The 66,079-nt window shown below is 63.9% G+C and overlaps 5 protein-coding genes across 8 annotated transcripts in view; 2 read left to right on the top strand and 3 right to left on the bottom strand.

Moving 5' to 3' along the window:
* The first annotated feature begins 222 nt into the window (after positions 1-222).
* On the top strand, positions 223-8,611 carry TINAGL1 (tubulointerstitial nephritis antigen like 1). Of its 2 annotated transcripts, none has more exons than XM_058856418.1 (12): positions 223-336; positions 1,026-1,348; positions 2,069-2,132; positions 3,843-3,935; positions 4,031-4,145; positions 5,091-5,214; positions 5,298-5,448; positions 6,134-6,317; positions 6,580-6,625; positions 7,063-7,186; positions 7,600-7,645; positions 7,749-8,611. In XM_058856418.1, exons 2-12 carry the CDS (start codon positions 1,036-1,038, stop codon positions 7,887-7,889), a joined length of 1,401 nt encoding a protein of 466 aa, XP_058712401.1. In that variant the 5' UTR covers positions 223-336; positions 1,026-1,035; the 3' UTR covers positions 7,890-8,611. The 2 variants fall into 2 exon arrangements, with proteins under 2 accessions (XP_058712401.1, XP_058712402.1); XM_058856419.1 differs by lacking the exon at positions 223-336 and adding an exon at positions 372-469.
* Positions 7,898-9,940, top strand: LOC131588170 (uncharacterized). Its single transcript, XM_058856811.1, has 5 exons — positions 7,898-8,045; positions 8,711-8,865; positions 8,904-9,030; positions 9,104-9,215; positions 9,254-9,940. Exons 1-5 carry the CDS (start codon positions 7,898-7,900, stop codon positions 9,801-9,803), a joined length of 1,092 nt encoding a protein of 363 aa, XP_058712794.1. The 3' UTR covers positions 9,804-9,940.
* Positions 9,941-11,798: 1,858 nt separating this feature from the next.
* PEF1 (penta-EF-hand domain containing 1) lies at positions 11,799-15,529 on the bottom strand. The gene is made up of 5 exons (XM_058856470.1): positions 15,440-15,529; positions 14,678-14,831; positions 13,731-13,886; positions 13,109-13,252; positions 11,799-12,608 (listed from the first exon to the last, which is right to left on the bottom strand). Exons 1-5 carry the CDS (start codon positions 15,455-15,457, stop codon positions 12,379-12,381), a joined length of 702 nt encoding a protein of 233 aa, XP_058712453.1. The 5' UTR covers positions 15,458-15,529; the 3' UTR covers positions 11,799-12,378.
* Positions 15,530-16,253: 724 nt separating this feature from the next.
* Positions 16,254-40,645, bottom strand: COL16A1 (collagen type XVI alpha 1 chain). Of its 3 annotated transcripts, none has more exons than XM_058856468.1 (71): positions 40,571-40,645; positions 39,551-39,663; positions 37,530-37,592; positions 37,329-37,446; positions 35,946-36,069; positions 35,593-35,868; positions 35,433-35,513; positions 33,970-34,101; positions 33,371-33,424; positions 32,579-32,614; positions 32,031-32,057; positions 31,833-31,895; positions 31,653-31,694; positions 31,521-31,565; positions 31,306-31,341; positions 31,098-31,160; positions 30,945-30,989; positions 30,764-30,859; positions 30,592-30,630; positions 30,321-30,365; positions 30,047-30,082; positions 29,438-29,554; positions 29,323-29,358; positions 29,202-29,237; positions 29,049-29,117; positions 28,891-28,935; positions 28,715-28,750; positions 28,538-28,591; positions 28,252-28,368; positions 28,140-28,175; positions 27,919-28,026; positions 27,712-27,834; positions 27,586-27,639; positions 27,478-27,519; positions 27,359-27,394; positions 27,126-27,179; positions 26,990-27,058; positions 26,861-26,905; positions 26,725-26,751; positions 26,580-26,645; positions 26,441-26,494; positions 26,309-26,362; positions 26,167-26,220; positions 26,000-26,044; positions 25,812-25,922; positions 25,500-25,535; positions 25,236-25,310; positions 25,055-25,099; positions 24,728-24,772; positions 23,590-23,643; positions 23,440-23,493; positions 21,377-21,430; positions 21,204-21,248; positions 21,059-21,112; positions 20,928-20,963; positions 20,588-20,650; positions 20,410-20,481; positions 19,682-19,735; positions 19,545-19,589; positions 19,286-19,330; positions 19,129-19,182; positions 18,974-19,027; positions 18,822-18,872; positions 18,626-18,715; positions 18,497-18,532; positions 18,333-18,377; positions 18,056-18,244; positions 17,898-17,961; positions 17,642-17,818; positions 16,776-16,853; positions 16,254-16,633 (listed from the first exon to the last, which is right to left on the bottom strand). In XM_058856468.1, exons 2-71 carry the CDS (start codon positions 39,624-39,626, stop codon positions 16,431-16,433), a joined length of 4,803 nt encoding a protein of 1,600 aa, XP_058712451.1. In that variant the 5' UTR covers positions 39,627-39,663; positions 40,571-40,645; the 3' UTR covers positions 16,254-16,430. The 3 variants fall into 3 exon arrangements, with proteins under 3 accessions (XP_058712451.1, XP_058712450.1, XP_058712452.1); XM_058856467.1 differs by having other exon boundaries at positions 28,891-28,938; XM_058856469.1 differs by lacking the exon at positions 24,728-24,772 and having other exon boundaries at positions 16,255-16,633; positions 28,891-28,938.
* Positions 40,646-44,730: 4,085 nt separating this feature from the next.
* ADGRB2 (adhesion G protein-coupled receptor B2) overlaps positions 44,731-66,079 on the bottom strand; it is a 29,378-nt gene continuing 8,029 nt past the window's right edge. The window contains exons 3-31 of the mRNA XM_058856444.1: positions 62,004-62,087; positions 60,177-60,341; positions 58,700-58,864; positions 56,484-56,645; positions 56,309-56,410; positions 55,772-55,878; positions 55,039-55,233; positions 54,870-54,938; positions 54,652-54,760; positions 54,433-54,579; positions 53,548-53,623; positions 53,376-53,478; positions 52,624-52,667; positions 50,895-51,021; positions 50,288-50,391; positions 49,885-49,987; positions 49,519-49,669; positions 49,220-49,289; positions 49,053-49,119; positions 48,845-48,930; positions 48,201-48,299; positions 47,297-47,468; positions 47,130-47,225; positions 46,963-47,002; positions 46,173-46,831; positions 45,885-45,920; positions 45,495-45,599; positions 45,303-45,356; positions 44,731-45,188 (exon numbers count right to left, since the gene is read on the bottom strand). Of these exons, the coding sequence (XP_058712427.1) occupies positions 44,994-45,188; positions 45,303-45,356; positions 45,495-45,599; positions 45,885-45,920; positions 46,173-46,831; positions 46,963-47,002; positions 47,130-47,225; positions 47,297-47,468; positions 48,201-48,299; positions 48,845-48,930; positions 49,053-49,119; positions 49,220-49,289; positions 49,519-49,669; positions 49,885-49,987; positions 50,288-50,391; positions 50,895-51,021; positions 52,624-52,667; positions 53,376-53,478; positions 53,548-53,623; positions 54,433-54,579; positions 54,652-54,760; positions 54,870-54,938; positions 55,039-55,233; positions 55,772-55,878; positions 56,309-56,410; positions 56,484-56,645; positions 58,700-58,864; positions 60,177-60,341; positions 62,004-62,087 (3,692 nt within the window). The 3' untranslated portion in view covers positions 44,731-44,993. The remainder of the gene's footprint in view (positions 45,189-45,302; positions 45,357-45,494; positions 45,600-45,884; positions 45,921-46,172; positions 46,832-46,962; positions 47,003-47,129; positions 47,226-47,296; positions 47,469-48,200; positions 48,300-48,844; positions 48,931-49,052; positions 49,120-49,219; positions 49,290-49,518; positions 49,670-49,884; positions 49,988-50,287; positions 50,392-50,894; positions 51,022-52,623; positions 52,668-53,375; positions 53,479-53,547; positions 53,624-54,432; positions 54,580-54,651; positions 54,761-54,869; positions 54,939-55,038; positions 55,234-55,771; positions 55,879-56,308; positions 56,411-56,483; positions 56,646-58,699; positions 58,865-60,176; positions 60,342-62,003; positions 62,088-66,079) is intronic.

The raw sequence follows: 66,079 nt of genomic DNA on the forward strand, positions 1-66,079 counted from the left end.
CGGGACCGCTCCCCCTGCACGGAGCAGGGGGTGCTGGCCCGGTAACCGGGACCCCCATTTGGAGAGGGCAGTGCCGGGGGGCACCGGGAGGGGATCAGGAGCCGGGGACACCCCGGCCCCGCGGGGACAGAAATGTCACCGGGGACTGCTGCCGAGGGGGCCACAAGTTTAGGGCTCCGCTCTACAACCCCAGGCCCGACCCCCGTCCCGCTGCGCTCCGCCCCGGGCCGGTCGCGGCTGCCCCGGCGCCTCCCCGCTCCCCCCGGCCGGGGCGCGGCTATAAGGAGCGGCGGGGCTGGCGGCGGGCGCGGGGCGGCGGAGCGGCGGGCACGGCAGGTACGGGACCGGCTCGGGGGGGACGGGGTGGGGCTAGGGGGGTGCCGGGCAGGACGGGAGAAGGGGGATCCCCGTGAGTTCCGTGAGGAGTTCCCACTCCTCTCCCGGGGTCTCTGCGCGGCGGGCGCGGCAGGTACGGCCAGGAACGGGGAGGCGATCCCACCCCGTGGGATCTGCGTGGGATCCCGGGTCAACTTCTTCCCTCTTTACCGGGGTCCCTGAAGTCCCCGCGCTGCAAGCGGGGCGGGTACGGCCGCGGGAGAGACCCGGCAGGAGGGGGTCCCCCCCGTTTGCCCCCCGGATTGTCCCCACCAGCCGCTTTCGGGGTCCCCATCACTCCCCAAGGGCTGAGACTTGGCAGCTCACGGCACTGCCCGCGATTTGGACTGGGGGTGGCGTTGGGAAAGGCACCCGGCCAAGCCCCCCGAGTGTCCCGCGGAGCCCCTTCCCGTGGGGGGTTTGTTTTTGGAGCCTGTGTTTGAGGGGTGGGCGGGCACGGGGCCCCTCAGGTGCCGCGGAGTGAGGAGCTGGGGAGAGAGAGGGTGTTCTGGAGGTTGAGCTGCGTGGTCACAAGGGGAGTTACAAAACCGGAATGTTTTGAGGAGCCTGGGGAAGGCAGGGTGGGAGCAGCGCCCACAGTGAGACGGGGCTTGCAGGACCCCCGTGACCTCACTGCCCTCCTTCTGCAGGTGTGGGGACATGACCGGGGACATGCGGGCCCTGCTGTGCCTCTGGCTGGTGGCCCAGGTGGCCCAGGTGGCCCTGTCCTCCCGGGTCCGCACCCGCCGGGAGCTGGGGCCCGGTTTGTACGAGCACGGAGTCTACGACGCCGGGGGCTCCTACTGCCAGCGGGGGGATGTCTGCTGCCACGGCCGCGACGACGGCTGCACCGTGCCCTACCACGACACCCTCTGCTACTGCGACCTCTTCTGCAACCGCACCGTCTCTGACTGCTGCCCCGACTTCTGGGAATACTGCCTGGGCATCCCGGCCCCCTTCCCCAAAGCCCCAGGTGAGGCGCACCCAGTCCGGCTGTGGGTGCTGGGGCGCAGCCCTGGGGTGCTGCACGCGCTGTGTGATGCTCCTTGGGGTGATGGATGTGGCACCCCACATTCCTGCCCTCACCGCAGAGCTGCTCCGGATCCCTCTAAGCTATGGGAACTCCTACAGAGTGTCCGGGATGGGGATGGGCTCCCAGAAAAAAAAGGTGTGGGATCAGCCCGTGAGCCCACAGCCCGTTCCCTGGGGGAGCGGCAGCTCAAGCGGCGCCTGTGGCCAGAGCAGGGACGTGAGGGGACATGTGGGGACTCCATCCCAGCCTGCCTGGTCACGTCTGGGGCAGGCAGATGCTGGCCCTGGCTTAACCCTGAGGGCAGCTGGGACGGCCGGGAGCGAGGATGGGGCACGGGCAGCCCCCAGCTCACAGCACAAGGCTCCCTCAGAAGTCGCTGCGGAGCAGAGCCAGCTCCCGGGCACAACCGGCCCCTTTATCCCTGTCCCGCCAAGCTGAGCACATTTAACTCTCCCGGCGCCGAGCCAGCCCCGCTCCCACCCTGCAGCACCCGCTGACCCCCAGCATAACTTTGGGGGTGCCAAGGTGCAGCCGGGCACCTGCCTGGATTTAAGAACAGCATTGATTTTCCCTTTGGTTTGTACCCCCGGGATTATGGGGGTGCTGGTGGGACCCCCGGCACAGCCAAGCACTCACCGGGGGCTCTCCCTTCCCATCCAGGCTGTGCCCGTGCAGGACACAATTATCCCACCGGAGCCACGTACCGGGAGAACTGCAACCTGTGGTGAGTGAGTGCTTTGGGGACACCCGTGGCGTGTCACCAGCATGTCACCAGAGGAAGGTGTCGCCGTCCCGCGGGTTCCTGTAAACCTCAGGGCTCGGCGGAGAGCGAGGCCCGAGCTGGGTGGTGGGAGCTGCTGCCAAAAATCCTTCCCTCCAACAAATTCAGAGCCAAGGGCCTTGAGCCGCTCCCAAGTTTCAGTGCATTTCTGCGTGGGAGCCGCTCGCCCCGGCGGGACAAGGCACTGCCCAGGGGGGTTTTGGCCACGCTGGTCCCAGCCCAGCTTGCCCAAGCCTGACGGGACGCTTGGGCAGCCTCGGCAGTTTTGTGCCAGGGGCCAGAGTCCGGCTGTGCCGCCCGCTCGGCAGCCCCCGGAGCTCGCTGTTGGAGCAGAGCAGGAGTTATCTGGGAATTCTGGTATTACTGGCATCCGGAGATGGGGGATAGGGGAACCTCCAGGCGCGAAGCTGCCGGAGACGAGGATTGAAGCCGGCGGGGCGATGCGGCAGATAAGCGGGAATCAAAGGCAGCGTCTGGGGCATGTGCGAGGGCAGGGGCACGTGTGAGAACATGTGTGTGCGGGCGTGCACCTGGGCTGCAGGTGAAAAGCCAGCCCGACCCTCCCCACAGCTCTGCGGCAGCCCAGAGTTTCTCCGGGATCATGGCACGGAGCACTCGGGGATGGAGGGTGTTCCCATTCCCGGGGGAATGTCAGTGTCCCCATTCCCGGGGGAATGTCAGTGTCCCCATTCCCGGGGGAATGTCAGTGTCCCCATTCTCGGGGGAATGTCAGTGTCCCCAAGCCATGCATGTGAATGTCCCATCCCTGCTGCTGCTGGAGCATCTCTGACCCACCAGCGCTGGGGAGGGGGCAAATCTTCTCTTCCAAACCCTCCTGCCCCGCGCTTGGCGCCTGGAGAACAGGAATTCCTGCAGCGCCTCACCCCCGCCCCTGTCCCTGCCGGGGTCCTGCGGTGGCTGGGTGGGTGCCAGGGGACAAAAGCCATGGCGAGGTGTGACACAGAGTGTGGGTACCCAGCTGGTGGCACCCTGAGGTGCTCCCGAGCCGCCAGGTGTCACACGGGGCGCTGGGAGCGCTCAGGGATGGAGGGAGGAATGCTGGAAGGCAGGTGCTGCCGGCGGGGTTGGGATAGGGGTGTCTGGCAGGACACGGCTGCAGCCTCGCTCAGCTCCATAAAAGGGAAATGTGCCGGGATCTGGGCAGGAGGAAGCGTGCCAAGCATTGCTCAGTGCAGGGGGGAACACAGCCCGGGGCTCCCCAGAGGACCCCCCCCACCCCGCCTGTCCCCGTGGGTGCCGCAGGGGTGGCCTGGTCACGGTGGGTCACTGATGGGGACACCCAGCCCCGACCCCCGGCCGGTGTCCAAGCCCCTCTCTGATATCTGCAACCCTGGCAGCTTTTCAGCTGATTTTCTGTCTCATGGCCTGTCTGCCCTCGGGGCTCCAGCGGGGGGCTGGGGAAGGGGGGAGACAGCTCCCAGGGCCACCCAGAGGCCACTCAGGGTCACCCAAAGGCCACTCAGGGTCACCCAGAGGGCGTCACCCCGTTCTAAGGTGCCAAGCTCTGGTGACACCTGACAAAAGCAGCCCCTCGCCCCTCGCTGACTGCGCAGTTCGGGAGGCGAAGCGCCCACTCGGGGTCCTCCTGGTCACCCTGGGGACACCATTTCCCACCGGCTGTCCCCTCTGCAGCACCTGCGGCCCCGGCGGGCAGTGGCAGTGCGAGGACCACGCCTGCCTGATGGACGGGGAGCTGATCGACGCCGTCAACAGAGGCAACTACGGGTAAGGACCGGGCACCGCGAGGATGGGGCGGGGATGCTTCACCCCTCGGTGCTTTTTGGGGTAACCCCTGACCCGTGTCCCCTCTTCCCACGCAGCTGGAGAGCCGCCAACTACAGCCAGTTCTGGGGGATGACCCTGGAGGACGGGATCCGGCACCGCCTGGGCACCTTCCGTCCCTCTCCCACCGTCATGAACATGAACGAGATGCATGTGAGTCCCTGTCGGCGGGGAAACTGAGGCACGCCAGGGGCTGTCCCCGCCCGTCCCAGTGATTCCCCATGGCTGGGAAGGGGCTAGCAGGCGGGAGGCAGGGCAGCCCTTATGTTTGGAGACAGCAGCTCAGCAAATTCCCCCGGACAATCCCCGGGCTGCCAGTGTTGTTTTTTCCCCCTCTCCTCCGTGTTGGTTTCCCATCGGAACGCCGGCCCCGCCGCTGCTGACTCAGCAGAGCCGCCCGCTCCAGCTCTTTGCCTTTGCCCGTACCCAAACCCGGGGTGGGCACCCCCGGGGGTCCCTGGGGTGCTGGCAGAGCTTGCTGCACGCCCAGCCCCGCGCTCCAGAGCCTGAGGTTTAATTGTAAAGGCGCTTCCTGCGCTGGGAGAAGCCGGGGAGTCGTGGCCGTGTCCTCCCCAGGAAGGCCGGGGCGGGGGCACCGTCCCTGCTCCCGAGCGGAAAGGCTGGGCCAGAGGCCACTGCGAGGGGCTGTGTCACCCGCGGCCACCGAGGGCCTTGCTGGGGTCCGGGACAGGTCACTCGGTGCTGGTGTTCTCCAAGGAGCTGCTGGGCTGTGGAACACAAATGTAGGGGAAATTGAGGCGTGTGGCCTTTGTGGGATAACCTCTGTGGTGATGTCCCTGCCCTGAGGGGTCTGGCAGTGAGGCTGGGGGACACAATACGTGCGTGGGGACACTGCTCACAGGATGGCTGCGGTGGCAGGAGGAGGAGCAGGGGTGGCACAGCGGGGCTCCAGGACACTAAAATTGGCTGGGGACCATCTCAGAGGATGGCAGGGGTGGCAGGAGGAGGAGCAGGGGTCACACAGTGGGGCTCAGGGACACTAAAATTGGCTGGGGACCATCTCAGAGGATGGCAGGGATGGCAGGAGGAGCTGGGGGAGTCCCGGTGGGCTAAACCCCCCCTGGTTCTGCCCCGCAGATGAACATGGACTCCAATGAGGTGCTGCCGCGTCACTTCGATGCCGCCACCAAATGGCCCGGGATGATCCACGAGCCCCTGGACCAGGGAAACTGCGCCGGCTCCTGGGCCTTCTCCACTGCTGGTGAGGGGAGATGGGGCGGGCTGGGTGAGGACAGCGGGGACAGAGACAGAACCGCCTCCCCCTGACCTCCCGCTCCTCCCCAGCCGTGGCCTCGGATCGCATTTCCATCCACTCCATGGGACACATGACCCCCGCCCTGTCCCCACAAAACCTCCTGTCCTGTGACACCCGCAACCAGCGGGGCTGCAGCGGGGGCCGCCTGGATGGAGCCTGGTGGTACCTGCGCAGGAGAGGGTCAGTGGGGATGGGATGGGATGGGATTCATGGGATGGGATCCATGGGATGGGATGGGATGAGATGGGATGGGATCCGTGGGATGGGATGGGATGGGATCCATGGGATGGGATCCATGGGATGGGAACTGGTATGGGATGAGATGGGATGGGATCCATGGGATGGGATGGGATGGGATGGGATGGGAACTGGGATGGGATGAGATGGGATGGGATCCATGGGATGGGATCCATGGGATGGGAACTGGGATGGGATGAGATGGGATGGGATCCATGGGATGGGATGGGATGGGATCCATGGGATGGGATGGGATCCATGGGATGGGATCCATGGGATGAGATGGGATGGGATCCATGGGATGGGGGACAGGATGGGATAAAGGGGTTTGAGGCTCCTGAGGAGAGCCCAAGAGCTCCCCGTGCTCATCCTGCCCCTTGGGCAGGATTGAGAGTGGGGTTTGGGATCGGGATGAGGGTGGGGTTTGGGATGAAGATGGAATTGGGATTGGGATGGGGATGAGAGTGGGTTTTGGGATGGAGGAGGGATTTGGTGTAGGGATGGAGAGTAGGTCCGGTGTGGGGATGGGATTGGGATGGGGATGAGATTGGGGTTCAGGGCTGAGATGGGAGTGGAGTTTGGGATGAGGATGGTCTTTCCCCTCCTACATGTCCGTCCCCGTGCTCAGGGTGGTGACAGACGAGTGTTACCCATTTACGAGTCAGCAGAGCCAGCCGGCGGCTCCGCCCTGCATGATGCACAGCCGCTCCACGGGCCGGGGCAAGCGACAGGCGACAGCGCGATGCCCCAACCCCCAGACCCAATCCAACGAGATCTACCAGTCCACCCCCGCCTACCGCCTCTCCTCCAGCGTGAGCGCCGGGCCCAGGGGCGGAGCGGGAGCCCTTTGGAACGGGGAGCCGGGAAGGGGCTTGGCTCGGGCTGCTTTACCTGGGAAAAGCGAGTTTGGGAATGCGGCTGGGAAAACCCCGCTGTGGAGCCCGCGGGGAGCGGCTCCTCCGCCCGGCACCTCCACAGCAGCCGCCCGTGGGTGCTGGAGCGGCTCTGCCGCATCCCTGGGGGTGGGGAGGGCAGTGCCGGGGGTCCCGGTGCCACCTGGTTCTGTCTTTACAGGAGAAAGAGATCATGAAGGAGCTGCTGGAGAACGGCCCCGTGCAAGGTAAGGAGCTGGCGGGGCCACCCCTCCGTGCAGCCCAAAAGGTTGGGGGAGCAAAGTGGGGGGGAAAAAATCGCTCTGTCCGGTTTGGGGGAGCTGTCGTAGGAGCCAGAACCCCCCTTCAGCTGCTCTCGCTGCGTGCCCGGGCAGCGCTGCCCCAGTGCCCGTCATGCTGCCCACCCCAGCGGGCACTGGGTTGCTCATTAACTCCTGAGATTTAATCACCGTCTTGGCAGCTGCGTTTGTTTAACTTTATTTTTGCTTTTTGAAACCTCCTCGGAGTGTTGTTGCATCGCCCCGGGGAGGATCCGGCTGCCGCCTTTCCTCCCGCTGGGAATGCTTTTTCCCTCGTGCCCCCTGTGCCCGTACCCCTGGGGGACGCGGAGCCCTTTCCTTGGGGACAGTGGCCGTGTCCCCAAAGCCTCTCGCCCTCCCCGCAGCCATCCTGGAGGTGCACGAGGATTTCTTCATGTACAAGAGCGGGATCTATCGGCACACGCCGCTGGCCGAGGGGAAGGGGCCGAAGCACCAGAGACACGGGACCCACTCGGTCAAAATCACCGGGTAGGAGTGAGGGTGGCCTGGGGAGCTCCAGGGGGTGCCGAGAGGGTTGGTCTGAGCGGGAGAAACGTTCCCTTTGATTGTCCCCGAGCTGGGAAAGGAAGCAGGGAGAGGAATGGTGACACGAGTGAGGTGCTCAGCACACCGCAAGGAGGGGGCCGGGTTGGAGGTGCAGAGCCCGGCGAGGGCAGCGGGACCGGCTGCCCTGTGCCGCTGTTTCCTTCCTCCTGCGTGGCTAAATATTACTGCCCCTATTCCGGGAGCGGATATCCAAACCTCGGCCTGGCCCTGGGGAGGTGCCGGGGGCAGGAAATGAGCAGGGTCAGCACCCCCCCATCCCACCGCGGTGCTGGCTGGGGGGATCCCACACTCCGGGGGTGCCTGGGGACACCCCCTCATCTCCTGTCCCGCTGCAGGTGGGGAGAGGAGCAGCTGCCTGATGGCCGGACCCAAAAATACTGGGTGAGTGTTCGGGGTGAGTTTGGGGGGCTCAGCCGTGGGGTCCAGCTTGGCTTCGGCGTGGGGGGAATCGCCACGCTGAGCCTGTCCCGTGTCCCCTCTGCAGACGGCGGCCAACTCGTGGGGCACGGCGTGGGGCGAGGGCGGCCACTTTCGCATCGCCCGCGGCGTCAACGAGTGCGAGGTGGAGACTTTCGTGGTGGGGGTTTGGGGCCGCGTCAGCACGGAGGACATGCCCCACAAGTGAGCCCCACCATGTCCCTGTCCCCACCGCGACCCCGTCCAGCCCCGCGGGCCCTCGCTCACAGCAGGGCGGGCGGGGGGCTGGCGCTGTCCCCTGGCTCCCGTGGCCGGGGGCTGCGTGTCCCCGCTGTGCTGACACAGCGGCTGGGTGCAGTGGGGCGTGCGTGGGGGGTGCCCCGGGGGCTGCTCCCGTCTCCCATGGGATTTGCCCGCTAATCTCCCCGTCCCGGGCTGCGGTGGCGGCGGGGGGCTCTTCAAAGGCAGCTGTAACCCCCCCCTTATCCCGGCTGGCGCTGCAGGATTCCCTCCCCTTTTCCCAATGGATGGGGCTGGGAAGGGACCCCTCCCCATATTCCTGCCCCTCCCGTCCTGGCCCCAGCAGCTCCCCCCAGCAGGGCAGCGCTGGAGCTGGGGGTGTGAAATAATCCGGGGGGGGTCCCCTGAGCCCCTAGGGCTGGGTAGAGCCACCATGGGGTCCCCACCGTCCCCCCCAGCCCATCCCTATGGTGCTATGGCCCTGCCACCCCCCTGGGGACAGCAGGGACAAGGGAGGGCTCAGCCCCGTGGTGTCCCCGTCCTGGTGGGGCCACAAGCGGAGTCCACGCAGCCAGCACAGCCCGGGACCCCCCGCCTCCCCCCCAACCCAAGGGCTGGACTTTTAAGACTTTTTTTTTTGTATTTATTTTGCTTTTTATTGTTTGTAAATAAAGTTATGGAAGCCTCAGAGCCTCAGAGGTGTAGTCAGTGCTCCGATGGGGACACGTGGCCCCTGTCACCCCCGTCTGGGGGAGCCCAGCACGGCCTCGGGAAGGGCTGGGGGGTGAGATAAGGTCCCCGCTCATTGTTCACCTTCCGGCCCCGCCGCTCCGGTCACCGCGGCCAGCGCTGGACACACCGCGGGCACGCGCAGCCACTCGGGCCACCACGGCCACCACCGCGGCCAGGGGGGTCACCGCGGGCAGCTGGGCCACCACAGGCAGGTACTGCCACCACAGGCAGGGATTGCCACCACAGGCAGGTACTGCCACTGCACCCAGCTGTGTCACCCCAGCCGGATGTGTCACCTCACCCAGCTGTGTCACCTCACCCAGCTGTGTCACCTCACCCATCTGTGCCACTGCACCCAGCTGTGCCACCACAGGCAGGTATTGCCACCTCACCCAGCTGTGCCACCAAAGCCAGCTGTGCCACAGTACCAAGCTGTGCCACCTCGGGCAGGTATTGTCACCACAGCCAGGTATTGCCACCTCACCCAGCTGTGCCACCAAAGCCAGCTGTGCCACCGCGGGCAGGTATTGTCACCACAGGCAGGTGTTGTCACCACAGCCAGGTATTGCCACCACAGGCAGGTATTGTCACCACAGCCAGGGGTTGTCACCACAGCCAGGTGTTGTCACAACAGGCAGGTATTGTCACCACAGCCAGGTGCTGTCACCACAGGCAGGTATTGTCACCACAGGCAGGTGTTGTCACCACAGCCAAGTATTGTCACCACAGACAGGTATTGTCACCACAGGCAGGTGTTGTCACCACAGCCAAGTATTGTCACCACAGACAGGTGTTGTCACCACAGGCAGGTATTGTCACCACAGCCAGGTGTTGCCACCACAGCCACCGTGCAGCTGGCTGTGCCACCGCGGCCAAATGTGCTCCTGCAAGTGCCACCACGGTGAGATGTGCCACCACACCCAGGCGTGTCACCACAGCCCCCGTGTCCCCGCAGCCACCCCGCGCCATCCCTGCGGTGACGCTGGGGCTGTTGTCCCTTCTTCCTGGCGGTCCCTGTCCCTTTCCGTGTCCCCTCCCTGCTGGGGTCTCGCACACAGTGCGGAGTGCGGTGTCACCTGCTGGTGGCTTCCTTCAACTGCAGGGATGTGTGCAGATACATTGCTGTATTTTTAACATTTTTATAAATTAAAAATATTAATATATTAATAAATTAAAATATTTATACCTATAGATAGAGCTATGGATGTGTATACATATGTCTGTATATATACATATATATACATATATATATATATACACAGGTACTTGTTTATGTTCAGACATAAACACCCCCCTCCTTATATCTATATTTATATTTATATTTATATTTATATTTATATTTATATTTATATTTATATTTATATTTATATTTATATTTATATTTATATTTATATTTAATATTTATATTTATATCTATATTTATATCTATATCATCTATCTCTATATCTATATCTCTATCTCTATATATCTCTATCTATATGTATCTATATATATGTATCTATACATCTGTGTTTATATATATCTGTATATATTTATATATATTTATATAAGCAAAAACCACCCTGTATATATTTTATATGTGTATATATGTACATGTAACCACACCTGTTATATATATATAATTACATTGTGTATTATATATTATTATGTATTATATAATATATAATATATAATATATAATATATAATATATAATATATAATATATAATATATAATATATAACATATAACATATAACATATAATATATATATTATATATTATATATTATATATTATATTATATATTTTATATTATATATTTTATATTTTATTTATACATTATATGGAATATGTATTATGTATTTTATTTACCCATTATATAGAATAGAATAGAAGTTGTATATATAATGTAAGTAAATTATATATTAAATATACATATAACGTGTGTATCTATGTATTTACATGTACACATGTATATTTACATGTATATATATGTAAACAGTTTTTAATATGTTTATGTATATATTTTTAATATATACAATATATATTATATATACTATAATATATATATAATATATATTGATATACTAATATAATTAATAAAATAATTAATAATAAGTATAATGAATTAATATACTTATATATAATATATTAATATAATATTAATTTTAGTGTATTTAATATATAATCTATAATATAGAATATGTTAATGTAATAAACATAATAATTTAAATAATATAATTAATATTAATATATTATATAATAGATACAATATACATTTTAAATATGTTTGTATATATATGTACATGTATATATATATAAACATGCCTATATATATGTATATTTATATATGAAAAGATGTATGTACACACACCTACATATATGTATATATACACATATATATACCTATTCACCTGTGTGTGTATATAAATATATATATTAAAATATGGAAATATATCTTTATGTTATATGCAGGTATGTATATTTATATATATTTGTATGTATTTATATCTATATATGGATTTTACATATATTTTACAGATACGTATTTTATATATATTATATATATAATATATAAAATATATATAATACATATATAAAATATATAAAATACTTTTATAAAATAATACATCTATAAAACAGTAATTCTATATTTATATAGATATTTGGAACCTCCAATCCCTCTGCCTCAAGCCCAAGTAGGGCTGAGCTCTGACTCAACAGAAATATTGGAAATGCTCAGGGGAGAAATATCCTGGGAATGTTTAGGGATGGTTGGGAACAGCCAGTGCTGCCTGGGGCTGGAAAACACCGAGCTCACAGAAAACACCAGGGTTGGGCCCTTCCTTCTGATCTCTGACCTTTTAACCTTTTATTCCCTAACAATTCCTTCAAATCTCCTGGAGACTCCTCGAGGCAAATTCCAGGTTTATCCCCTGGACGTCACTTGGGAAGAAAACTTCAGCATCTGTCGGATTTTTCTGTGCCTCAGGAGCCTCCCAATCCTTTATTTTCTGTATTTTGACATGAAATTCCTAAGAACTGATTTTAGGGAATGGTGTCCAACACTGGGAGCAGGGAGAGAGGCACAGGACGTGTCCCCTGGTGCCACTGAGGGGGACAGGAGACACCTGATGTCCTTTGGACACAGAAACCACAGAGCAGCTGGAGCACAACGCCTTTTATTCCAAAGCTGGAAGAACTGAGCTCTAAACTTTGTCTGGATTTGGCTTCAGGATTGGCAACAGTGAGGGGACGATCCCATGGGGCTGCAGCAGTGCATCCCATTCCAGCAGCCCCCGGAGAAACGGGAATGAGACCCCCAGGAAAGCATTCCTGGGGGCGGGATGCACTCCCAGGGCACTCAGGCAGGAAAAGAAGGAGCTTTGTCCTCACTTTTCCCCTTTCCTACTGCTTCCAAACCCGAGGCTCAGCTTCTCTTCCCCAAAACAGGGATGTTCTGCTGCAGGCACCTTGGGATGAAGCTGGAATTTGGGGCTGGCACAGGATCTAAGCTGCTTTGGCTGTCCCAGTTTGGCGTGGGATTCATCCTGACTCCCACAGAATGGACATAAGGAATCCAAGCCAGGAAAACACCAGCAGGATTTGGGGTGGATCAAGCTGGAAATTTGGCCCCAGGGGGAACTCTTGGAGAGGAAGGGAGCTTAGCCACATCCCAGAGGGAAGATGAAGATGGCTGAAGCTCCTGGAGAGCTCCAGAATTCCCAGCCTTTGGCGAGGGGATGTCACAGCATCCGGGTCACCACCATGGCGAGGAAATCCTCGTAGCTGAGGCGGACGTTTCCCACCAGCGCCGTGTCCTTCTCCCGGAAGGCGTCGGTGAGGCTCTGCAGCTGCATGCAGATGTGGATGAACCGGTCCAGTTGGATACTGGGATTGGGAGAACGCTGGGCGTACCGGGCCAGCAGCAGCTGGCTGAACTGCGGGCTCAGGTTGTAGCCCATCTGGGAGAAAGCTGGGAGCAAGGAAAACTCGGATTAAACCTTCCCAAAAGGAGGGAGAGCGGCTGTGTCCCCCTCCCTCATGTCCCACACATCCCATCTCCCACTACCACCACCCTTCCCACACTTCCCACTCAGGGTGTGCACGGGCAGGGCTCTCCAGAGGAATCAAACCACAAATTCCAGGCGTTTTTCCCTCTACACACACCCAAGAGCCCCTCCCAAAAGAACAGGTTCCAGCCATGCAGGGTTGAGGGGGAATTCTGGGCTTCCTGAAGGAAGTTTGTGTCCCAGCCCTGCTCATCACCTCCTGTCCTCCTGTCCTCTGCCAGCCTGGTTTATCCAGTGGACAATTCCCAAACTGCTTTGGAAGCATCCCAGGAGCTCAGAGCCCCCCAGCTCAGCTGCAGGGACCACCCCAGGAGGAATTGCAGTTTCCAGCTGGGAACAGAGCCAGGCAGTGGCACTGGGGAGGTCAGGACAGGCCAGGCTGGTGCCTCTGCCCCTCACCCACCTTGCTGGAGCTCGCTGAAGCTGATGGAGCCGGATTGGTCCCTGTCATACTGCTGGAACAGGCTCCTCCACTGCTGGATGAAGCGGAGCAGGGCGGAGAAGCCGTAGACGTCAATGCGTCCTGACCGCGTCTTGTCAAACATGTCTGGGCAGGGAGGAGCAGGAACAGGGCAGGGAGGAGTGGAAAAGCTGCAGAAACTTCCAGGGAGCTCAGGATCCACACCACGGCTCCCTGGAATCCTGCTCTGATCCCAAAAATCCCCCCTCATCAGGACTGCGATCCACGGACCACGCGACCCCCAAGGCTGAGAAGAAACGGCACTGAAAGCTGAGGATGGGGCAAGCTCTGGGTCAGTCTCCACATTTTTTAGGCTTTCCCTCCCTTTCCTCTCTGTCTTTCTGGGATCTGGGGCCTGTGCAGAGCTGGGATTTCCTTTTCCAAGCAGGATTTTGGGCCCTTCACTCGTGTCCTGCACCACTGGGGGCTGCTTTGTTTGCCCAGCTGTGGCTCCAGCCAGGAGCGCTGCCCAGGGAAAACGGGAATTCTGTCGGGATGGGCTTCAGCCCAAATCCAAATAAACCAGATTAACACCAGGAAGAGGGGAAGGAGATCCCAAACTCACTGATCATGAGCAGACAGGTCTCATCGTTGAACGAGGACCAGTTGTTGTTGACCAGCGCCTGCTTCAGCTCCTTGACGGAGATGAACCCGCTGCGATCCGTATCCACTGTCTGGAACCAGGAAAACGCCTCGGGATCCACCCCTGGGGGGGCATTCCCTGCGTGGGGAGAGGCCATCGGAGCTGTCACCTTCCCCTCGGACAGGCCACGGGCAGGGCTGGTCCCGGGGGAGGGTCCTAGGGCCCGGCAGAGCTTCTCCTCCCACGGGTTTTACAGCCACGTAAAATCTCGGGAAAACAGGGCAGGAAGGGCTGGGATGGGCACGGAGTGGCTGGAGCTGGGAATTGGCTGGGAATCAGAGCCTGGGGGAGCTCTGGGATGGACAGGGAGCGATGGTGTCGCCCCACAAACCCGGCAGCAGCGGGAGACGGATGTGGGGTGTAAAGTTTTAGGGCTGCCTGGCACTTCCTCTTCCTCCTCCTCCTCTTTCTCCTTTCCCTCCTCCTTTTCCTTCTCCTCCTCCTTCTCCTCCTCCAGGATTTCAAAATAATAAACTGGGATATTGAATTCCATTCTCTCGGTGGCTTCTGCTGAGCTGGGGATCCTCTCAACCTCCACCTCTCACCCGGGCACCGGGCTGGGGACACCCGAGCCTCCCGACCCCGCACGGGGCTGGGGACACCCGAGCCCCCCGACCCCGCAGCGGGCTGGGGACACCCGAGCCCCTCGACCCCGGGCGCCGGGCTGGGGACACCCGAGCCTCCCGACCCCGCACGGGGCTGGGGACACCCGAGCCCCCCGACCCCGGGCACCGGGCTGGGGACACCCGAGCCTCCCGACCCCGCACGGGGCTGGGGACACCCGAGCCCCCCGACCCCGCAGCGCGCTGGGGACCCCCTGGCTCCGCACCTCTGTCCCGGGCACCGCCGCACGGAGAGCCCGGACTCACCTCCCGGGGCCGCCCCGCCGTAGGGCCCGGGCTGGGGGCCGCCGTAGGGACCCCCGGGCGGGGGTTGCCCGTAGGGTCCCGGGGGTGGCCCCCCGCCGTAGGGACCCCCGGGGTAGGGGCCGACCGGGGGGGGCTGTCCTGCGCCGGGGAAGCCCTGGGGAGGGGACACAGCCGGTGTGAGGCGGCCACCGGGATGAGCACGGGGACCTCGTATCACTCACCCTGCACCCCCTGCGCGCTTCCCCTGGCCCCCAGACCCGGCCTCGGTCATATTCCCGCTCCCGGTGACAGTCCCGATCCCGGTCCCTGGTCCCCGGCGCCGCTCCGGGTTCCGGTCCCGCTCCCCGGTCCCGCCCCCCGGTCCCGCTCCCTGCTACCCCCTTCGGCTGAGGGGTCCCGCCCCCCGCTCCTCGGTCCCGCTCCCCGGTCCCGCCCCCCGGTCCCGCTCCCCGGTCCCGCTCCCCGGTCCCGCTCCCCAGTCCGGCTCCCCAATCCCGCTCCCCGTTGCCTCTCCGCTCCCCGCTCCCCGGTCCTGTTCCCCGCCGCCACTCTTGGTCCTGGTCCTGGTCCTGGTCCTGGTCCTGGTCCTCGTCCCGATCCCGGTCCCGGTCCCCGCTCCCGCTCCCCGCTGCCTCTCCGCTCCCGCTCCCCACTCCTCGCTCCCGCCCCCCGGTCCCGCTCCCTGGTCCTGTTCCCCGGTCCTGTTCCCCGCCGCCACTCCTGGTCCTGGTCCTGATCCCGATCCCGATCCCGGTTCCGCACCTGGCCCGGGTACGCCATAGCCGCTCCTCCGCCCCAGCCACGCCCCAATGACGTCACACAACATACACCGATCTCATTGGCTGCGCTTGGCAGTGATCACGCCTCCTGGGCGGGGCAGAGGCGGGGCGATGACGCGCGGGAAGCGCGCGCCCAGGGGCCGGGGCCTTAAAGTGGCGAGGGCGCCGGGATGGGAGGGGTGGGGCCCACCGGGATGGGAGAGCTCCGGGAGCTCCCCGGGAGCGGGGCTGGAATTGTCCGGGCGCTCATCCGGGATCAGACCGAGACTGCGGCCAGGATCAGCCTGGGAGCGGGGCTGGCGACCCCACAAAATGAGGGCAAGGGCTCCCCTGACAGCAGGACCGAGATTCCTCAAGTAGCGGGGCTGGGATGGTGCTCTGGGATTCCCAGGAATTCCAGGCATGATCAGGCTCAGCCCAAGAGACTGAGTTGGGGTCAGCCTGACAGTAGGGCGAGAATCCCAAGCTAAGAACTGGGATGTCCACGGGAATGAGTTTGGGATTCCTCCAGAGGCAGGACTGGGATCCCACCAGATCACAGATCTCCTGTGTGGATGTGCTGGGATGATTCTCCACCAAGAATGGGGCAGGGATATCCCAAGATCACGGCTGGGATTGCCCCTGAGACAGGGCCAGGATCACCTGGGATCAGGACTGGGATTCCCCCATCAGTCCCAGGATCACAGCGAGCTCAGGGTCACCGTGTCCCCAAGCGGAGTGACCCGAGCAGCATCCCTCGGTGGCAGGGCTGGAGACAGGGATGGGGAGGAGGCGCAGACCGGGCTGTGTCCACTCACGGAGCCGGGAGGCGCGGGGACACCAGCACTGGTGTATTTTTGGGGCAGGATCCACCCGCCCCTGCGATTGCCACGGAGCTGTACAACCCTCGAGCCCCCCGCGACGGGCACGGCCCCGGCACAGCAGGGAAACTATATTAACAATATTAACAGCAAATTCGGGGGGCGCGGGACCCCTCAGCCGAAGGGACCCTTGACATTCTTGGGCTGGAAGAGCGGCTGCTCCATGGGCACGGCCCCCAGGCACTCGGCAGGGCTGCAGTGCCCCGTCTTGCCCGGCTGCCCCGTGGCACCGGGAGGGCCGGGGATGCCGGGGATGCCCTGCTGCCCCACGGGGCCCGGGGGACCCATCTTCCCATAGCCTGGTGGCCCTTGGGGACCTGCAAGAGATGGAGAGAAGGAGGGGTGAAGGAGGGGTGAAGGAGGGGTGAAGGAGGGGTGAAGGAGGGGTGAAGGAGGGGTGAGGGGGTGGCAGCAAAGCCCAGCCTCGGGCTGGGGGCCACTCGGGGGGAGGGGGCTCACCTGGGGGTCCCGGGGGGCCGCTGTCCCCCATCAGTCCCACGCCTTTCTCGCCTTTCTCTCCTTTGGCGCCCGGCTCACCTGGGAAGGATGGAGAGGGGTGAGATCCCGGCACAATCACAGCATCCCAGCGTCCAGGGACACTGGGAATGTCCTGGGGACACCAAGAACATCCCAGGGACACTGGGAATGTCCTGGGGACACCAGGAACATCCCAGGGACACTGGGAATGTCCTGGGGACACCGGGAAGTTCCTGGGGACACCAAGAACACCCCAGGGACACTGGGAATGTCCTGAGGACACCAGGAACATCCCAGGGACACTGGGAATGTCCTGAGGACACCAGGAACACCCCAGGGACACTGGGAATGTCCTGAGGACAACAGGAACATCCCAGGGACACTGGGAGTACCCCAGGGACACTGGGAACATCCCAGGGACACTGGGAATGTCCTGAGGACACCAGGAACACCCCAGGGACACTGGGAATGTCCTGGGGACACCAAGAACATCCCAGGGACACTGAGAACGACCCGAGGAAACCTGGAACACCTCAGGGACACCAGGAATGCCCCAGGGACAGTGGAAACACTCTGGGGACATGATGGTGGCACTAGGAACATCCCAGGGACACTGGGAATGCCCCAGGGACACCGGGGAGGTCCTGGAGACACCGGGAACATCCCAGAGACATCGAGAACACAATGGGCAGCTAGGAGCTAGGAACTGGGAATACCCCAAGGACACCGAGAACATTCTGGGAATACCCCCCGGGATAGCGGGAATGCCCCCGGGACACCGGGAACGCCGCAGGGACACTCGGGAACACCGCAGGGACACCGGGAACGCCCCGGGGAGCAGCACGTACCCCGCATGCCTGGCACTCCCTGCCGCCCCTCTCTGCCGATCTGTCCCGGCATCCCGGGGGAACCGGGGGGTCCCGGCCGGCCGGGCAGCCCGTCCTTCCCGGGGGGACCGGGCCGGCCCGGGGATGCCACCATCTCCACCGGGAAGTGCAGCCGCGAGGTGTAATACGCCATCCGCTCTGCGGGGACAGGGACCGAGCTCAGAGCCCGCGGGGACACGGGGAGGGTCCCCGGAACTCGTCCCCAGTCCCCCGTTACCGTCAAACATCTTGTTCAGCTCCTGCCGGATGAACCTCTTGATCTCGTCGTAATTGACATCTCCCTGCAGGGACACGAGGGGACACGCCAGGGGCCACGGCCACCGCGCCCCTCACAGGGACAGGCTCCTGTCCCCCGACACGGCCACGCGTTCTTACCATCATCCCTGGGGGTCCCGGCAGCCCGGCACTGCCCGCGGGGCCCGGGGAGCCCGGGGGTCCCCTCTCTCCCGCGGGTCCCCGTGGCCCCACGAGCCCCATGGAGCCGCTTTTCCCTGGACCCCCGGGCATTCCGGCTCTGCCCTTCTCCCCGGGGTAGCCCCTCTCTCCGGGGGACCCAGCGTCACCCTGCGGACGGGAAAGGCTCAGCTCTAGGGTGCAGGGACAACTGTGGGACACCGAGGTGGCCGTGGTGGCACAGCCAGGCTCCCCTCACCTTCTGTCCTGCTGGGCCCGCAATGCCCGGTTTTCCTGGGGGTCCCTGGAAAACAGGAACAAGGTGACAGGGATGTCCCCACCCTAGGGACACCCCGGCCAGGCCAGAAGATGCCGCAAATCCATCCCTGTGTCCAGCAAAGCTCCAGAGAACCCTGCTCCTACCTCTTTCCCAATGGGTCCGTCCGGTCCCTGCTCTCCCTGCGAGGTCCAAGAGGGACAGCGTGAGGCGGTGACACCGTGTGGCCACCCCCAATGTCCCCAGCGCACCGCTCCGTGCCCTGCTGCACTCACCGGTGGTCCCGGGTGTCCCGGGGGTCCCGGCTGTCCTGGCATTCCCGGCAGACCCCGCTCGCCCACGGAGCCTCGCTCGCCCTTCAGCCCCTGCGAGGAGGAGCCGGGAGCGCCGGGATCAGGAATGGGGGATCCCAAACCTGCTCATCCCGACCCCAAATCCCAGAGTGAGGGCTCCAGCCCTGGCAGTACTCACCACTCCAGCGAGCCCAGCGGGACCCGGCTGTCCCGGGCTGCCGGGGGGTCCCTGGGGACAGAGACAGGGGGGTCACACTTGATGTCCCCATTCCCTGAACCCGAGGGAGCCCCCGCTGTGATCCCCCTCCATGGGGGGCAGCTCCAACTTACGATGAGTCCTGGGGGTCCCTGCCGACCTTGGGGTCCCATGGGTCCGGGGTCGCCCTGAGGAAGGCAAATGAGGAGGAGAAGGGGGGGTGGTGACAAGGAAGGCAGGGTGGTGACAAGTGCCCAACGTGCCCAGGGCTCAGCCAGCCCTCGCTCACCTCCGCTCCCGGCCGGCCCGTGCTGCCCGGGGGGCCGGGTTTGCCGCAGTCACCCTGAAAGGAGGAAGGGACATCACGGGCAGAGCAATGAGAGGTTCTATGGCCATGCCCGTGGTCCCTGGGGGTGTCACCACCACCTAGTGCCACCATCGCTCACCTTCGGTCCCGGGAGCCCTGGGTGTCCTGTCTTGCCCTTGAAGCCCTGGAGAGAGAAAAGAGCTGCTGGGTGGGGGTGCCAGCAGAGCACAGCAGGTGATCCTGACCCTGCAGTGCCAGTCCAGGGCCACCACTCGCAGCTCAGTGTCCCCAGGAGCACGTGGTGGGACAGTCCCTGCTCAGGGGAGCCCGTTCTTGGCTGCAGGGACGTGCCAGGCACAGAGGATGAGGGAGGGGTGACAAGGAGGGCTGGCACTCACCGGAGGACCCATCATCCCTGGTGGCCCGGGGGGACCAGGGTCACCCTGGGGAGAAAGAGAAAGGGTTGGGGGTGTCCTGGGGGGGGGTTGCGGGGTGGCTGCCCCCTACCAGAATCTGGAGAGCTCCGGAGCCTCACCCTCAGCCCTGGCTTCCCATCCTTGCCATCCAGTCCTTCCAAGCCAGCGGGGCCCTGTGGGGACAAGGTGACAGTGTCAGAGGAGCTCTAGAAGTCCCTGAGGGGAACAGATCCCTGGGGAATGGATACAGATCCCTGGGAATGGGAACAGGTCCCTGGGAATGGGAACACATCCCTGGGAATGGGAACAGATCCCTGGGAATGGGAACAGATCCTCTGGGAATGGGAACAGGTCCCTGGGAATGGGAACAGGTCCCCTGGGAATGGGAACAGATCCCTGGGAATGGGAACAGATCCTCGGGGAAGGGAACAGGTCCCTGGGAATGGGAACAGGTCCCTGGGAATGGGAACAGGTCCCCTGGGAATGGGAACAGATCCCTGGGGAAGGGGAACAGATCCCTGGGAATGGGAACAGGTCCCTGGGAATGGGAACAGGTCCCTGGGAATGGGAACAGATCCCCGGGGAAGGGAACAGATTTCTGGGAATGGGAACAGATCCCCGGGGAAGGGAACAGACCCCTGGGAATGGGAACAGACCCCTGGGGAAGGGGAACAGGTCCCTGGGAATGGGAACAGATCCCCTGGGAATGGGAACAGGTCCCTGGGAAGGGGAACAGATCCCTGGGAATGGGAACAGGTCCCTGGGAAGGGGAACAGATCCCCTGGGAATGGGAACAGCCAGTGGTGCTCCCGGGAGCACCCAAGGGTGACACATGGAGGGGTCTCACCTGGATTCCCGGGGGTCCGGGGGGCCCGGGGGGTCCTGGCATTCCCGTGGGGCCTCGCACGCCCTCACTGCCCTGCAGGAGCCACAGGAGGTCACAGGCACAGCAGGCACCAAAGCCAGCCACAGCCCCGGGGACACCACAGAGCCACTGCCCGGTGACACTTGTCCCTGGCACTCACCTTCTCGGCCACAGGCCCTGGTGGCCCGGCTGGACCAACCTTTCCTGGGAAACCAGGAGGACCCTAAAGAGAAGAGGAGTGTGAGTGAAGGGAGGACCCCAGCAGAAGAGCCCAGCCCGTAAATCCTTCTCTTTCCCAGCTTATTTGAATAGGATTGATCTGGGGTTGCTCTCTGCACCTCATCCCACTCCCGCCCCACTTGTAGAACCCCCTGTCCCCATCCCTGGCGCTGTGGGGACACGGGGACACAGCCAGGAACAGGCACCATCTCCCAGGGACACCCCACTGTGCTGGGATTGCCAGCGGGATGGAATTAAAATTCCCGGAGGGATTTACTTACGGGTGGTCCCGGGAAACCAGGCTGGCCCTGGAAACCCTGTGGAGAGAAAAGAGCTGAGCTGGACCCCAGAGCCACACCCTGCCCCATGGAGGGGGGTCCCGGGGGGTCTTGTCCCCTTTGGGGACACTCACCTGGTCCCCTTTCTCTCCAGCGCTTCCCGGGAGCCCACGCTCACCCCTGGGACCCTGTGGAGAGATGGGATGAGGTGGGGGGAGCGCCCCACGGCACCCACAGCCACCCCCCTCTCTCCCCACAGCCCCCAGGGTGGGCACCTACCGCTGGCCCCATGGACCCGGGCAGCCCATCCGCGCCAGGGGGTCCCTGGGAAGGACGGGAATGGGATCAGATGGATGTGGCTGGAAGGATCCCAAACCTGGTGCCCACAAAGAGGGTGCACCTGGGGGACCCCCGGCCCCACTGCCCCTGGAGTGGGGCCCTGGGGGACTCACCAGCTCCCCTTTCTCTCCGGGGGGACCCACGTAGCCTCGCTCGCCTTTGATGCCCTGGGGAAGGGACAAGGTGGGACATGGGGCAGGGATGGGATATGGGGCACGGGTGGGATATGGGGCAGGGATGGGATATGGGGAACAGATGGGATATGGGGCACAGATGGGATATGGGGAACAGATGGGATATGGGGCACAGATGGGATATGGGGAACAGATGGAATATGGGGCACAGATGGGATATGGGGCAGGGATGGGATATGGGGCAGGGATGGGATATGGGGCACGGGTGGGATATGGGGCACAGATGGGATATGGGGCACGGGTGGGATATGGGGCAGGGATGGGATATGGGGCAGGGATGGGATATGGGGCACAGGTGGGATATGGGGCACGGATGGGATATGGGGCACAGGTGGGATATGGGGCATGGATGGGATATGGGGCACAGGTGGGATATGGGGCAGGGATGGGATATGGGGCACAGGTGGGATATGGGGCATGGATGGGATATGGGGCACAGGTGGGATATGGGGCACGGATGGGATATGGGGCAGGGATGGGATATGGGGCAGGGATGGGATATGGGGCATGGATGGGATATGGGGCACAGGTGGGATATGGGGCAGGGATGGGATATGGGGCAGGGATGGGATATGGGGCAGGGATGGGATATGGGGCACGGGTGGGATATGGGGCACAGATGGGATATGGGGCACGGGTGGGATATGGGGCAGGGATGGGATATGGGGCAGGGATGGGATATGGGGCACAGGTGGGATATGGGGCACGGATGGGATATGGGGCACAGGTGGGATATGGGGCATGGATGGGATATGGGGCACAGGTGGGATATGGGGCAGGGATGGGATATGGGGCACAGGTGGGATATGGGGCATGGATGGGATATGGGGCACAGGTGGGATATGGGGCACAGGTGGGATATGGGGCACGGATGGGATATGGGGCAGGGATGGGATATGGGGAACAGATGGGATATGGGGCACGGATGGGATATCGGGCACAGATGGGATATGGGGAACAGATGGGATATGGGGCACAGATGGGATTTGAGGTGTGGATGGTTCTTGGGGCACAGATGGGATTTGGGGCATGGATGGGATTTGAGGTCTGGATGGGACATGGGACACGGATGGGATTTGAGGCATGGATGGGACATGGGGCAGAGGAGACGTGGGGACACAGAGCACACCCAGGGTGCAGATGGCCGTGGGGACACAGAGCACACCCAGGGTGCAGATGGCCGTGGGGACACAGAGCACACTCAGGGTGCAGATGGCTGTGGGGACACAGAGCACACTCAGGGTGCAGATGGCCGTGGGGACACAGAGCACACTCGGGGTGCAGATGGCCATGGGGACACAGAGCACACCCAGGGTGCAGATGGCCGTGGGGACACAGAGCACACTCAGGGTGCAGATGGCCGTGGGGACACAGAGCACACTCAGGGTGCAGATGGCCGTGGGGACACAGAGCACACCCAGGGTGCAGATGGCCGTGGGGACACAGAGCACACTCGGGGTGCAGATGGCTGTGGGGACACAGAGCACACTCAGGGTGCAGATGGCTGTGGGGACACAGAGCACACCCAGGGTGCAGATGGCCGTGGGGACACAGAGCACACTCAGGGTGCAGATGGGGACACAGAGCACACTCGGGGTGCAGATGGGGACACAGAGCACACTCGGGGTGCAGATGGCTGTGGGGACACAGAGCACACTCGGGGTGCAGATGGCCGTGGGGACACAGAGCACACTCGGGGTGCAGATGGCCGTGGGGACACAGAGCACACTCGGGGTGCAGATGGCCATGGGGACACAGAGCACACTCAGGGTGCAGATGGCCGTGGCATGGATGAACAGGGCGCTGGGAATGTGTGGGATGGGATTGGATGGACAGGACAGGGATGAGCCCTGCAGGAACACGGTGCTCTGTGCCCACCAGGGTCCCCCAGCTGTGACATGGGGGGGTCTCAGTGAGCACCAGGAGGGCCATGGGGACCCCCGAGGGGGCTGGCAAGGACTGCTGGTCCCCCCAGTACTCACAGGAAGGCCAGGGGGCCCCGTGGCCCCGGGGTAGCCAGGTTGTCCTGGAGGTCCCTGTGTGTGAGGATGATGACATTGAGCCACCCCAGCCAGGTGCCAATCCCCACGGGCCACCGATGTCCCCCTGTCCCCTCATCCCCCAGCACTCACCGGCTCCCCTTTGGCTCCGGCGAGCCCAGTAGGGCCACGCTCCCCTTGGAGACCCTTTGTGGGGGAAGAGAGGAGATGCAGGGGGGTCTCCTACAGCCCGGCCCGGGGCTGTGCCCACCTGGCAGCAGGACCTGGCCACAGCCCATGGAGTCTGTGACCTCTGCCAGCCTGCTGGGACCCTGCCTGAGCTCCCTCCACCCCTGGCACTGCCACTGGCACCGGGGTCAGTGCCCAGGCGTGGTGGGGACACTCAAACCCCGTCACTGCGACCCTGGGGCCACAAAAGGCTCAGCCCTCTGGGGGCTGTGTGGGGTGCCCAGCTCTGGCTCCAGCCCTCAGCTCCAGCCTGGTGCCCCCCGTCCTCCCAGGGTGACACGGGGACAGCCTGGAGCGCCAGGGGGACCTGTGGGGTGGGTTAGTGGGGTGATGTGGTGCCGAGGTGACAGAGAACGACAGGACACAGTGGCACACCGCAGAGCATGGCCCACAGAGAGCCCCAGAGAGCCCATGGGGTGACGGTGACATTAGTGGACAAGGGGACACGAGCAGGAGCGCACGATCCTCCGAGAGCCACCGGCACAGCCCCACCACCAGCTCCTGTGGGGAGCGAGCAGGGTGGGAGCAGGAGGATGAGAATGGAGGTGGAGACGAAGATGAAGATGGAGATGAAGATGAAGATGGTGGTGGAGGCTGAGTGACCACAGAGGAGTGGCCAGAGGAGGAGGAGGAGGAGGAGGATGAGCCCAGGCAGCACTGGCCGCACACAGGATCCTCCAGGTCCCCACAAGGGGTGACCCCGGTGACCAGCAGGGCAGCTGTGACGGGTCACCCAGCCGAGGTGGCAGGTCCCTGACACACCTGGAGCCGCGGAGCTGCACCAGGTGCCGCGGTGGTGACGGGACCCAGCAGGTGGCGAGTGCCAGCACCAGGTCCCTGAGCTGAGGAAGATCATCCGCAAACGCTGGGTCCGCCGGGACCCCCTGTTTTTGGGTGGAGGAGTGGGAATGGAGATGGAGATGGAGTGGAAGGGGAGGGGCGGTTGTGCTGCGGCTGCTCCCGGTGGGGACAGGGACAAGGGACACAGCCAAACAAGCGGCAGCGACACAGGGCACAGAGCAGAGCCGTGCTGGGTTCTTACGGGCAGTCCGGGTGCGCCCGGCGTTCCAGGAAAGCCTGGGGGGCCCTGAGGGGAGAAACAGGGAGGTCACAGCTTGGAAAAGGCTCTGGGGAGCCTGGGCCGAGCTCCGGGGGTGCCACAGAGCTCCTGCTCCGCCTCCGGGCTGGCAGCACCTTCACCTCCTTCTGCAGCCTCCATGGGGACATCCGTGCCATGCCATGTCACACCTGTGCCTCACCATGGCCGTATCACCATGGCCTCAGGGCAGGGTGCCAGGCCCCTTTGGCAACCTGCTTTTAGGGGCTCCGAGCCCCCCAGAACCCCCCTACCCCGGGCAGGGGTACTTACGATGGGTCCGGGCGGTCCCGGAGGTCCGCGCAGTCCTGGTGAGCCCTGGGGAGGGATGGGGACGCCAGGTGTGACCACAGGGGTGGGGACAGCCCCGAGGGGCACCACGGGACCTGCCACAGCCGCCAGGAGGGGCTGGGATGGCAAGAGAGGGTCCGTGGATGAATTGGAGTTCACCCACCTGTTCTCCTCTCTCTCCTGGGATTCCTGGGGCTCCCGGCAGCCCGGGATCACCGGCACAGTCAGGGCTGTCACCCTGCAGGGAGTGGGGACACATCAGGACACTGGGATGGCTCTGCCCACCAGCCACTGCTGGACCCCACCAAACCTCCCCAAAGCAGCCTCCGCTCCCCGAAGCTCACAAAACTCAGGGACGGTCCTGGATACCCAGCAGGGACCATCCCTGGGGATCGGGGGGTGTGACAAGGACACCAGGATCACTCACCCGAGCCTCCTCCGCTCGCGGGAACTGGGCAAAGCACTGGAAGAAAACCCCGGAGTCACCCAAGCTGTGACAGAGGAGCAGCCTGGCCCTCCTCAGGATCCCTGCTGGGGCTGTGCGGGATCACAGTGGGGTGTCCCCACATTCCCAGAGCGGCCAGTGTGACATTCCCGGTGTCCCCAAAGCGCAGTGCTTCCCCTGACTCCCACAAAATCCAGTTCTCCAGCCCTCGGGAGCTCCTCTCCAACCTCAGCCTCGCAGGGCCGGGGGATGTCGGGCACAGAAATTCCCTCCCGGAGCTGTGGGAATACTCACCCGGGCACAGTTCTCGCTGCCAGGGACACCTGGCATGCCCCCATCCCCCTTCTCCCCTTCCCGCGGAGCCTCCAGGGCTGCCTGCAGCTGGGCACAGTCCCCGCAGAGAGTCTGGGGGGAAAGGGGAGTCAAGGGTGCCCCGAGGGATCCCCCAGGGCAGCAGGGTGACCCCATCCCCACCCTCTCACCTTCAGCACCTCCATGTTCCTCTCAGTCATGACGGCCAGAGGTCCCTGGAAAAGGGGCAGGGACGGAGGGGTGGAACGATGGAAGGAGAGCAGGATGGAGGGAGCGATTGTCCCTGCGGTGGGGGAGCAGAACAAGGGACATTCCCATGGGAATTGTCACCACCTACCAGGTCTCCAGCCGGTCCAGGCAGCCCGGGCAAACCGTTGTGTCCCGGCATGCCCTAAATCCAAGGGGAACACGGAATATTCAAACCCTGCCCTAAAAGATCAGGATCGGCCCCGCTGCTGTTCCCCTCTCCCATCGCTCACCTGGCGGCCGGGGGCACCGGGGGGGCCGGGGGGGCCGGGAGCTCCGGGGGGGCCCTGCAAGACCCCGAAAAACAATCAGAGAGAGGCCAGGGGTGACGGGAGTGGGAGGGACAAGGCAGGGCTGGCACCAACCTGCGGGCCAGGCTGGGGCTGCCAGGACATCCCAGTCCATAATCCTGGGGCTCCCTAGGGGTGAGAGATGGGGAAGAGAACTGGGGAGGGTGAAATGGGGCCGGGGGGCTGCTTGTGAGGGCAGGGGTGGGACACTCACCGGCATCCCGTTGTAGTTGGGGTCCTGGCGGGGGCTGGAGGGGCAGGAGCACTCCCCAGGGTCTCCCTGTGGGCAGAGGGGGTGAGGGCAGGGCGGGTAGGGGATGGCACGGGGGGGACACGGCTCCACCCGGACCCCCACTCACCTTCTCTCCCCGGGAACCCTTCTCCCCCTGCCAGAGGAAAACGGAGATGGGCATTAGGGCAGCCCCCGGTGCCCCCGCCCACCGTGTGAGCACCCAGAGCCCCCGCACAGCCCCCTGGAGCCCACTCCGCACCTACCGGCTGCCCGCTGGACCCAGGGAGACCCTGCCGCCCCTCGGGGCCCTGCGAGGAAGAGGAGGGTGAGGAAACTCCCCGGCTCGAGCAGGATCAAGGTGCCAGGAGGGTGGTGGCACTGCCAGGACTCACCGGTGGCCCTGTGACGCTGCTCCCTGGTGGTCCAGGGGGTCCCGTGGCACCTTTGGGGCCCGGAGATCCCTGCAGAGGAAATACAGCAGGAATGGGGAGCACGGGGGACACCGAGGGCTGGGGGACGCTCCCTTACCTTGGCACCTTTCTCTGCCGCTGTCCCCGGGGGTCCCTGCGGTCCGGGGGGGCCCTGGGGGCAGGACAGGGTGTTGGTTTCCCCCAGTGAGGGGACAGCGCTGTCCCCAGAGTGACCACAACCCACACAGGGGGGCTGGCAGGGGTGCGACACCCCACAGCTCCCAGGAACTGGGCACTGCCCCCATCACCCAGGGCTGGGCGCCCCAAAACCCCACCCCAGACCCTACTCACAGGGGGTCCGGGGGGTCCGGTGCTCCCGGGATCTCCCTGGGAAAAGCAGAGTGTGTGAAAGGCACCAGAGCCACCCAGCATGGGACAGCAGGGGACAACACAGGCACCCCAAAACCCACCTGTGGTCCCGGCTGGCTGATCCCCCGCGGTCCTGGCTCACCCTACGGACACAGAGGGGCAGTGAGGTGTCCCCAGGACCCCACATCCAGCCCCTGCACCCCACTCACCTGCAGCCCCTTCGGCCCAGCAGGGCCCTGCACCCCCGGCAGCCCCGGCTTCCCCTAAAACACAGCAGGGTCACCCCGAGGACACGATGGCACCAGGGGCTGTGCCCGTGGGGAGGGGGCACTCACGGGTCTGCCCGGCTGGCCGATGCCCGGCGGGCCCTGGTCCCCTTTGGCTCCGGGTTTTCCCGGGATTCCCACCGTGTCCAAGAGGTCCCCGAGCCCGGCGGGGCCGGGCTGGCACGGGTCTCCCTGCGGGGAGGGGACAGCAGAGGGACGGAGGGTGGGTGACACCGCAGTGATGGAGCACAGCTCCCCAAAATGTGGGGGTCTCACCTTGTCGCCTTTGGGGCCGGCTGGTCCCCTGATGCCAGGCTCACCCGACAGCCCCGGGACACCGGCCATGCCCGGGCTGCCCGGGTCCCCGGGGCTGCCAGCGTCGCCCTGGCAAAGAGGGGACAAAGCTGGCACGGGGACGCAGGGGACACTGCACACAGCTGTGACAGCGCCCTCTGCCACCACCAACCCCACCGCAAGCCCCCCCGAGCCCCTCTCACCTTCTGTCCCTTCTCGCCAGCGTCGCCGGGTCTGCCCTGGGGGAAAGGCAGGAATGGCTCAGGGTGGGGCATCCCCCCCAAAACTGGCACGGCGGGCACAGGGGACACTCACCGCTCTGCCCGGGGGGCCACCAGGGCCCTTTTCTCCCGGTGGCCCCGGCACTGCCTGCACTGTCGCTGTCCCTCGGAGGGCTTGCGGGATGGGAGGGCACTGCCCGCACTGCTCGCCCTGCGGGAGGACAGCCCGGCTGGAAATTGGATTTGGGGACCGGAACGCGGCCCGAGCAGGGGGATCACGGCCCCCTGCCCTCCCCAGCTCGGCGCTGCCCCAGCTCTCAGCTGAGGAGGTGGATTTGGGGACAGGGCAGGGACAGGAGTGTCCCCAGGGCTGGGCTCACCTTCTCTCCCTTGAGCCCCTGCACACCTGGATCTCCCTTCTCTCCCGGGGTTCCCTGCACCAAGAATCCACAGCAGAGGTGACACCACGGTCCCCAAAACTCGTCTCTGGTACCCCTGAGCCCCCAGACCCCTCCTGCACCCCTGGGCTCCCCAGCCTGAGCAGTATCCCCACTCACCGGTCTGCCCGTGGGTCCCACATGGCCACTGTCCCCCTGAAACGGAGCAGGGACAGGGCCAGGAGCAGGATCAGGACTGGGGTCAGGATCAGCCGAGCCTGCCCCGACCCTTCGGGATGATCCAGCCATTCCCGCTCCTTCCAGGGATGTGAAAAGGGGGCAGGGGAGTCACTCACCTTCTCGCCCTTGATGCCAGCCAGCCCGGAGAGCCCCATTTCGCCCTGCTGGACACTCACGGGTCACTCACCCGGCACGGACAGCACCCCCGGCTGTCCCCCCGGCACGGCAGAGGGGCGGTCCCGCCCCGGTACTCACCGGCAGCCCCGGTACTCACCGGCAGCCCCGGCACAGCCTCGCGCAGCGCTGCGAGGATGCGGAGATCGCAGGACTGGCACGAGTCCCCCTGGGATGGCAGGAGGGGACATGGGGACATCGCAGGGGCTGCAGTGGCCGAGCGCGGGGGTGACACGGAGGGTCACGCACTCACCTTCTCCCCTTTCATCCCCTGGATGCCGGGATCTCCCTGGGAATGAAAAGCGGGAGCTGGACGGTGCTCGGTGTCCCCCAGCTCCGGCTGGGGACAGCCCTGCCCACCCCGTGTCACCTACCCTGTCCCCTTTGGGTCCTGCGGGGCCGGGGGTGTCCTGGGAAGGGGAAACAGAGGGAACATCAGGGGTGCTGAGGTGACAGCGCCGTGCCCTCCATCCCTGGGTTCAAACTCACTGAGATCCCGTCCCTGCCGGGCGCTCCGGGCTCTCCCCGCGGTCCTGGCTTGCCGGGAATCCCGACGGCACCGAGCGTTCCCTCGGGGACAGTGGGACACACCTCGCACGGCTCGCCCTGCCCGGTGGCAGCAGTGACACACGGGCTGGGGGCTGGGGGTGGCCTCCAGGATGTCCCAGGGAGCCACAAGGCCGGGGAATGTGCCCGTGACCACCCCAGGCCACCCTGTCACTGCACCCACCCTGTCACTGCACCCACCCTGTCACTGCACCCACCCTGTCACCCCAGGCCACCCTGTCACTGCACCCACCCTGTCACTGCACCCACCCTGTCACTGCACCCACACTGTCACTGCACCCACCCTGTCACTGCACCCACCCTGTCACCACAGCCACCCTGTCACCACAGCCACCCTGTCACCGTGGCCACCCTGTCACTGCACCCACCCTGTCACTGCACCCACCCTGTCACCCCAGGCCACCCTGTCACCCCAGCCACCCCAGCCACCCTGTCACTGCACCCACCCTGTCACTGCACCCACCCTGTCACTGCACCCACCCTGTCACCACAGCCACCCTGTCACTGCACCCACCTTGTCACCGCACCCACCTTGTCTCCTTTTGGCCCCAGGACTCCGGGGAGACCCTGTGGGAGAAAAGCAGGGACGGGGCTTCTTCAGGGAGGCCACGGAGTGCCCCAGCAGTGCCAGCCAGCAGCCACCAGCAGTGTCACGGGATGATCCTGGCCCCGAGCGAGGCTCCCGGCTTTCCCAAAGCCCTCTCGGCTGCCGGATCTCGTCACCTCTCCGGCCAAGCGGCCCCAAACCCGAGCCAAGAAACGCGGTCCTGACCCCGGCTTTTGGCTCCCAGCTCCTGCTACTCACGGGTGTCCCAGGCGATCCTCCGGGTCCAGGAGCTCCCGGGCTGCCCTGCAGCCAGAGATGAGAAGCACTGAGCTCAGCAAGGGGAAACTCTGCAGCCCTGTGACACTCCTGTCCCCCCCTGGGGTTTCCTGCCCCCCAAGCCAGGCCCTTGGGCCATCCAGATGGAGCTCGAGCGGTTGATGGCTCCAGCTCAGCCCCGGTGGATCCGGCTCTGGATGGGATTCCCAGAACAATCCCCCTGCCCAGCCGGGACCCCTTTCCCTCCACTCACCTTCTCTCCCTTAGCACCTGGGGGGCCACCGGGGTCACCCTGGAAGGGACAAAAGGTGGTGTTAGCCCTGCTGGGGGGCCCTGGTCAGCCAGCTCTGGCTGTGGGGTGGCACCTTGCCCCTCCCATAGCAGTGCCCACCATGGGGACACCACCTTGGCACGGGGGACCTCACCGGCTTCCCTGGAATGCCAATCCCTGGAGAGCCTGGCTTGCCTGGGGGTCCTGGTTCACCCGCCAGCCCCTCAGGTCCCACGAGGCCCGGGTCACCCTGGAGGACAATGGGGAGGTGGCAGTGCTGGCAGTGCCACCAGGTGCCCCATCTGCCACCCCATCACCCCCAAATCCCCAGGTACCTTCTGGCCCTTGGGCCCCACCACGCAGATCTCTCCAGGCCGGCCCTGCCAGGAGGGGAGTGGGATGTGAAGGCTCCTGTGGCCAGACCTCCCTGCCTGGGGGATGCCCAGGGGTGCCCAGGGGGTGCCCAGGTACAACCCAGCACTACTCACATCACGCCCGGGGCGCCCCGGCTTGCCCTGCAGTCCCCCGTCACCCTTCTCGCCCTTCTGGCCCTGCAGGACAGACAGATGTCACCTGTGGAGTCACCCGTGGTGTCACCCAAGCTACCCAGGTTGGGACTGGCAGGTCCTGGTACCTCTGCCACCATCCCAGGTGTCCCTGCTGCCATGCCAGGACCCACAGGTGGGCTGGACTCACCTTCTGCCCCTCTGCGCCAGCTGGCCCCGGGAGTCCCTGCACGGGGGGCAAAGTGGGTGAGCAGGTGGGCTCGGGCAGGTGCCCAGGTGGGCTCGGGCAGGGTCACCTCCTGCTCTGTTCATGCCCACACGGAGCTGGATCCCCCACCCCAGGCCAGGGCAGGGGGACCCCCGCGGTGTCCCCACACCTTGTCCCCACAGGTGAGTGTCACTTACCACCTGCCCACGCTGCCCCTTCTCACCCTGCGGCCCCTCGGCACACTGCGAGGAGGAGGAGGAGGAGGAGGAGGTGAGAGGGGAGGCAGAGATGAGGAGAGGGGGTTTGGGGAGGGTTTGGGGGGGTCTCACCTGCACGGGGCCGCCAGCGTGGGTGCGCACACAGTCCATGCCCTGCGGAGGGGAGGAGGTGGCTCAGGGACAAGGGTTGGGGGGCTCTGGGGGACAGGAGCACGGCCAGGGCAGTCCCCCATGTGCCGGGGACCCCGCAGGGAGCAGAAGGGACAGGCCAGGGCCATCAGGGACACTCACACGGTCACCCTTCTGCCCTTTGCCACCGGCGGTGCCAGGGAGGCCCCGCTCGCCCTTGGTGCCCTGCAAGAGAGGGAGGGAGGGTGACAAATGGACACAGGGTGTCCCCAGAGCCCAGTGTGTGCCCAGATCTCCTGACTGGGGTGCTCTGGCATCTCCCACATTCCCGCTGGGTGTCCCGGGGGGTGACAAACCTACCTTTGGACCTGGGGGACCGAGGGTGACCTGTGGAGACAGGAGAAAGGTGTCCCCCAAGGGCAGGGGGACTTCAAACGGCAGCAGCAGCAGAGCCTTGAGCCCACCACTGTCCCCATCCTCCCAACACTCTGTCCCCGAGTGCCACCATGGGGCATGAGGGGTCCCAAACACCTGCCACCCCCCTGCCATCCCCCTGCCACCCCCCTGCCACCCTCCTGCCATCCCCCTGCCACCTCCCTGTCACCCCCCTGCCACCCTCCTGCCACCCCCCTGTCACCCCCCTGCCACCTCCCTGCCATCCCCCTGCCACCCTCCTGCCACCCCCCTGTCACCCCCCTGCCACCTCCCTGCCATCCCCCACCCCCAGCCAGCAGTTGCTGTAGGAATGGGGCCACATCTGGAAAGGATCCAGATGTTGCAGGGCCCCGGGCCGGGAGGAGCTGTAGGGTCGTGGGGGGCTGGTGGCAGCACCCCGGTGGCTTTTGCCACCCCCAGTTCACAGCCCAGCCTGCCCAGTTTGGGGTCCCCGTGTCCAGTGCCACACTCACATTTCCTGATGCCACCTGGGGTGAGCAGGGAGGGCACTGGAAGAGACGGGGATGGAAGCTGGGAGCAGCTCCACACACTGCCCATGGCACCCCAAACCCCACAGCACCCAAAAACCCCACAGCCACTGCCCCACTCCCCCAGGCACCCCACACCCATGGGGATCCCCCTGCAGCATCTCCCCTCAGCCCTGGAGCTTCCTGGGCATGGGGAATTCCTGGATGGAGAAGGGAAAAGCCAGCGTGTTTCCTCCTTGGGGAGGTGATGAAGTGCTGGCCTGGCTCTCCCTGTGGATCAGTGCCTTGACCACAGCTTGGCCAGGCCAGACCAGCCTCTCCAGGCTGATCCCACAGGATTAGGGACAGGCAGGATGTGGCTGTGTCCCCACAGCCTCCAGCCCTGAGCCACACACCCGGCAGGATCCCACCCTGGGACACTGCAGTGAATCCCTGTGGCGGGATGAGGGATCCCAGAGACGTTCAGGGATGAGGAACAGGAGCACTGGAGATGTTTCCCAGCTCTGGCAACGCTCCGGAGAAGCTCGGAGGGAACAAAGAGGCCCTTGGCCATAGCTGGGATTGCTCCAGTAGCAGCAAAGAGTGAGTGGGGCCTCAGTTCCTGCTCGGGGGAGCAGAACAGCCACTCTTCCCTGCATCCCTGGAGCAACTCAGAGCTCCCAAATGCGGCAGGGACAGAGCCAGCCTGGATTTGGGCCAGTGGGTGGCACCCTGGGGTGGCACTGGAAGGGGAGCAGAGCTGGGTGTGCCAGGACAGCCGGGCTGGGACACCCTCACCTTTTCCTTGGGATCGTCCCTCAGGCTGGTCCTTCCTGAGCTTCTCCCTGGATCCTGTGGGGCAGAAGGAGCTCGTGGTGGTGCCTGCCTGGATTATCCCACTCTGGGGTGCTCCCTCTGGGTTATCCAGGGGTCTGGGATCCCCAGGGATGGGACCACGGGAGCCTTCCCCTCCCTCATTCCCTCCGGCCACCGACACCTCCCTCACCAGCACCGGGTCGAGAAAGAGAGGCAGGGATTTTCCAGGGGCTGGATCAGCCAGGCATGGGATGGGGACAGGGATGGGGACGGGGTTGGGGGTGGGGGTGGGGATGGGGACAGGATGGGGACCCAGGATGGAGATGGAGATGAGGACAGGCACCAGGATGAGCCAGGATGGGGATGGGGATGGGGACAGGATGGGGACCAGGATGGGGATGGGGAGGGGATGGGGACCCAGGATGGAGATGGGGACAGGATGGGGACCCAGGATGGAAATGGAGATGAGGACAGGCACCAGGATGATCCAGGATGGGACCAGCATGGGGCCAGGGGTGGGGATGGGGTCGGAGGCAGGGATGGGACCGGGATGGAGCCGAGGTGGCGCTGCTGGAGCTCACGGTGCCCAGCGGCTCCTCCAGGCAGAAGCAGCGGGTGAACACCCGGCCCTCGGGCTGCGGCACCATCTCGATGAGGTTGCTGCTCTGCATCAGCTCCGCTTGCCGGCGGGTCTTGGGTGCTTCCGTCTGGCACTGCAGGGACACAGCGGGGTCACGGGGAGGCTGCTGGGGGACAGCCAGGGCCGTGGGGACACGGCGGTGACACGGAGGGGACAGACCTGCTCTCACTGCGCCTCCGTTTCCCCTGTGGGGAAAACCCTGAGCGTGCACAGGGCAGTTCCAGGATCCAGCTGGGATTGGGGTGGGGGCTCAGGGGCGCTCAGGGGCACTCAGGGGCACTCAGGGGCACTCAGGGACACTCGGGGGCACTTGGGGGCACTCGGGGGCACTCAGGGGCACTCGGGGTCACTCAGGGGCACTCAGGGGCTCTCAGGGACACTCAGGGACACTCGGGGGCACTCAGGGGCACTCAGGGGGATTCAGTGGCACTCAGGGGCACTCAGGGGCTCTCAGGGACACTCAGGGACACTCAGGGGCACTCAGGGACACTTGGGGGCACTCGGAGGCACTCAGGGGCACTCGGGGGCACTCAGGGGGATTCAGTGGCACTCGGGGGCACTCGGGGACACTCGGGGGCACTCGGGGACACTCAGGGGCACTCAGGGGCACTCGGGGGCACTCAGGGGCACTCGGGAGCACTCAGGGGCACTCGGGGGCACTCAGAGGCACTCAGGGGCACTCAGGAACACTCAGGGGCACTCAGGGACACTCGGGGACACTCAGGGGCTCTCAGGGGCACTCGGGGGCACTCAGGGACACTCGGGGACACTCAGGGGCACTCAGGGGCACTCAGGGGCACTCAGGGACACTTGGGGGCACTCAGAGGCACTCAGGGACACTCAAGGGCACTCAGGGGCTCTCAGGGGCACTCAGGGGCACTCGGGGGCTCTCAGGGGCACTCAGGGGCACTCAGGGACACTTGGGGGCACTCGGGGGCACTCAGGGGCTCTCAGGGGCACTCAGGGGCACTCAGGGGCACTCAGGGACACTTGGGGGCACTCGGGGGCACTCAGGGACACTCAGGGGCACTCGGGGGCACTTGGAGGCACTCAGGGACACTCAGGGGCACTCGGGGACACTCAGGGACACTCAGAGGCACTCGGGGACACTCAGGGGCACTCGGGGACACTCAGGGGCACTCAGGGGCACTCAGAGGCACTCAGAGGCACTCGGGGACACTCAGGGGCACTCGGGGGCACTCAGGGACACTCGGGGGCACTCAGAGGCACTCAGGGACACTCGTGGGCACTCAGGGGCACTCAGGGACTCTCAGGGGCACTCGGGGGCACTCAGGGGCTCTCAGGGGCACTCAGGGGCTCTCAGGGGCACTCAGGGGCACTCAGGGACTCTCAGGGGCACTCAGGGGCACTCGGGGGCACTCAGGGACACTCAAGGACACTCACCCCGCTGGCTGAGATCTCGCAGCACCCCTCCTGCCTGGCCAGCTCTGCGTCACAGTAGATCTGGGCTTGCTGGATGTCAAACTGCAGCAGGACGGGGGTGGCAGGTCAGGGCCAGCCCCGGTACCGCCGACAGAGCCGTCCTGACCCCGGGGACACTCACCCTGACCGGGGTGCCACGCACGGCGTCCAGCCCCAGGAAGGTGTTACCCTCCGGGGCCAGCGCCCGCCGCGGTGCCAGCGGCTTGGAGGAGATGGAGGAGCAGTCCAGGTGCACGGACACAGCATGGCCCTGCACGGCCACCACCACCTTGTGCCACCTCCCGTCGAACAGGGACGCCACGGCCTTGCCCGCAAAGACGGCGCTGACGGAGCTGGGCCCCGGAGCCCTGGCCTGGAACTCCAGGCTTTTCTCGGGGCCGTGCACGGACAGGGAGAGCTGGGCACAGAGGGGACAGCGCTCAGGGACGGCTCCTGGCTGTTCCCTGCTGTGTCCCACCCATTCCCGGGGTGTACCTGGGGGTATCCCTGGCGGTCGGTGACCTGGAAGAGGTACCAGTGCTCCCCGGTGCTGTTCTTCTTCAGCAGCAAGGTGAGGACCAGGGTGAAGGTGGGCGACAGCCCCCGGGGGAACACTTGCCTGTGGGGAAGGGTTTTGGGGTGGCTGGACCCTGTGGGGTGTTCTGGGGATGGAGCTGGCACCAAGACTTGTGGAACCCATCCATAGGGCGCTTTCAGGTGGCAGCATCACCCCAACAACCCCCCGTGGGTCCTGCCACCATCTGTCCCCACCAGTGGCACCCCAGATGTCATCACAATGGATAGATGCCCCTCATGGGGTGGCTGCAGCGCCCAGGACCGTATTCTTATCCCAAAATTTTGTCCCTGGGAAGCCAAGAAATGCATCCATCATCCCCAAGGCAGCTGTGGCAGCCTTTCCCCAGCTCACCCACAGCCCATTAAACCACTGGAAATATTTGCTCTGGGCTCTGCTCTGCTCCCGGCCTTGGCTCCACACCCGCGACTTTCCAAGCCACAGCCCTGGAGCTGGACCAAGGGATGGGGACTGGGACAAGGCCAGCGGTGCCCCCTGCTCTCCACGGGGCACAGGGACACCCTGACTGCACACCGGGGTGGGCAGGCACAGGTGGGATTTCCCAGCCTGGATACCAGGGCTGTCCCTGTGTCCAGACCCCCCAAGGCTGGATCTGGGATGCCAGAAGCCCCCGGCCAAGAGCAACAGCAGCCTGGAGCATCCACCATCCATCCCGAAGCCATCCGAGGATTTGGCTGCCCAGGCTGGATCTCCTCGCCCTCCGGAGAGCCCCATGCCCATCACGGCTCTGTGCCAGCCCGGGGCAATGTGGGGACAAACCGCAGCCGTTTCCTGCAGGAACAGCTCCCCAGGACGTGGATCTGCTGCCACCCTGCCACGCTGCAGCGTCCCTGCCAGCCCTGCCACCGTGGGCACCAGAGAGGCAGGGGACAAGGGTCAGTGGCCTTGTGCCCCCCCAGCAGCCCCTCCACGCACCCAGCAGTGCCTGCTCAGAGCTGAGCAGCCTCTGGAGCTCATCTGGGCCCCGTGAGCTCTGCCAGGAGCAACCACAGAGCAGCCCCAGAGCCCTGCTTGTGCAAGGTTTGGCCAGCACCCGACAGATCCGTGACAGCCTGGGGTTTACTTTCGAGGAGGATGGAGTTCGGGCAGCCCAAGGGTCCCCAGTGTCCCCACGGGTGACACGGAGCTGCCTGGCATCCCTGGCACGAGCTAAGGGCAAAGCCCAACCAGCTTCACCCAACCTTACAACACCCGGGGATGGTGCCTGGGGGAGCTTTGGGTCACCTCAGGGCCACCCCACGGGTCACCCAAGGCCACCTCTTGGGTCACCCAGAGTCTCTCACCGCGTGGGCTGGACCAGGGGCACGGTGCCCAGGCGCAGCACCACCGGTCCCCGGGCGCTGCGGATCTTCTTGATGGATGAGATCTTCAGCAGCTCGAACCTTTTAATCAGGTTAAAACCTACAGGACAGAGCAGGGGATGTGAGGCAGTCTGCAGGCAGGACACAGAGTGTCAGGGGACCCCTGAGAGGGTCTTTCCTTACCCGTGACATTCTCGTACTTGTCCCCAACCAGATCCTCGTCCCAGAGCTGCGGGCACAGCTCCCCTGTGAGGCAAACCAGCACATCACTGTCACCGCAGTGTCCCCAGGCACCGTGGGACAAGCAGGGTGGGATCTCACGGAGCTCTCCAAGCCCAGGAGAGTCTCGGGGTGCTGTCAGGAGCCGGGGCCAGCCCCCCGAGGCAGCGCTGAGCAAGCAAACCCCGCTCCCACGGCAGCGGCGGCTCCCGGGAGCCGAGAGGAGCCAATCTGGAACGCTCCGGGAGCAGTTCGGAGGGGACAGAGCTGGCCCTGCTGCCTCCCACAGGTGAAATGCTTTCCCCAGCTCTGGCGTGCTTTGCCTCCAGACAGCCCCGCGGCTGGAATCAGCATCAGGAGACTCGGACCAGTGCCAAGGACACCCTCAGTGCCATCGAGAACTGTCCCTTCCTGTCCCATCCCGGGGACAGCTCAGAGCTGGTGGCCCTCGGGGACAGGCGTGAGGGTCCAGCCGGAGGCTGAGGCGCAGGAAATGCCGTGTCAGGAGCGGTCACGGGTTGCTGCTGCTGTTTGCAGGGATAAATCACGGCTGCGGCAGCACCGACCCACCTCCAGATGCGCCAGATGTTGGGAGGTGCGAGATAACGGAGTAAACAAAGGGGTAGAGAGAGAGGGATTTCTTTTGCCTCCACGCAAACCGGCCCTGGAGCAGGATGGGCGCCAAAGATTCTCCCGTCTCTTCCTCAAATGTTCCTGGGGGGGTCTCTGACCCCTCCTGCCCCTCTCTGTCCAAGAGCCTGGCACCACCGTGGCTTGTGCCCCAGGACCAGCAGAGGTGTGGGGACACGCTGTGGCCCTGGTGACCCCAGACACGGCCCTGGGGACCCCAGACACGGCCCTGGGGACCCCAGGCACAGCCCCAGCAGTGGGAGCTGTCAGTGTCACAGCCAGGGGCAGAGTCCCCTCCCTCCGGCGCTGACATCACCCTCAGCAGCCCAGGGGACACAAAGCAGAGCATAAATCACCCCAGTGCGAGCCTTTTGAAGCCTCTGCCAGCCCTGCTGCTGATCCCAAGAGAAAACATCGCCTGCCCAACCCTCCGTCCCTCAGGAAAGGCCGGGACACGGGAGGCCACGCCGTGCCGGGCAGCGGGAGCGGGTGACAGTGACAGGGGCAAACCCGGGCCCCCCGGGCCGAGCCACCGCTGATGCAACCACGGCGTCACTTCCAGCGGCTCCTCCCGTGGAGCCCGGAGCTCATCCCACATCGGGACCCACACTGGGCTCTGCCATCGTGCCCCTGTCCCCAGCTGCACCAAGGGACATTTCAGAGGCAGGTGAAAGATGACATTCTAAGGCATGAGTCTGTGACTCTGAAGATGAGTGAACACGGGAGTTTAGCTATAAGGTTCCACTGCGATGTTCGGTAATTTCATTACTCTATTTCAGTGAGCTCTTCTCTTTGAAACAGGTACCTTGCAGAAATATTGTTAGTAAAGGTATTAACGTCAAACACCCCCCAGCCCTCCACCATCTTGTGGATCATGGCCAAACCTCTTCCCGACTCGCAGCTGGAGGCCAAACCTCCCTCGGGAGCTCTGTGCATCCTCACCCTGCCCCGAGTGGCCCTGGCTCACCTGCCCTGTCTGCTCCCGCTGCCGGACACGGCTGCCTTGGCTGCCAGCTGGCTCCGAGTGTCCCCTGGCTGAGAGTGGCCCAGCCCCATCCCTCCCCTGATGGCCGTGGGGGCGGTGTCGGGGTGTCCCGGGCTGGTTTCCCGCAGCCGGGCTCGCTCGGTTTGTCTCTCCCTGGCCCCCTGCCCGCGTGGGATGCTGAGCAAAGCCCCGGCGCTCAGTCCGCAGCCACCACTCCAGTCCTGGCACGTGGGGACCTGGCACAGCTCACGCTGTCCCCTGCCACCTCTGCTCTGCCATCCCTGGCTCTGACCCAGCTCTTCCCTCCTTGCCGCAGGGACAGGCAAAGGAGGGGGGTGGCTCCCGAGCCCTCACACCCGGTGGTCCTCACCTTCCTCTGGCGGCAGCTCCTTCCCCTGGCAGGCGCTGACGAGCCCGGCGAGCGCCAGGGCCCAGAGACCCCTCATGGTGCCCGTGGCGGAGGATCAGGGCCCGCACGGCTGCCTGCAAGGGAGAGACCCCGGGCAGCAGCGGGATGGGCAGCCGGTGGCCACCAGCCCTTGAGGTTGCCCACACCAGGAAAGCCACCAGCATGGAGTGGCGCTGACCCTCGTGGCCATGGCTCGGTGATGTTTTGGGGATGAGTGTGGCCCCCACCCATCTGCTGCACACCCACCCCAAGCCTCAGCATCGCAGCATCCCTGGGTGTCAAAGCCCAGCGCCCGGATTTACTGCAGACATTGGGAAATGCAGCGACTGAACCTCCCCAGAGCGGCTCCTGCGTGCACCCACCCAGGAAGGTCTCGCCTCCTCCCGTTTTATCTCCCGGTCCCGTGTGGGTCCCGGGGTGTCCCTGCAGGTCACCCCGACCTGGCCTCCCTCCTGCTTCCTGCCACGAGGCAAGCTCGGGCTGCAGGCAGGGAGCCGGAGCCGGGACGGACCGGACACGCTCGGCTCCAGGGGCTGCTGCCAGAGCGGGACGTGCATCCCCGTTCTTCATCCCACGCACAGCCTCCGGGACCTCCGGCAGCGGGGCCACCTCTGCCCTGCTTGCTCGGGGCTGTCTCGCAGCCTCAGCTCTTCCCGAGCTCCCAGCCACCCTGTCCTGAAGCACAACCCCTTCCCCGCTTGTCCTCTGCGCTGCCACCCGCCCCCCTGGCCTGGCGCTGCCCGCAACCCGCTCTTCTCCCATCCCTGTACCCTCCGCGCCCCCCGCCCGCTCCCCAGCGCCCCCCGCCCGCTCCCCGCCTTCCCTGCGCCGCACCCTCCGCACCGGCGGGTCCCCGCGGCCCCGGGCCTGATTAACTCCGGTGATTAACAGGGAATCCCCCCTCGTCCTGTCCCGTCCCGTCCCGTCCCGCCGCAGGGCCGGGCTCCGCCCGCCTCCGGTGCGGGGCTGCCTGGGGCTCACCTGCGCGGGGCTCGGTGGGGACGGGGCTGCCGAGGGGGTGCGGGACACCGGGAACTCCGCCGCGGGACACCGGGAGCCGCCGCGCCGCCCCCACCACCTCCTCCGCCTCCCTTCGGGGGGGGTCCGAGCCGCCCCCCAAGCGCTGCCCGCCCTCCGTACCACCCCCCCCGACCCGGGGGGGCCCGGGCCGCCGCCTGCCTTCACATCCCCGCCCTTCTCCTTCTCCTCCTCCTCCTCCTCCTCCACCCCCGGGCGCCTCCCCCGGCAGCGCTTTCCCTCCCTCCCCACCCTCCTTCCCCCTCTCCGGCTGCTGGACCCGGGCCCAGGAGAGGGGAACCCCAATCCCGGGGGTGGGGTGTAGCCCATTCCCTGGCTGCCATCCCTGTGGAGCGGCTCTTCCTCCCCGCGGGGAACTGAGGGCACCCGACTGCTGGCACCGGCGGTGGCATCGCTGGCCACAATGTCCCTGCGTGAGGACATCCCCTCAGGGATGTTCCTCCACTGGCACGACCCCAGGAGCAGCTCCGGGCAGACGGCGAGGCGCGGGGACAGCCAGCCCGCTGTGTGACACGGAGCTGTGTGACACGGAGCTCTGTGACACGGAGCTGGTGTCCCCTCCCTGCGCCCTGGGGTGGCTTGGGGACAGTCTGGCTCAGGCCGAGGTGCCCGAGGTCAGAGCGCTCAGACGGGATCGTTGCCACCAAGCCTGACGCTGGCACCGCTGCTGCTCCCACGTCCCCAGCAGCAGCAGCAACAGCAGCAGCAGCAGCGGGGCTGCTGATTTCCCAGAGCCCTGCCAAGCCCCGGAGGGTTCCGGCGCCCATCCCAGCGCCCCCGCGCAGCATCCAGCCCCTCGCCGCTGGGACGTGGCAGCCTGGAATGCTGCCCCGGGGCCTGGCTGCCCCGCTCTGCTCCATCCTCACATTCCCATGCGTGCCAGGCCGCCCTGATCCCCCCGAAACAGGCAGGGAACGAGCCCAGCTCGTGCAAGTTTGGGACTGGGGAGGGGTGCAGAGTATCCGCTGGCATCTCCATGGCTGCATTCCAGTGCTGGGATGGCACAGGGATCCTCAGGATGGCTCAGCTGCGTTTTCTCCCAAATTGTGATGGATTTATTTAGGCTGCAGCTTTACAGACGCGTGAGGGACGCACGGATCTCCATAAAGTCGCTAATTAATAACTGCTGGTTAGGCAGAGGCAGTAAATAAGCTGTCGTGGGCAGCCCCAGCGGCTCGGCTCCGCCAGTCCCGGCGACGTGGTGACAACGCTCCCGCGAGGTGCCTGCTGAGGTAATTAAGGGTAATTAAAGCGAGTGGGAAGGAAAATACAGCGAAACTTTTCTCGTTCCCGAGTTTTGGGTGATTGTTCACCTCGAGCTGTTCTTTGGGGACACCCAGCAGCAGTGAGCCTGGGGCGGGAGCGCTGGTGGGGGGTTGCGTGTCCTTTGGGTGAGGGACACGACCCCAAAACCGGCCCCACATCCCATCCCGACCCCACAGCAGAGCAGGGATGAAGGACAGCCTCAACCAATTCTCTCCAGCTCCCACGATCCTCAATTCATCATCAAAACACTTTGGAGGGGCTACAGTTGAGGCACCCTTCCCGTGCCTCAGTTTCCCTCACTTCCCAGGGTGCTCTCCTGGGTTGGTTGTCCCCAACCCAGTGGCACAAAGCGATCCTGAGGAATCGTGGAAAACTCCGCTCCGTGCAGCTCCTGCTTCCCGTTGCTGTTCCAGTGCACGGGATCGGCATTTCCAGAGGGGAAAAGAAGCTGGATCCCGCCTCCCCAGAACTCTCCCTTGGAGCGGCGCCGAGCGGGGGGATGGAAAGCAGGATTCTGGAGCCCCTGCCCACCATCCCAGCATGGAAAAAGCAGAGGCACGCTGTGCTTCCAAGAAACTGCCGCGCCGCCTGCCAAGAAACACGAGCCGAGGCAGAGCCCGACAATCTTTGGGCTGGAGATAATTTTGCCTTTTGCGTCACCGCTGCCGTTGTGTCACCCCGTGGCTCCCCGCTTGTCACACCGAGCTCAGCCCCCCACCAAAGGCTCCCCAAATCCAGGGAATGAGGGTTGGGATGACGCCGTCAGGACCGTGTTGGCTCAGAGGCAGCTGCCGGCCTGGACGAGGCACAGGAGGGAATTCCTGCGGCGAGGATTTCAGCGGTTCAGCATTAATTTCTGCACCAATCCAAGCACAATCCAAACCTCCCCCACCACCCCCACCACCCCCTTCATCCACGTAATTCCAACCAGGAAGAAAAGCGTCTGCAGGAATTCTTTCCAGCTTCGTTGGGCCGCGGTGTGTCCGCGTGCTAGAACAGCACTTTTGCCTCTTTTTGGTGAAATTTCTTTCCCGGAGAGCGGAGGGCGAAGCTCCGGGGAGCTCCCGTCACCCCGCGCAGCCTCAGAGCCGCTTCTCCATCATTTCCGCCCCCCAAACCTGGCATTTTTGGCACTGGGGGGACACAGCCCGGCTCCGATGGGAGCTGCAGATGGAGAATGGCTCCAGAGCTTTGGGATCTGCTCTCACCCATCCTGTACCCCCGTCCCCCAGGACTGAGGGCTGTCCCTTGTCCCCTGTGCTGGGACACACCACGAGCCTGTGCCTCTCGCCCGGGCTCTGTTCCCTCGCCCCATCTGGCGTCTCCATGAGTAATAAAAGCTGCTAATTGCCAACAGATGCCCCAGGAAACCCTGACGCTGCCTCTCGCGGCTGTGTTTGGCTGGGAAAGAGAGGAGGGGAGCTGGAGCAGGCTCCGGATCCCCCAAAGCAGGGGGTGGGGGGATCCCAGTGCGTGGCAGCTCCCAGAAACCAGAGACAGAGCATGTGGCTGCCAGCAGAACTAAGGAGCAGAATCAGGGAGCAGCGGGGGGACACCCCAGGCAGGGGAAGGTGCCCCTGACCCACACCCTCCATGGGGCTGGGAGCCACAGCCGAGCCCCACGGCAGCCCCTGGCTGTGCAAGGACCTGTCATCCACAGTCCTGACCCCTGGCATGGGCAGCCAAAGTCCTCGTGTTCGTGCCAACCCCCTCCCAACACAGCTGGACCCCTCCTTAGGGGGTGGCAGTGGAATAATTTGGCTCCTTCCACCCCGCCCTCTTCACTCCCATCACCACGGTGGGAGCCCCAAACGGATTTTTCCCGTGCCCCAAAGCCCGCCTGGGCGCTGCTGGGATGAGGTGCGTTATGAACTGGAAGCAGCATGGTACTGCATGCCCTGGGGGCTGGGGAGAGGACCCCCACTCCAAGAGTCACATCCTGGCCCGGTGTCCCAGCACAGGCACGCTGGGGCTGGGAGCAGCATCTCCTGTCCTGTCCCATGCTCCAAACCGGGCAGTGACCACTAGCTCAAAACGGGCGGTGTCCTTTGCTCTTTCCAAGGCTGTCCTGTCCGAGGGAAGCCCTCAGGAAGCTCTGGAGGCTTTTCCCAGAGGGAAGGAATAGCCGTGTCCAGGATCTGCTCCCACCTAGCCATGGCACTCACAGCGGGAGGGTTTTGGTGCCGTGATCCACACCACTGATCAAAATCTCTCTTCCCACATGTGCTGAGAGGCACCAAGCAGAGATGTCCCCTACTCCAGCACCCCTGTCCTGACACAGCTCCTACTCTGGGCATTCCCACAGCTGCCGGTCCTGCTGCCCCAGCTCCACCTCCGGAGGCTGCATCCCCCAGCTCTGGATGCCGGGATGCTCCAGCAGTGCTGGGCAGCCCACCTTGAGCAGCTCCACGTGGTGATGGCCTCTGAAGTTCCTAATTTGCTCACAGATTAATTACTATATAATTACCCCTCCCAGCTCCCGTGATCAGATGCTCATTGGCAGCGTGTAGGTGCAGGATCAGCCCTGGCTGGGGGGTGTTTTTTGGGCAGGGGGGTGCAGACAGAGCAGGGGGTCCCCACTGGGTGACAGCCACCCCTAGGCGAAGCACGAGGCGGCGGCCGCGGCCCCACGGCACCACAGAGAGTGAACTTTTATTTCCAACAACGACAGCACCTGCCCCGTGGGGTGGGGACGGTGGGGAGGGCTGGGAGGGGGCGGCCGCGGGGGTCCCGGGGTTGGGGGGGTCCCGGGGGGTGGCCGCTCACGTGCACACGGTGCACGGCGTGAAGAAACATCCCGGTAGAAAAGAACGAAGGTCTGAGGGCCTCGACGGCCGGTCCTGCCCCAGGGTGGGGGTGCAGGCGTGAGCGTGGGGGAGCATTTTGGGGGAAGAGGGCACGGGTCCCCTCCACACCCGCGTCCGGGGGGTGGCAGGAGGAGGAACCGCGTGAGGACGAGTGGGAGGCGGTTCTCCCGGGGGGGGGGAAACGGCTCCGGCCAGGCAGGGACCCCCCGGCTGCCCCAGAGCGCGGAGCAAACCCAGCGCATCGGCTCGCGGGGCCGCGCACGGGGCGGAGGCGGCGGCGATGGGCGCAGGGCTCACACCTCTGTCTGGAAGTCGCCGTCAGCCGCGTCCAGGCCGGCGCAGGGGCTGTCCCAGTCTGCCCGGCACAGCTCCAGCCGGTCCCGCTGGGCACTGGGCAGCGAGCCCAGCGTCATCGCCTTGAATGTGCTCCACGGCTTGGGCGGCGCGGCCGGAGCCTTCGGCCGCTGCTCCTCGGGGCTGGTCACATCCTGCGGGGTGAGGGGCAGCTGTGCCCGGCTCTGTCCCGCAGCCCCGGGGCGCGGCCGCCTCCAGCCCTCTCCAGGATGGGATGGGACAACCCCCGGCGGGGGTTCAGGACTTACATTGCCTGTGCTCTTGTCCCCGCCGCCCGACGAGACGCTCCACCGCTTTTCTCGCTGTGGAAAAAGTCCAGCGCTCAGCCCCGGCAGCGCCCCTGGGTGCCCCCAATCTCCCCGGGGTGCCACGGTCCATGCGGGAGGAGGTAAAGGATTGTGGTGTGTAACCAGGGCAGGACAGGGCCTCCAGGACCTCACCTTGGAGGAGCCGGTGGATGAAGCCCGGTACCGGTCCAGCGTGTGGAATTTCTGGTTGAGCTCGTGGTAGAGCTCAGAGTGGCGTTTCCGTGTGTGCATCACCTTCTGTGGGGGCAGAGCAGAGCCTGTGGCCATGGGCACTGCCCGCTGTCCCTCAGCACTGTCCCTGTCCCTGTCCCTGTCCCCATCCCTGCCTTCCTGGGGCATCCCAGACGAGCAGCAGAGCCCACTCCGTGCTCATCATCGGTATTTTAATCCACAGCCAACACTTGTTACTGCCTGGTCTCAACCCCTCAGAGCTCAGGAGCTGCCAGTGGGGTGAAGGGAGTGGGGACAAACTGGATCAGTCCCCCACCACGGCACCGGTGACACCTCCATGGCAGAACTTACCTCGAAGTCCAGGTCAGAGTACCGCAACCTCTTCCTCTGGCAGGGGGACAGGCAGGAGCAGGGGGAGGAGATGGAGAAGAAAAGGGAAAGGTCTTTGCAGGTCCGGGATGAGGGGGAACAGGGTTTAGGGGCTCATGCTAGCCCCAATCCATGCCCGGTTTGGACACAGAGCTCATCCCGCCAAGGGTGGGATGGCCGGGGGGAGTGTGGGGGGGGAATTCGTGCAACCCTCCACGTGCACTCGTGTCCTGGCACACACCTCCCTCCCCACAGCAGCTCCCCGCTCACCTCCAGGGACCCCACTTTCATGGCAGAGCCGGGCACGGTTCGGGGCATGGTGCGGCTGCGCTCCGACAGCTCCGAGGCCAGGATCTGCCTCACCGTGGGGTGCTGCTTGAACTGGAGGCCGTAGGGAGCCTTCACCGTCGCGTAGGGCTGGTTCAGGTTCACGTTGACGTGATCCACGGCCACAAAACCGGGGTAAGCGTCCCCTTCGGCTGCCGGGCGCCCCGTCCCACCGGGCACCGTCTCCTCTGCGCCGGCACCGAGCGTCCCCTCGTCCCGGGGGAAGGGCTTGAGGCTGCCGGTGCGGCGGGGCAGCATCATGTAATCGCTCTCGCGGGGGGGCTCGGGGGCCCGGATCCAGCCGTATTCCAGGGGCCGCAGGCTGCTCTCCGTGCACAGATAAACGGGACCCGGCGTCTCCAGGCTGAGCTGCTGCGCCGGCGGCTCGCCCAGCTCCGTCAGACCAGCCACCACGTTGGGCGTCATCTTGGGCACCTGCACCAGGATGCTGGCGGGGGGGATGTTCCCCGGCAGGCTGGAGAAGCCCAGGCCACCTTCCGAGGTAGTGTTGAGCTTGGGGTCTTCGTCCCCATCCAGGGAGATGCGGGACAAGGTGCCCGTGATGGTGGCGGGGTTGCAGGTGTTCACCTCTTTGAACAGCACTGTGGGCAGGGAGCGCGGTCAGAGCCAGCCCCGAGGGTCCCACGGAGGGTGGGGGACACAGGAGAGACACCCCGGCTCGTGCTGCCTGCGCCTCCCAGGTGTGGCAGGGTGACAACAGAGGAGAGCTCACCTGTCTGACATGCCAGGTCAACGTCCTTTTCAAAATCTGTCTATAAAAATCCAGAAAGAGGGGAGAGAGCGAGAGAGAGAGGAGAGAAAGAAAGGGAGAGAGACGGGGAAATGAAGCACCATGGCCGGCACAGGCAGCGGCGGGGTCTCCAGGGGGGACCCACTCACCAGGATCTGCACCTGCCCGTTCTTGCAGGAGTCGGGCGAGTTTTCATTCTCCTCGCTCCTGCACCCCCCCATCTGACACTTCACCACGTCCTGGACCTGCGGGGACAGAGCCGGTCACGGCACCGCGGCCAGGGCTGTCCCCCGGCACCCCTCCGGCGCCGCCCCACCTCTCGGCGCAGGAAGCCGTGCACGGTGATGATGACGAAGCCCTGGACGGAGTTGAAGACGGCGAAGAGGACCTGGAAGAGGATGGAGCGCCGGTCGGTCATGGCGAGCACGGCCGACATCCAGGTCAGCGCCAGCAGAGGCAGGACCACGCAGGAGCTCCACAGCGATGCCCTGGCGCAGGGAGAGAGGGGCCGGGGTGAGCCCGCGGGGCGAGGCTGCCCCGGGACAGCCCCCCGAGCACCGCCCCCCTCCCCCGCAGCAGCCCCCCGAGCCTTGCCCCGCGCCCCACAAGCATGGCCGGGGCTGTGTGACCCAGCTGTCCCCTCGTCCTCGGTGTCCCCAAGCCAGCGCCGGCTGGGGACCGAGGGCTGAGGGGATTTGTGGGCTCCAGCCCCTCAGGTGTGTCCCTGTCCCCACACAGCCAGAGGGTGCTGGGGGGACGCGGGGCCACCGCCACCCTCCCACGGCCACCACAACAGCGGAGAAGGGAAATTTTTTTTCTCTTTTTTTTTTTTTTTTTTTTTTTTTTTTTAAGCGGTGAATTTTGGGTCTGCCTCTGTTGTGAATAAACCCCCGTGAGCGGGGCACGTTCGGGAGCCTCTGGAGCTCACACACCGGGAAGAGGGTCCCGGGGACACCCCCGAGCCCGTGCCCCCCACCCCCAGGCCAGAAGAGGCGCCCGACCCCAGCGATGAGGTGACCTGCCATGGGAAGCCATGCCATGCAGACGTGATGGGACACGCGCACCCCGCCCCGAGCACACAGCATCAACCCTTCCTTCCCCTCGGGGACCCCCCACCCTCCCTCCAGACCCCTCGGGGAGATGCCCAGAGCCCCCCCCCCCCGCCCCCCCCGGGCTGTGCTCGGGGCGGGGGGCGCGGCGGGCGCGGGACGGGCACTAACATGGCACTGCTGGCGGTGGCGGAGGTCATGGCCGCGCTGGACACCACGCCGCACTTGGTGCATTTCAGCAGCAGGCTGCCGCACGGGGGGGGCTTGGAGCTACGAGCCCACCGCCCCCCCGGCGCCCCGCGGCCAGGACCGGGCCACGCGGGGAGGGCGGGGGGATGCAGGCACCGGGAGAGGGGAGGGGAGCAAGGCAGGACGGAGGGGGGGGGGGGGGATGGACAGATGGATGGACAGATGGATGGAGGGATGGATGGACGGACACAGGCAAGAAGCAAATGGGAGGAGGAGAAAGAGACAGAGAGAGAAAGAGAGCGCCGGGTTAGTCGAGGGCGGCAGCTGTTAATGGTGAGGGGGGGTGGCCAAGCGGCAGGGGAGAGGGCGGGCACGGAGGGGGGGGCTGCGGCCTGCGGACCCCCCTTCCCCGAGGGAAGGAGCGGGGGTGGCTGCCCCCCAAATTCTGCCCCTCCGGCAGCCCCCAACAAGGGGCTGCGCTCACCCCGGGCTTGGCCCCCACTGCCCAGTGATGCGGTGAAATCTGCCCCACCCTCAGCACCGCCGTGCCCAGCCCCTGGCGGGGTGCAGGGGCGGGGGGCTCAGCCCCAGGGACCCCCCCCACCCGCGGGGCGCAGGGCACTTACCCAGCTCGCTGCTTTTTGGACTTATCTGAAATGCCGTCGCGGGACATGAGCTTGTTGAAGACGATGATGCCCACCAGCATGTTCACCTGCGGGAGGGTGGGCTCAGGGCTGGCACGGACCCCCCTGCCCGCGGCAACGGCTGCCACGAGCCCCCCACCCAGCCAGGGTGGGTTTTGGAGGGGGTCCGAGGCTCTTGGGGGCGGCTCACCAGCACGATGACAGCAGCGGGTCCCACGAAGGCGTAGAGCAAACCGCCCTCCAGCGAGAGCCAGCAGCTGCAGGGGACCGCGGGTGGCATGTCAGGGGACAGCCCTGCTGCCATCCCCTGCTCCCAGCCGGCCCACAGCAGCCCCCGTGTCCCCTGTCCCCACGTACTAGCTCGCTGTCCCGTAGCCTTTGGTCCGCGTGAAGCCGACGGAGACGGCGACCACGAGGGCTGGCAAGCCTGGAGAGGGGACACGAAGCTGGAGGGGCTGGAGGAAGGTGGCATTGTCCCCACCTGTGCCACCCCATGGGGCTCCTCTGACAGCTCCCCGCGGCCTGAGGGTGCCACCACCGAGACATCTTTCTGAGTCTGCTTTCCTCCACTGTGCCTCAGTTTCCCCTCTGGTGAGCCTGGGGGGTACCGGGGATGGGCGAGGGGTGCTCTCCTCCCACCCATGCCGGGCTCTTACCCCATCCCAAGCACAGGAAGCGCTTCCTGACCAGGCGTGTCCGGATCCGGCCGATCACCGCCAGGTAGGATTGCCAGGCCTCGGTCAGCACCCAGCAGAAGGACGAGAGGAAGAAGAAGTGGAGGAAGGCGGCAGTCATGGTGCACACACCCTGCAGGGTGGGGACACGGGGACGTCAGGGGGACACGGCCACGGCAGCGCAGTGGTTAAACCCCCACGCCCGGCGAGGTTTGTGTCAAAGCCACCGGCACGGAGGATTTAATCCCGGGATCGAGTTAATCCAAATCCAATCTGCTGCCGGGAGCCAGCAGGGGATGAGGCGAGTGGCCTGGGACCCCACCGGGGTGGCAGGGTGGCAGCACCCACCTTGCTGAGCATCTGGGACTGGCCCACGAGGATGAGGATGTTGGAAGCCAGGATGGAGACGCAGAAATTGAGCAGGATGATGGAGCGCTCCGACTTGATGAACCTGCGGCAGGAGTGGTGTGGGGCTGGGGGCCAGCCTGTCCCTGCCCCTGTTTCTGTCCCTTGTCCCATGCTGCCACGGGGTGGGCGCTGTCCTGGGGCAGGGACAGTCCAAGCAGGCATCCCGAGCATTTTTCCCACCCAGATTTTCCGTTCCTGTTAATCCCACTGATGTTGAGCCTTTCCCAGTGCCTTGTCCCCCTTTGTCACACCCTTCCCACACGGTCTTACACCCCAGGTGCCCCCCAGGTGCCCCCCAGGTGCCCCCCAGGTGCCCCCCAGGTCCCCTGTGCCTTCAGGTCACCTCCAGAAGGCCGCGTAGATCACCAGCAGGGTGAGCAGGGCCATGCAGGACACGGCACAGCCGATCATCAGTGGCACCGATGGTGTCCCCGAGGGGTCCATGGCCTGGGGGGACACCAGCGGGGACTGGCTAAGTCCAGCCCTCCTGCACTGCTCCCTGCCAGCCCCCTGCCCCCTCTGAGCCCTCCACCCCCTCACCCTGGGGATCCCCGGCTGCCAGAGGGGGTCGGTGACAGTGGTGGCACAGCCACTTCCCGGGGATTCCATGCCAACAGGGGACACAGGCGGAATAGCAATGGTGGGAGTGGGGGGTCAGGGCTGCCCCCTCCCCTCCTGGCACACAGCAGTGCCCTGTATTGAGCTCTAGGGACCGTGGCAGCCCCTGAGCACACAAACCCACCCTGCTGGGGGTGCTGGGGGTGCTGGGACCCTTCCCCTGGCTGCTGGGGCACACCCCCACCCTTCAGTGCCCACCTCGTCCTAATGGGAAATGCTTCGTGTCCATCCCCACCCTCCCTCGGGACCCACCCCCCCCAGCCCTGGGGTCATCCCCCACCCACATCCCATGTCCCCAGTGGGCTCGTGGCTGTCCCCACCCTGTCCCCTACCAGGTCTCTGGGCAGCTGGGCGAGCACGGCGAAGGTGGCGAGCTGGCGGCACTGGCATTTGGTGTGTGCCGGGAGGGTCTCCAGGGTTTGGCAGCTCTCCGTGTCCCAGTTTCCCAAGCCAGCATCCCTGATTAATGGGAAGAGAGCGAGGGAGAGCAATTTGAAATGATCAAACACACGCAGCCCCTCCAGAGTTAACCCGTTCCTGGCCCTGCCCTGGGGGAGGCATGGAGGGGGCGCTGCCAGGGAACCCCCCGAGCTCGGGGAGGAGGTGAAGCCATCCCTCCCCCAGGATGATCCTGCTGGGAGTGGTGCAGCCAAAAGGCTTCAGGTTTAATTATCCCACACAGGTTTGGGGAGAGGGGCAGGGGCAGTGCCAGGACAGAGAGCAACAGCCCCAAGAGGCCCCTGGCACCTGTGTCCCCTTCCAGGAATGTGATGATTCCCTCTCTCCATGGGGACCCCTCCTTCCATGGGGACCCTCCCTCCATGGGGTCCTCTCCCACCATGGGGATCCCCCACTATGGGGACCCCTCTGCCCTCCCACCCTTGGGGACCCTTCTGTCATGGGGACCTCTCCTGTTAGAAGGATCTCCCCACCATGGGGACCCCTCTCTTTATGGAGACCCCTCCTGCCATGGGGACCCACCCCTCCTGGAGACCCCCGTGCCATGGGGACCTACCCCTCCTGGAGACCCCCGTGCCATGGGGACCCTTCCTGTTAAATGGGGTTCACCATGGGGACCCTTCCTGTCATATGGACCCCTCCTGCCATGGGGACCTCCCTGGTGAGGGAGCAGAGAGGGGGGTGACACTGCCGTGCCCAGGTGAGGGCAGCCACAGCTCCCAGGACGACAGAAAAACCGGGAACTGGGTCTGTGGGACAGCTGGGGACTGTCCCTGGGGCCGGGCTGAGAGCCTGCCACGCTCATCACAGCCAACACCTCCCCACCGGTTTGGGGGATGAACTGGAACCAGTGACCCCGAGCTGTGGCGCACCCGCGGCTACCTGGGCAGGGGGGCTGGCAGTGCCCACCCCCAGCCCGCAGTGCTGCCCACCCCCCTTCCTGCCCTACTTTCCCTCATTCCTGCCAGCACTAACAAATCACATCTGGCAGCCTGGCGGGGGCGGCCCCGCGGCTCCGCGGCCGCATCAATCCCGTGGGAGCTCAATTCACCCGTGCCAGTGGGGCTGGGACACGGGAAGGGATGGTCCCAGCTCCTCATGCCTGGTCCTCATCCCCGCTCTCCCATCTCTGCTCCCATCCCTGCTCCCGTCCTTGTTCCCTCATTCCTGCTCCCATCCCAGCTCTCCCATCCCTGTTCCCACCCCATTCCCATCCCTTTTCCCTCTCCCATCCCTTTTCCAGGCCCTGTTCCCCCACCCCATTCCCATCCCTTTTCCCTGTCCCTGTTCCCCCACCCCATTCCCATCCCTGTTCTCTCCCTGCTCTCCCATCCCTGCTCCAATCCCTGTTCTCCCACCCTATTCCCATCCCTTTTCCTGTCCCTGTCCCCTGTCCCTGCTCTCCCATCCCTGCTCCAATCCCTGTTCCCCCACCCCATTCCCATCCCTGTTCCCTGTCCCTGTTCCCCCACCCCATTCCCATCCCTGTTCCCAGCACCGCTCCCCATCCCTGTCCCTGCTCTCCTCCCTCCCAGCAGCCCCCCAGCGCTGCCAGCCCTGCCCTGTCACCAGTGTCCCTGTGTCCCCGTGCCCCTGACTCACGTCCTCGAGTAGTCCCAGGTGACACACTGCGGGTGGGACGTGCCCTGCAGACACAAGGACAGGTCAGAGCTGCCCCCAGCCCTGTCCCCACCCCCTGAGGTGGCCCTTGAGGAGCATTCCCCGGGGGTCCCAGGGCTCCGTGTCCCCAGCCTGGGCACAGGGACCGTGCTGCACATTGGGAACTGCTGGGCCCTGCCCCAGTCTCGGTGCCTGCAGGTGACAGGGACCCGCGGGGGACTGGGAGGTGACAGTGCTGGGACAGGAGGGTGACACATCGACGGCGTGGGAGGGGAGGGGGACACTCGTGGTGCTGATGAAGGAACTTGATGATGACACAGGAGGGCTGAAGATGAGGAGGGGCAGCACCGTGGGAGGGGACACTCACAATGACAATGTGGGAGGGGGACACTTGTGTGGATGACACAGAGGGGGACACTCACAATGACAATGTGGGAGGGGGACACTTGTGTGGATGACACAGAGGGGGACACTCACAATGACAATGTGGGAGGGGGACACTTGTGTGGATGACAGAGGGGGACACTCACAATGACAATGTGGGACAAGGGACACGTGTGGATGACACAGAGGGGGACACTCACAATGACAATGTAGGAGGGGGACACTTTCAGTGACGATGAGGGACAGGAAGAGTCAGGGTGTGGAAAGGGGGACAGGGGCCGGTGTCATGGGGAGGGGGGCACACACTGGTGATGTGGGGAGGGACATTGCCGGTGACACGGGACACTCACGTTGATGATGTGGGAGAGCTCCACCAGCACGAGTGGCTCCGCGGGCCGGGTCGGCGGGCGCACCGTCACCGTCAGCACCTTGGAGGTGACGGCCAGGGGGCTCCTGCGGGAGGGGACACGGGCTGTGACAGGCCGGGGGACAGCAGGGGACACCGCGGGAGGCAGCACTCACCTGGGCGGGGGCAGGATGAGCCCCAGCGTGCGGTACAGCACTGCCCCGATGACAAAGTGCGACGACTCCTCGGCTTCTGCAGAGAGAGCCACGGGCTCGGTGACACGCGGGACGGGGACACGGGGCTGCCAGATGTGTGCCCAGATGTGCGCTGGCACACACACACAGGGCCCCAGAGCCAGATGTGGCCACCTATGCACGCCCGGGGACGCGGCCCAGGTGTGTGTGAGCGGGAGCCAGATGTGAGCCCACACCTGCGCCAGATGTGCGCTCCTGTGTGCGCAGGCAGGCACGCCTCCAGATGTGCGCGCTCACACAGGCACACACCTAGGCCCGCCCAGATGTGCACTCACATCTGCAGGCTCACACACGCCTGCACACATGTGCACAGTTCCAGATGTGCAGGCTCACATGTGCACACGCCTAGACCGGCCCAGATGTGCACTCACATCTGCAGGCTCACACACACCTGCACACATGTGCACAGTTCCAGATGTGCACACTCACACGTGCACGCGTCCAGATGTGCACTCACATCTGCAGGCTCACACACACCTGCACACATGTGCACAGTTCCAGATGTGCGCGCTCACACGTGCACGCGTCCAGATGTGCTCTCACATCTGCAGGCTCGCACACACCTGCACACATGTGCCACAGTTCCAGATGTGCAGGCTCACACGTGCGCACGTCCAGATGTGCGCTCACCCCTGTGTGCACACCTGCACACTCCCAGATGTGCCCACTCACATCGCGCACCCCTCCAGATGTGCAGGCACACCCCCGTGCGCCGTCCCAGATGTGCAGGAACACTCAGGCAGACACAGGCACGCCTCCAGGTGTGCGCAGCACCAGATGTGCGCACAGCTGGGCACTCCTGCTCACCGGCTGAGGTGAGGCTCAGCACCTCCCTGGGGATGAAGAGCTTGTCCTCAGAGCTGCGGGCCCAGTCCTTCATCCCCCGCCGCCCCTTCATGGGGAAGTTGATGTCGCTGGACACGGCGGACACGGGCTCCCGCTGGATGCTGGTCACTGTCAGGGGACAAGGGCGTCACCTCCCGCTCCTGTGTTCCCTCAGGGCCCCACGCCCACCCCGCTGCTCACCCAGGTTGTCAGTGACGATGAGGGAGCTCTGGAAAGCCTTCAGCGCGTTCCCGACCAGGTGGATGAAGTCCTCCACCACTTTCATCAGGTGCACGGAGCCGGGAGAGACCTGCAGGAGATGGGAGCAGCTCCGGAACCGCTGGGACGCATCTCCACGGTGAGGGGACACCCCTTGGGCGGGGACATCCCGGCTGCCACCATCCCCCTGTGCCACTCACCTGCTGGGCATCCTCCCACTTATCTCGGTTCTCCACATCCACCATGTAGCTCACCACCTGGAAGAAGCGCTGCGGGGACGGGGCTCAGCGGGGCTGGGGAGCGACCGAGCGACCGAGCGACGGCCACCTCCTCTGGGGAGGGGACCCTGGCTGTCCCCCTGCCCGCTACCTGCACGTCCTCGGAGGACGGGATGTAGGTGGCCCTCTTGAAGGTGTCGGTGACGTTGCGCAGGATGTCCACGGAGAAGAGCAGGTCGCCGCTGTAGTAGGTCTTGCGGGCCATGAGCTCCAGCAGGCTCCGCACCACCTGCGACATTCCCTCCCCTGCCAGCACCCGCTGGCCCTTCGCCAGGTGCTCCCGCAGCTGGTACAGGGTGGGGACAGCGGTGTCACCCTGCTGCCACCACCCCCCGGCAGTGCTGCGTGTCCCTTATCGTCCCCAGAGCCCGGGGGACGCTGCAGAGCTCACTGAGTTAATTAAAGCAGCTGCAGGACATGCGGGTTGAGGGAGTCCATAGGGGTTTGGGGACATCCAGAGTTGTCTGGGGACATTCACAGGGGTTTGGGGACATCAGGGTGGTCTGAGGGCACCCTCCCCATCCCAAAAGCCTTTTCCCAAGGACATAGGAACACAATTCCAACCAGAACCGCCTTCCAGCTCTGGGATGTGATCCCTATTCCCACCCCACAGGGAATTCCATGGGGATCTGAGGGAACCTTCCCATCCCAAGAACCATTTCCCATGGACACAGCTTAAACGAGATCCCCTTTCCCAGCCCACCCAGGGAGCCCTGCCTCAGTTTCCCCATGCCAGAGAGGTGAGGTGGCTCTTGGGGTGCCAGGGGTGGGACAGAGCCCCAGGGACAGGGGACAGAAGGGACCGTGCCAGAGCGGGCACCTACTGAGAGATGCAAGTATCTGTACTCGTGGGAGACGCAGCGGGCAAAGCTGGGCACACCCCAATAGGCGACCCCATGGGGGCTCAGCAGGCACCGGCGGCTGGCAGTCCCTGTGACGGAGATTTGGGATTGGGGCTGGCACTGGAATTCTTTCCTGGCACCCTGATGCTACCCCACAGCCCCGTGTGGAGCTCCAGGGCCAGGGGATATGGGGTGTTTGACCCCAATGTCACCCACCACCCCCCGCCCGGTTCCAGGTGGCTTGACCCCAATGCCACCCTCTGCCTCTGGGGCTTTGGGGTGGCTCGGCCCCATCAGCCTCTTCTCTGCTCCAAGGCAAGGGGGGTTTAGGGGTGTTTGACCCCAATGCCACCCCCTGCCCCTGGAGTTTGGGGGTGCTGGTCCCTGATGTCACCCACCACCCCCTGCCTGGCTCCAGGTGACTCGACCCCAACGTCACCCACTGCACCTGGGCTTTGGGGTGCTTGACCCCAATACCACCCACCACCCTGCTCCATCCCGGGGGGCATCTGGGGTCACCTGTGGCATTGGGGGGACATTTGTTGTAGATGATCTCCCCGGCAGCCGTTTTCTTCCAGGTCATCAGCATCACGTACTCATCCTTGCACATCTCGTGGTAGGCTGGGGGGGAAGGGGGGGATCAGCACTGCCCAGGTGTGGGGTGGGGGGCGCTGGGGTGTGGGGTACCCTGTACCTGGGCACTTCTTCTCGTTGCAGGTCTTCACCTCCTCGCCGGTGCCCTCGCAGGGGTAGCCCTGCATGCCCGTGCCCTCGCACATGCGGAAGCGCCGCTGCCAGCCGGTGTCGCAGGTCTTGGAGCAGAGGCTCCAGTGGTTCCAGGGACCCCATTTGCTGTCTGCTGTGGGGATGGGGACACTGTGGGACACGTGGCTCTGCGCACGGAGAGTGGCACCCACGGGGACGGGGCCGCCCCACGCGCTGTGAGCCGAAATCCCGCGGGGTGTGAAATCCATGGATCAGTGATTGAAATCTCTTTTAGAGCAGACTGGCATCCTGGTGCAGATGCCCATCCTGGTGCAGATGCCCATCCTGGTGCAGATGCCCCTTATTCCCTGTCACCATCCATGGGCAACCATGGCACAGCCACCATCTCCCTCTGTGGCTGCCACCGATGCCATGACCTCTCCCACAAAACAAGGAGCAGCTCAAAGGACAGGATGAGGACCCCGTGGTCCATCCTTTTCCCGGTGTTCCCCATGCCCAGAGCCATCCCCAGCCCCGTGTGCACATGTCAGAGCTCCCTCGTGCTTCTACGCTAAAGCACGGTGGGACCCGCAGCCACCTGGCACCGACGGGTCCCCAGCGCCACCCGCCATGAGGACAGTGCCAGCCCCCAGCTCCTCCAGCTGAGACGTGCCCGGTGATCCCTGGCATCATCCTCAGACTCTCGCTCCCCTGCAGTGGAGGGGGCTGCCAGCGCTGCAGGTATCACCGGCGGTGACACCGCGGCGGCGCGACGGCTGGGCCGTGCTGGGTGCCGCGCCCCGACGCGAGGCCGTCCCCCCGCTCCCCCCCAGCGCGCGGGGCCTTACTGGGACAGGTGGGGTTGGAGCACTCCCGGGCGTCGGCGTGGGCCCCCCGGCACTCGGCCCAGCCGTGGGCCGAGACGCTGCACTTGCGCGTCCGCTGCTGGGTGCCATTGGCACAGGTGACGGAGCAGCGGCTCCAGGCGCCCCACTCCAGCCACTGCCCTTCCACTGCGGGGACAAGGAGAGCAGCGTCAGCTCCCACTGGACAGCGGCCGCTCGGCCGCACAGCCCCGGCTCGCCGTGACCCGCGCCGGGCTCACCGGGCAACGGGTCCAACCTATGGATGTGCTGGCTTGTCCTGTGCCGGGCGGGCATGGGGCTGTCACTGGGACTGGCCTCCACACCGGCTGTGACACAAGGGACACGCTCAGAGTGGGGACCCAGGTGTTGCTCACACCAAACTTAACATTTCTGGCATCCTTGGCATCGCTTCCAACCAAACCCAGCATCTCTGGCATTGGTCCCGCCGAATTCAGAAGCTCTGGCTTCCAAACCTGGCATCCCTTGCACCACTTTCAAACAAACTCAGAATCTCTGGTATCACTTCTGGCCAAATCCAGCGTCCCTGGCATTGCTTCCAACCAAATCCAGAATCCCTGGCATCAGTCCTGCCGAGTCCAGCATCCCTGGCGTTGCTTTTGACCAAATCCAGCATCCCTGGCACACTTCCAACCAAATCCAGCATCCCTGGCATCATTCCCTGCCAAGATCAAGACTCCAGCAGCATCTCCACGGGACTGCCATGGCCAAAGCTATGTGCCATGGGTGCCGTGTCCCTGTCAGAGCTGCTGCAGGAGCAGGTCCCGTGCTCCCTCCTGCTCTGAACTCCCTGCCAGCTGCCCCGTGTCACACGTAGGGTCCCCATGGGGACATTGCCCAAGACATGGCATCCCTGCCCGTCACTGCAGAAACCCCACAGCCACCACCACGACCACTCCTGGCACGCAGGAGGAAGGGACAGATGTGGCACTGCCACCTGTGTGCAGACAGACCCTGTGCTGACCCCCTTTGTCACCTCCCTGTACCCCACAATGTCCCTGTGCCACCCCAGTGCCAGACACAGCAGACAGGTAGGGAACGAGCCACCTCCTCTGTGATTCTCAGGCTGGACCTCTGCCCATGCTGGGACCTCGAGACCCCGGCACCACCAACGGCACCGATTTTCCACTTGGATTTCCAGCAGGGACAGGATGGAAATCCTGTGTAACCCAGCAGTGTCACAGCAGCCGTGCACGCCAGGTCCCCGTGGCGCTGCCACCCATCCCTCGCAGCACCAGGAGCGCAGCCCTGGCGCTCGGCTGGCGCCGTGTCCTGGCACTCCCGGCGGGAAGAAGGAGTGTGGGGAGGGGGAGGTACTGACCCGGGCAGATCGCGATATTGCAGGGCTTGGCCTGCAGCTCGGGGCCCTCGCAGGCCTTCCCTCGGTGCCGCGCGGCCACGCAGTGCCGTGTCCTGGTCCTGGCCCCTCGCCCGCAGGTCACCGAGCACAGGCTCCATGGGGACCACTCCTCCCACGCACCGGGAACTGCAACACAGCACAGCCCAAGGGCTCCAGCCTCCTCCTCCTCCTCCTCCTGCCACCGAGGGGTCCTGGCACGGCAGACCCCTCATGCCCTGCCCACAGCTCAGCCGGGCACAGTTCCCAGCACTGCCTGCCCTGTCATCATCCCAAATCCCGGAGCTGGCAGCGGTGACGCTGTCACTCCTTGCGCTGCTCCAGCCTCCCTTTTGGGGTCCTGGCACTGGTGGCGCACGTCCCCCCAAAGCCACACACGGGTCACCCCAATCCACGTCACCACACCAAGCACGATCTTCCCCTGACATCCACGGGAGCTCAGCGCTCCCAGGAAAGGATCAGGGACCATCCTAAAGGATGTTCCTCCTTGAGCTCCGATGTCTTTGGAGTGCCAGGACAGGGCTGCACTCCCCGGCACGGAGGGGAGTGGACACTGCGTGTCCAGGAGGTGAAAATCCCTTGAAACGCTCCCAGGTTGGGACAGGGCAGTGCGGCTGCTGCTGCGGCACCCTGAGGTCCCTCTGATTCCCATGTCCCACATGAGACACATGGACACCACCACAGACAGACAGAACATCCTCGGCATCCTGCCCATCACCTGCCTCAAGGCACTGAGCAGCTCAGCCCCCTCCTGCCCCACGGCAGGGGGAACCCCTCAGAATGCCAGGCTCCAAATCCCCCAGGCTCCAGCACAAACCTCGGGGGCATCCAGGAGGAGCCCACAGTTTGCCAGGAGAGGGGATGGAAAGAAAGGAGCTCCCGAGCTGGCAAATCCCCAGCAGCAGCACCGCTGCCAGGGCACAGAGTGCAGGGCACCCATTCCAGACCACTCCCAGGGCACAGAGTGCAGGGCACCCATTCCAGACCACTCCCAGGGCACAGAGTGCAGGGCACCCATTCCAGACCCCTGCCAGGGCACTGAGTGCAGGGCACCCATTCCAGACCCCTGCCAGGGCACTGAGTGCAGGGCACCCATTCCAGACCATTCCCAGGGCACAGAGTGCAGGGCACCCATTCCAGACCCCTGCCAGGGCACAGAGTGCAGGGCACCCATTCCAGACCCCTGCCAGGGCAGAGTGCAGGGCACCCATTCCAGACGCCTCCCCTGTGCTTTTCCAAGAGGGACTCCAGAGGACAGAGGGATGCCAACAGCACTCGGAGCATCCCAGTGCAGAGTGGTCACTGCAACCGTGCCAAGCCACCCTTCTCATCCACCACAGCACCCCAGAGATGTCCCAGCAACACATTCTCTGTTCCCACCCGGCTGCCCAGCCCCGCGGTGTCCCCGGTGTCCCCGGGGTGTCCCCGGTGTCCCCCGTACCTGGGCAGGTGGCCGTGTTGTTGCAGGTGCGGGTCTCCCGGAGCAGCCCGCTGCACAGCGTCCCGTAGGGAGAGGAGACACAGGAGCGCGTCCGCACCTGGGAGCCCTGGCCGCACGTCAGGGAGCACACGCTCCACTGCGACCACTCCTCCGCAGCAGGGTCCCCTGGGGGGGACAGGGAGCCTGAGAGCCCGCAGGGGACAGGGGACGGGGGACAGGGGACAGGGGACAGGGGACAGGGGACAGGGTCACCAGCGCAGTCCCGCAGAAGGGGCGGGAGGAGGGTGGTACCGGTCAGTGCAGTGGTGAGCATGAGGTGGTGTGGGTGACACGGGTGGCACTGAGGGTGTCAGTGAGGTGAGGCCTCACCGGGCTCAGCACCAGATAGAACCGGGGAAGGGATTGGGGCATGGGATGGCAGCTGGTGTGAGGGACAAGATCCATCCCGGGAGATGCTGGCATTGCAGGCAGTACAGGCAGGGGGGCAGAGAGGGCAGGGGGGCAGTGTGGGCAGCACAGGGAACATGGGCAGGGTGGGCAGGGTGGGCAGTGGGCAGGGTGGGCAGCACAGGGAGCATGGACAGGGTGGGCAGGGTGGGCAGTGCAGGGAGCATGGACAGGGTGGGCAGGGTGGGAAGTGGGCAGGGTGGGCAGTGTGGGCAGCACAGGGAGCATGGGCAGGGTGGGCAGTGGGCAGCACGGGCAGGGTGGGCAGGGTGGGCAGTGCAGGGATCACGGATAGGATGGGCAGGGTGGGCAGGGTGGGCAGTGCAGGGAGCATGGACAGGATGGGCAGGGCGAGTGGGGTGGGCAGTGGGCAGCATGGGCAGTATGCAGCACAGGGAGCATGGACAGGGTGGGCAGGGTGAGTGGGGTGGGCAGTGGGCAGCATGGGCAGGATGGGCAGGGTGGGCAGGGTGGGCAGGGTGGGCAGTGGGCAGCACAGGGTTGGCAGGGTGGACAGTGGGCAGAACAGGGAGCATGGACAGGGTGAGTGGGGTGGGCAGTGGGCAGGGTGGGCAGGGTGGGCAGTGGGCAGCACAGACAGGGTGGGCAGGGTGGGCAGTGGGCAGTGTGGGCAGTGCAGGGAGCATGGACAGGGTGGGCAGTGGGCAGCACAGCCAGGGTGGGCAGCACAGACAGCACAGCCAGCCCTCCACAGCTCCCTCTCCCCACCCTGTCACACACTGACATTTACAACAACCGGCTCTTATTAAGGTTGATGATGTCTCTGAGGCTCTTGGACAGCCCAACAGCAGAGCCCATCCGTTTAAATTAAACAGGGATATATGGGGGAGGGCTCCAAAGGGGACCATTTGTCCTGGAGACAGGCAGGACACGGGCTCCGTGTCACCCGTGGTGGTGACAACAGGCTGGGGTTGCTCTGTGTCACACAGGGACCCCGAGATTGGGTAACCCAGGTCACCCAGGAGCTCCCAGTGGGGCAGAACCCCCCTGAGCAGCTGAGCATGGCCAGGAATTCTGCACGCCAAGCACATGGAGCAGAGCCGGGGCCCATCCATCTCCCACTCGCCTCCAAGCCCTCCAACCATAAATCAGGGAGGCTGGAGAGGGGGGAGCAGCACGCTCAAATTACCCAGATGGGTTTGCCAAACAAATACATCTGAATGAAACAATTAATAGATTTTTTTTTTTTTTTTTTTTAGCTTTACAACCCTTGGAGGAAAGTGCAGAGGAAAAAAAATGTATAAATGGAACAAATTAAGGCAGTCCGTGGAAGATAAAGGGAGTCACTTCATCTCTGTGACTCCTGCCCCAGGTGCATGAGCCTGGTGTCACCAGTGTCCCCCTGCCTGTTCCTGGTACCTGTCTGGGCCATGTAGACCCCGGGTTCATCTGCTGACCGTGGCCACTGGGTCTTCACCTTCTGGTTCTCCTCAACTGCATTGCCTAAGAAAGAGAAATGCCCAAATGAGAGTGGGCAGGGGGACAGGGATGGGGACAGACCAGCGTAGGACATTCCAGGGATGTCTGGCCCCATGCTGGGCACCCATGGCACCCCTGAGAGCAAGTCCTGGCTGAGCATCACTGAGCACACTCCCAGCCCCCCAAAATCTGCCCAGAAAGTGTCACGGGGTTGGCAGCTGGACCCCAGCCCAGGGTGCCACGTCCCTGGTGCAGGCAGGGTGCCTGTGCCCCACTGTGCCAGGCAGAGGTGCTCTCACATCCCCACTTATCAGCTCTCTGCAGTGAGGTGGCACAAATTTATGTCTCGGCTCACCAAAAATAACAAGTGATCCATCAAGAGCACTTGGCGTGAAATTAACTGGCATGTGCAGGGCTCAGCAGGGGACGCGGCTACAGGCGCAGGGGGACGCCTCCCTCGGCATCCCCCACACCCCAGAACACCTCCCTGCCCTCCAGAGGGACTCTTGTCCCCAAATCTGGGCCCTGGAGTTCCCCTGGATCGATCCCAGCTGTTCCTGCTGGATGTGCCGTGGAGGACAGGGGCACGGCACCACTGATGCCACCCCAGGGATGTCACCCCCAAGAATGCTCTGGTCACCCCACTGCTGTGACAGCCAGGGGAGCAGCCAGGGATGGCACCAGCACCTTGTCCAGCTGCCAACCAAACACGTCCCCAAGGGACAGAGGGGAGGTGGCATGGGGACACCTGGCACCGGCAGAGTGCTTTGGGCACATGGTGGCTCCCGCTGGGACACAGAGCGGGGACACCCAGCCCCAGGCAGGGAGCACAGCCTGCTCTGGCACTGACTGTGCTGTCAAAAAGCCCCAAATTTACCCAGTTTTGCCTTAACCCTTCAGGGCTCCCCGCTGGCACCCTCAGATCCTTGGACATCCCACTCCAGGGCGTGGAATTCCTGCTGGCATGGGAGACACAGGGGGACTCAGGGACAGTGAGGGGATACCCAGGGGGGTCTGTGGGGCCACCGGGGTGAATTCCCAACAGGTCCAAACCCCCCGCTCCCCCCGGGAATGCCAGAATTACACACAGCACGGCAAGAGCCTGGGGAAAACCATAAATCCCGAAGATATACGAGGGCATTCTCCCTGGCTGTGTTCGACAGAGACACCAAATTCAATTTCCTTTGGAGAGCACTAAATCCTCGGCTGTCACCACCAGGAGGCTGTGACCAACCCCAGCACCGCACCCCATCCTGCCCGGGGGTCCCCCAGCACCCTGCCACGGCACAGCTGGTGGGTGCAAGGATTGGAGGTGATTCCAGGGACATCAGAGGTGTTCCTTCGGGGACCTCAAGGTAAATCCCAAGGTTGGTTGTGTCCTTGTCCCAGCAGCACCTCACTGGGGGTTGGTTTCTGAACAGGGGTGGGTTTGGGGTGAGGGAAACCCAAAACTGGAACTGCTTGGCCTCACTGACACAGCAGAGTCACCCAGAGGCCATGAAAAAGAGGGGGTCACCCTTCTGGAGTTCTTTAGAGCGGGAACACTGCCTGGAGCCTGGATCTCCAGAGCTGAACACACCCAAAGCTCCCCCACAAAACTCCAGCCCATCCACACTTCCCACCCATGTGCCTCCAAGCGCATCCCTGAATCCCCCCGGGAGAGCCTCCCCACGGCGGGGGTGACGTGGGCGCCGGGGACCCTGGGGTCACCGCTGTGGGGAGGCTCTGGGCAGGTGCCAGCCCCACGTCGCTGCGGCGGAGGAGCCGCTGAGATCAGCGCTGGGCGCCCGCCAAGCCTCGGCTCACAGGCGCCATTCAGCCCCCCGGCCCTGTGTGCCACCATCCCCCTGAAAGGGGACCATTCTCCACCCAAGGGGGCCGGGGGGAGGCCAGGTGGGAGCCCGGGACCCCCCCTCGCCGCATGAAGGGCGCTCTGTGCTGCGGCCCCGCAGCTCGGCACGGTGACACCCGGGGGGGGACGGTGGCAGCGGCGTGGAACGAGGGGTGGCCGAGGCAGAGCGTGGCCCCCGTGGCTCCGGCACCGCAATAACACTGAGCCCCCGGGCGCTCCAGCCTTTAATTGAATGTCAAATGTAATTTGGAGAAGGAGCCAGAGTTTGCGCTGCGGCCATCGCAGCTGGAGAGACGGAATGTGGCACTGAGCCCTGCCAGCTCTGCAGGGACACCCCTGGCCAGCGCCCTGTGCCACGCTCGGGGGAAATAACCCCACTGAGCCACCCCCTGTGCATGTGCTGGATCCCCTGGAGGAGCATCCGCTTCTCCATCCCATCCTGGATCCCTCTTCTCCATCCTGTTCTGGATCCCCCTTCTCCATCCCGTCCTGGATCCCCCTTCTCCATCCCATCCTGGATCCTTCTTCTCCATCCCATCCTGGATCCCGCTTTTCCATCCTGTCCTGGATCCCTCTTCTCCATTCTCTTCTAGATCTCGCTTCTCCATCCTGTCCTGGATCCCCCTTCTCCATCCCATCCTGGATCCCTCTTCTCAATCCTGTTCTGGATCCCCCTTCTCCATCCCATCCTGGATCCCCCTTCTCCATCCCATCCTGGATCCCACTTCTCCATCCCATCTTGGATCACGCTTCTCCATCCTCTTCTGGATCCCCCTTCTCCATCCCATCCTGGATCCCTCTTCTCCATCCCATCCTGGATCCCCCTTCTCCATCCCATCCTGGATCCCCCTTCTCCATCCCATCCTGGATCCCGTTTCTCCCCAGACATCTCCTGGCCACAGCAGGTGTCACTCCTCGGGCACAGGATCATCCAGGCTGACCTTGGGGCTGGCACCTGACCCTGCTGCTGAGCTCTTAATCACCCAGTGGCGTTTAAAGGGGGGGGGGGGGGGGGGGGGGAAACCCCAAAAACGCAGAAAAAACCCCATAAAATGAAATCAGCTCGAACAGCTCCCCTCGGGAAGAGGAGATTTAGAGTCCTGCAGCTGTAACGGACCGGGGATTTAGTGGGGGATCTGCCCGTAATGACATTTAGCTCCTGAAATAAATGCTAAAGCCCAATGAAATTATCTCTACACCCCCGGCCCGGCCCCGCCACCTAATCTGCCGGATAAAGACCCCGCGCAGCCCAGCTGGGGATTGCTCCTGCCCGCGCATCACCCTGAGGCTGCTGAAGGGAACATCTGGCCAGATGTGTCCCAAAACCCCCGCATCACCTCGCCGAGCTTGGCGCTGCGGGCAGAGGCAGCACCGGGACAGCCCGATCCCGGTGCCGGCTGCTTTATCCTCAGCCATTCCTACAATCCCGGAACGAGCAAATGGCCTCATTCCGCCTGGTTAATAGCCCGGCCGCCGTGCCGTGACATCCTGCCTGGAATAACAAGCGCCCGGGCTGCAGCAGTCAAGGGTAATTTGCCACGGGAAAGGGTCATTTTACCTGCAAATTGTTTTCCACGTCTCCACCAAGGCAGAATGCGTTGGCTCCTGCTCTTGCCCCGTGCTAGGGAGGCGGCAAGAGAGGCCAGGGAGCCACGTGGGATGTGCCAGAGCAGCCCTGGCACCAGCCCTGGCAGCGGTGGGGTCACCGTGGCATCCCAGGGACCATTCCCAGGGCCACGGCAAGGGCAGAACAAGCTGCAGCTCAGCGGGTTTGAACTTTGCATGGATTTCCTGCTCCATGCAGTGTCCCATTGGAAACTTCCAGCCCTGATGGAGCATGCTCGGGCAGGATTCACCCATTCCATGGATTCTCTGCCCCATGCACCAGCTTTCCTGCTCCACACAGAGCACCCAGCTGCGCCCTCCAGCCTTGTGGAGTGTGCTTGGGAAGGATTCATCCATGCCACGACTTCCCTGCTCCATGCCCAGCATCCAACTGGCACCAATCTTACACCAGGAGTTCACTTGGGCAGGATCCATCCACTGCACGATTCCCTGCCCCATTCCCAGTGCCCCATTGGCACCCTCCAGCCCCAGGATCCATCCATTGCACAGAATCCCTGCTCCATGCACAGTTCCCAGCTGGCACCCCAGGATCCATCCA

This window comes from Poecile atricapillus, chromosome 24, assembly GCF_030490865.1.
Source record: "Poecile atricapillus isolate bPoeAtr1 chromosome 24, bPoeAtr1.hap1, whole genome shotgun sequence".
Lineage (NCBI taxonomy): Eukaryota > Metazoa > Chordata > Aves > Passeriformes > Paridae > Poecile > Poecile atricapillus.

Bases quoted from the DNA above. Each gene is read 5' to 3' on its own strand.
- TINAGL1 (XM_058856418.1), top strand. From the start codon at position 1,036: ATGACCGGGGACATGCGGGCCCTGCTGTGCCTCTGGCTGGTGGCCCAG. The intron at 3,936-4,030 runs GTAAGGACCGGG...CTTCCCACGCAG, and splicing joins GTCAACAGAGGCAACTACGG to CTGGAGAGCCGCCAACTACA. The intron at 4,146-5,090 runs GTGAGTCCCTGT...TCTGCCCCGCAG, and splicing joins TGAACATGAACGAGATGCAT to ATGAACATGGACTCCAATGA.
- LOC131588170 (XM_058856811.1), top strand. From the start codon at position 7,898: ATGTCCCTGTCCCCACCGCGACCCCGTCCAGCCCCGCGGGCCCTCGCT. The intron at 8,046-8,710 runs GTGCGTGGGGGG...CTGGGGGGTGAG, and splicing joins GCGGCTGGGTGCAGTGGGGC to ATAAGGTCCCCGCTCATTGT. The intron at 9,216-9,253 runs GTATTGCCACCA...CACCACAGCCAG, and splicing joins GGTGTTGTCACCACAGCCAG to GGGTTGTCACCACAGCCAGG.
- PEF1 (XM_058856470.1), bottom strand. The intron at 13,887-14,677 runs GTGAGTCCGGGC...CTCCCCACGCAG, and splicing joins CGGCGGGGCGGCCCCGGGAG to GGAATGCCCCCCCAGGGGTG. The intron at 13,253-13,730 runs GTGAGTTTGGGA...CTCCCTGCCCAG, and splicing joins GACCTGTCTGCTCATGATCA to ACATGTTTGACAAGACGCGG.
- COL16A1 (XM_058856467.1), bottom strand. From the start codon at position 39,626: ATGAGGGGTCTCTGGGCCCTGGCGCTCGCCGGGCTCGTCAGCGCCTGC. The intron at 37,593-39,550 runs GTGAGGACCACC...TTTGCCTCACAG, and splicing joins GGAGCTGCCGCCAGAGGAAG to GGGAGCTGTGCCCGCAGCTC. The intron at 26,363-26,440 runs GTTGGTGCCAGC...GGGGTCTTGCAG, and splicing joins AGCCCCAGCCTGGCCCGCAG to GGCCCCCCCGGAGCTCCCGG.